The sequence below is a fragment of the Rhinolophus sinicus genome, chromosome 1, assembly GCF_057876585.1.
Source record: "Rhinolophus sinicus isolate RSI-liver-muscle chromosome 1, RSI-T2T, whole genome shotgun sequence".
In the NCBI taxonomy this organism is placed as follows: Eukaryota; Metazoa; Chordata; class Mammalia; order Chiroptera; family Rhinolophidae; genus Rhinolophus; species Rhinolophus sinicus.
In genome coordinates this window covers 7,936,075-7,995,602 of record NC_142501.1, presented here as the reverse complement: position 1 = coordinate 7,995,602, position 59,528 = coordinate 7,936,075, and the positions used below count along the sequence as shown (strand labels likewise).

At 46.7% G+C, this 59,528-nt stretch overlaps 5 protein-coding genes across 9 annotated transcripts; 3 read left to right on the top strand and 2 right to left on the bottom strand.

Moving 5' to 3' along the window:
• The first annotated feature begins 1,170 nt into the window (after positions 1-1,170).
• On the top strand, positions 1,171-23,868 carry WBP2NL (WBP2 N-terminal like). Of its 2 annotated transcripts, XM_088796204.1 has the most exons (8): positions 1,171-2,046; positions 7,315-7,423; positions 7,686-7,827; positions 8,022-8,114; positions 12,100-12,210; positions 18,814-19,379; positions 22,524-22,594; positions 23,615-23,868. In XM_088796204.1, exons 1-6 carry the CDS (start codon positions 1,985-1,987, stop codon positions 19,314-19,316), a joined length of 1,020 nt encoding a protein of 339 aa, XP_088652330.1. In that variant the 5' UTR covers positions 1,171-1,984; the 3' UTR covers positions 19,317-19,379; positions 22,524-22,594; positions 23,615-23,868. The 2 variants fall into 2 exon arrangements, with proteins under 2 accessions (XP_088652330.1, XP_088652329.1); XM_088796203.1 differs by having other exon boundaries at positions 22,524-23,868.
• A 7,218-nt stretch (positions 23,869-31,086) lies between these two features.
• NAGA (alpha-N-acetylgalactosaminidase) lies at positions 31,087-41,014 on the bottom strand. 4 transcript variants are annotated; one of them, XM_019734541.3, is made up of 10 exons: positions 40,897-41,014; positions 40,431-40,522; positions 39,512-39,647; positions 38,794-38,965; positions 38,131-38,308; positions 37,717-37,811; positions 36,833-36,994; positions 35,378-35,575; positions 34,241-34,384; positions 31,087-33,755 (listed from the first exon to the last, which is right to left on the bottom strand). In XM_019734541.3, the coding sequence occupies exons 2-10, from the start codon at positions 40,444-40,446 to the stop codon at positions 33,621-33,623; spliced, it is 1,236 nt and encodes a 411-aa protein (XP_019590100.2). In that variant the 5' UTR covers positions 40,447-40,522; positions 40,897-41,014; the 3' UTR covers positions 31,087-33,620. The 4 variants fall into 4 exon arrangements, with proteins under 4 accessions (XP_019590100.2, XP_074182577.1, XP_019590102.2 ...); XM_074326476.2 differs by having other exon boundaries at positions 40,901-40,952; XM_019734543.3 differs by having other exon boundaries at positions 40,671-40,906.
• Positions 41,015-43,945: 2,931 nt separating this feature from the next.
• On the top strand, positions 43,946-48,571 carry PHETA2 (PH domain containing endocytic trafficking adaptor 2). The gene is made up of 3 exons (XM_019734531.3): positions 43,946-44,314; positions 45,672-45,754; positions 46,256-48,571. The coding sequence occupies exon 3, from the start codon at positions 46,324-46,326 to the stop codon at positions 47,101-47,103; it is 780 nt and encodes a 259-aa protein (XP_019590090.3). The 5' UTR covers positions 43,946-44,314; positions 45,672-45,754; positions 46,256-46,323; the 3' UTR covers positions 47,104-48,571.
• Positions 48,572-48,724: 153 nt separating this feature from the next.
• SMDT1 (single-pass membrane protein with aspartate rich tail 1) lies at positions 48,725-51,992 on the top strand. The gene is made up of 3 exons (XM_019734534.3): positions 48,725-49,116; positions 50,580-50,720; positions 51,760-51,992. Exons 1-2 carry the CDS (start codon positions 48,931-48,933, stop codon positions 50,715-50,717), a joined length of 324 nt encoding a protein of 107 aa, XP_019590093.2. The 5' UTR covers positions 48,725-48,930; the 3' UTR covers positions 50,718-50,720; positions 51,760-51,992.
• A 1,895-nt stretch (positions 51,993-53,887) lies between these two features.
• NDUFA6 (NADH:ubiquinone oxidoreductase subunit A6) lies at positions 53,888-59,033 on the bottom strand. The gene is made up of 3 exons (XM_019734532.3): positions 58,862-59,033; positions 54,816-54,931; positions 53,888-54,098 (listed from the first exon to the last, which is right to left on the bottom strand). The coding sequence occupies exons 1-3, from the start codon at positions 58,998-59,000 to the stop codon at positions 53,967-53,969; spliced, it is 387 nt and encodes a 128-aa protein (XP_019590091.2). The 5' UTR covers positions 59,001-59,033; the 3' UTR covers positions 53,888-53,966.
• Positions 59,034-59,528: the final 495 nt, after the last annotated feature.

The following is a 59,528-nucleotide window of genomic DNA, read 5'->3' as shown; positions in this document are numbered from 1 at the left end:
ACTTCTGCTTCCTGTGTCTCCAACCCAGCTGCCAGTGAGACTATAGTTGTATGACTCCCCTATCTATGGCTCCGTGGGTGTTCCTTTTTGGCCTCACCATGTCCTGCATTCTTATGTGGGGAGCGGGAGCTGAGACCCCGCATGACACCCTGCATGACACCGGGTATAATATAATATAATATAATATAATATAATATAATATAGTAATACCGGGTCTTGGTCTTATATGATATGTAATATCATATAAGACCAGGTCTTATATTTTTGTTCCAAAGGGCACATAGAGTTGATGGTCCGGTTAGGTCTTATTTTTGGGAAAACACGGTATCACACTTGATCTTGAGATGTGCTGTGTTCTGCATAGCCTGACTCCATCAATGAAAACAATGTTTATTTTCATTCAACTAATTTCCTAGCTTTTTCCCTCCTTTCTCCTGAAGGCATAAAAACCAAGTCTATCAAAAGAATGAACCCATCTCGCCTAGAGACCTGCCTATTTTATGGTGACTAATTTGAGTTAATAATTTAAACTTAAAGCACTAGTTTTTCTCTTATCTTTTCTGACTTTAAACCAATCCTTCCTCTCTTTGAGGTTGCTACTCTCTTCTGTAGCCAGCAAATAACTCTCACCTGCATATTATTTCTCTGACTTTGAATGTGATGAGTACATATGCAATATGCGTTTTGGGCCTCAACGTGCCGTAGGGTGAGTGCAAGGTACAGATGAACGGTGAGGGGTCAAAACTGGAGGAAAACAAATCAGGAGGCTCTTGGAGTCATTCAAGTAAAATGATGAGGGCTGGACTAGAGTGCAACACCACACCTGGGTGGAGAGAAGTGAGATTTGAGGGACAGAGCAGTTTTGTAAACTTAAAACAGCACAGCTAAGAGAAACCTAAGAGTTCTTTCTAGTCCAATGCTTTCACACACATATGGAAACTGAAGACCAGAGAGCATAACTGACTTCCTGAAGTTGCACACTTAGGTACCAACGCAAGATGGGTACAAGGTCTCAGTGCTTGTTCTACTGTTTCAGTCCATTCCTATTGGACTTCATTTGTTCTAATAGTCTTGTACTTAAACATTTTTTTCTGAAATCAGGAGACACTTACAACTGACGACATGTCAGTTTATTTTGCAAATTTTTTTCTTAGTGGTACATTTCAAAATGGTGCACCTTATAACTGACAGCATCTTAAGTTTGATGACATACAGTAGTCCAGAAGATGTTAACATCTCTTTGCTTGAAGCCCTCTGGGGCTACTCGTGAAGTTTAAAGGAAATAGGAATATGTACAACATTTTAGTCTTCAAAGCAATTCCAGTATAATATAGCCGATCCTCACAGTCACCCTTTGGAAGTGGCAGGGCAGGTGTGATGGATGACACAGGCTCTCTCCACCGTGGACCTGGCGCGGACTCTCTCCTTTGACTTCCTGACCCAGCTCACTCACCCTGTGCTGGATGCTACCTCATAAGAATCCAGCTCTGATTCCAGACTTTCTCTCGTGGAAAAAAGTTCTCGCCTTAGGAGAAAAGAGGAATCATTCTGGACGCTTTCTGCAAAGGGCAGCAGCTTCCTGACACGAGCTAGGGAGGGCACGGGAAACTACTACTTTTAACTTGATTCCTGACAGGACAAATTCAAATCCATACCCGCGGGTAGCGGGGCAGCCAAGCAGAGCGAGGATGCAGGGGCCAAGCGGACAGGTGGAGGTTGAGGAGGCTACTCCCCGATCACCCACCCTCTCCGAGCCCTGGGCGCGGAGTCTACACCCTGGGCCCACCCGCTTCCCCATCAGGGGCTGTATCAACCCTGACTCCGCATGGTACTCTGACCACTGCCCCTCACGTGACCAGCCGCCTCTCCCACTCCCTCGTCCTTGCGCCATAATCTCCGCCCCCCGCTTCAGAGCCCCGCCCCGCGGCTTGGCGCAGGCTCCGCCCCTTCCCATCTGAGGGGCGGCAGGAGGGAGCGGAATAGGATGGCGGTGAACCAGAGCCACACGGAGAACCGCCACGGGGCCGTCATCCCTTATGGTGAAAGGTGCCTGAGGGGAACCCGGGGTGCCGGTAGAGGAGGGAGGAGACAGACAGACCGCGTAGATCTGGCGACTCGCTAACTCTCAGCGAATCAAGGGCTTTCCCACCTTTTCCGGCGCGTCACGCTTAGCTCCGCCCCCACGTTAGGGCGCGCGCCGCCTCGCGGTGTTCCCGGCTGTGGAAGTGGCGCCTCGTGTGTGTGAGGCGTAGGAGCCCCTCCCCGGGTGTGTGAGGAAGGTGGTGGGAGCGCTCGGAGAGGGGCGCGTGTCCCCTTGGAGGACCGGTGAGAGCGCCCCTGCCGCCGTGGGAGCTGCGCCGCCCCTGCCGGTGGCGTGCGACCTTTGTAGGGTGCCAGCGGTGTCACGGTCCGTTCCCCTGCTCCCAGGAACAGGGTCCCGGACATGGGGGGCGGAAGCGGCCTGAGTGTGGATCACTCTGGGACGGTCCTGAATGTGGAGGGCCTCTCGTCGCACTCAGATCTCCCCAGAGACGCCTTTCTTGGCCCTAAGCCAGGGCGATGACTGTTCTTACTTCGTGGAAAATATCGGGACCAGAAGAAGAGACGCCTGGGAGCAATGACGCTCCCTTGGCCTCCCTGGGCGCTTTGCGCGGAGCCTGGTGTGCCCGCCGCGCGCCGCGTCCTCTCGCTGCCCGCAGGCTCAGTCCGAAGGGTCGGTTTCACCTCTCCACCTCGTGCCTTGACTCCACACGGCGGTCCCCTTGAGTTAGTTCCCCGGCACCCGGTTTCCCACGGGGTCCTGCTCGGTCTCCCCGCCGAGCTCCCCAGGATTGTGCTCCTCTCTGCTCCTTGCCCTCGTTTTCCTTTGAGCTCACCTGGCAGTGCGGCCCTGAAACCCAACGCTGAGCGCACCTGGGTTGTGTTGAATGCGTTTGTCGGGAAGATCCATTAAGACAGCACCAAATGCTGATGTCAAGATCTTTCTTCTATGCTTCCTTCCCCCGACTATTTTCTTGACAGATTTATAGGGGCCGCCAAGGCTGCAGGTCCTCCCTTGCTCCCGGAGGACCTCTGCTGCCTCCTTCAGTTTTGTAGCAGCAGGTGATTGCTCGCTCTCACCGCGACGTCTCAGCTCACTCTGGCGCTTTGCCCTGTGTGCCTGTGACTCTGCCATGAAATCTGGCGTTTGGGTGTCTTCTCACTCAGCCTACCGGTGAGGCTACGGCCCTCTGCTTTTCTGTGTGTGTGTTGGAGGCAGGGGATGAAGCATGTTTTTAAAAAATTATAACTGATTTTATGGTCTTTTGAATTATCTTTATGGGATCCCTTCTGTGCTCTTGAATACTTAATCATAGCCAAGCACTGTTCTGAGAGTTTTATGAGGTCAAACAATTAAGTTTGCGAACTTGTTGCAACGATGTTGCTAATCTTTTTTTGATATCAGAGGGATTATTCATTATGAATTTGTAAAAACTGGACAGACAGTTAATCAAGTTTACTATTTGGACTTGCTGAAAAGGCTGCATGAAAAAGTTAGACGAAAATGACCTGAACTTTTTGCCAACAATTCACAGCTCTTGCGTCACGATAATGCACCAGCTCACACGGCACTGTCCGTGAGGGAGTTTTTAGCCAGTAAACAAATAACTGTATTGGAGCACCCTCCCTACTCACCTGATCTGGCCCCACTGACTTCTTTCTTTATCTGAACATAAAGGAAATATTGAAAGGAAGACACATTGATGACATTCAGGACATCAAGTGTAATAGGAGGACAGCTCTGATGGCCATTCCAGAAAAAGTTCCAAAATTGCTTTGAAGGGTGGACTAGGTGCTGGTGTCGGCACATAGCTTCCCAAGGGGAGCACTTCGAAGGTGACCGTAGTGATATTCAGCAGTGAGGTGTGTGGCACTTTTTCTAGGATGAGTTCGTGCACTTAATTGTCAGACCTCATGTACTTAAAACGGCTCTATCCACAATGAAGATCAGTAGTATGTCCTTCATTTCACAGGTGGGAAACAGAAACAAGGAAAAGTAATGTGCCCCACATACGTGACTAGTGCATGTGAGAGAACTTTGGTTTGGTTTTGATTTAGGTACTTGTGCTTTAACTCCTCTACTGCCGCTGTCCCTCAGAAAGGAAAAGGACCGCTTCTCTGCTTTCTGCTCATCAAAGAAGGCCCCGTCAGTGCTCTGGCTTCCTGGATAGAAACTACTTTAAAGAAATACCTTGAGAGGGAGAAAGTCGGTTATGTTTTGATTTCTCCCTGTTCACAATACACACTCGAGAAGTTCATCCCAGCTTGGCAGTGTTTTGTGGAGCTGTGTTTTCCATCACAGCTGAGAAGTAAGAAATATATGGGTCAGACTCTATTGGTAAAAAGGGAAGACACTGAGGTTTCCCCGCCCCCATATTTCTAAAATTTGTGCATATAATAACATATGTATTTATTGTAGAAAATTTAGGGGAAAAATTAAATTACCCTAAATTCTGACATCCAGTGTTGTTTACATTTTGTTATGTATCCTTCTTCACTTTCCCCTATGGAAAAATATGCATTTCCGTTCCCCCGCCCCCAACTACTTTGTAACTTGCTTTCCTCATTTACCAATATGTTGAGGATGCTTTCCAGTATCAATATCTACATCATTACTTTCAATGGCTGGTATTCTAGTGTGCATAAAGCCTCTATCGGGGATAGTCTAGTTTTAATTTGTCATTGCTATAAATATTGCTTCAGTGAACATTTTTGAAAACTTATCTTTGCCTACCTGTCAAAATGTTTCTTTGTGATATATTCCTGAAAGTGGAATTGTGGGCTCAGAGGACATAGACTTTTATAAAATGATTTAAAATATATTTTTTAAATATAAAAATTCTTCTCAAAAATATTAATATGGAAATAGAAACATGTTTTTTTTTCAAAATCACCCTACAGAAGGATATCAATTTACTTTCCTCTCAATGCTCTGAGTGCCCATTTCACCACACTGTTTTCAATACCTGTTAATCTTTGCTATTTCTGCCAGTTTTGATATATGAATAATGGAATCTTTAAAAAATTTTTATTGCTAGCGCACTTGTTTTTTTCATATGGTTATTGGCTATTTATAAGTCTTTGGCAGATTTTCTCGGTTCATAAATTTTCTCCATTTTTACTAAGTTCATTTTTTGGTGTAGTAAAAAAACAGGTAACAGAAAATGTATCATCTTTGCCAGTTTTGAAAAATAAAAATTGTATATATTTAAGGTGTGCAACATAATGATTTAACATACATATACATAGTGAAATGGTTACTATAATCAAGCCTATTGACATATCTCCATACATAGTTACCATTTTTTTTATGTGATAAGCACACCTGAAATCTGTTCTCTTAGCATATTTCCAGTGTTCAGCACAGTATTAGTTAGTAAGTATAGTCATGCCTGTTAATTAGCGCTCTAGACTCATTTATCCTACATAACTACAAATTTGTACCCTTTGACCAACATCTGCCCATCTCCCCCACCACCCGAGCCCCTGGTAATTATTGTTCTACTATGCGTTTGACTTTTTCTTTCCTTTTTTTTTTTTTTAGGTTCAACTTGTAAGTAAGATCATACAGTATTTGTCCTTCTCTTTCTGGATTGTTTCACTTAGCATTATGTTCTCAAGTTTCATCCATGTTGTAGCATATGACAGGATTTCCTCTTTCTCATGACTGAACAATATTCCATTTTTTTTATCCATTCATTTGTTGATAGACACTTAGGTTGTTTCTATATCTTGGCTCTTGTAAGGCTGCAAAGAACATAGGAGTGCAGATATCTCTTCAATATCCTATTTTCATTTCCTTTGGATATATACCAAGAAGTGGGATTGCTGAATCACAATGCAGTTCTATTTTTATTACATTGATTGATTTTCATATGTTAACCCATCCTTGCATTCCAGGAATAAATCCCACTTGGTTGTGGTGTGTAATCCTTGAATGTGCTATATTCCGTTTACGAGTATTTGGTTGAGGTTTTTTGCATCAGGATTTTTCAGGGACAGTGGTCTGTAGTTTTTTTTCTTGATTAAACATTTATCTACTTGCTGTACGCTTTTGATTAGATTCTAGAGTTCTGACTGACGTGAAGGTCCCTATTCCGTGATTTTTGCTGATATCCTATATTTTCAGTCTTTTAAAAAGCGTTTTGTATCCACTACCGCCACCCTAGTTCCACTTCTTATTACCTCCCATCAGGACTATTTTCAGAACGCTTAAGCTGGCCCCTCTGATGTACCACCACGTCCTTGATCATGTGACTACCCTGCTGAGACAGCTGCAGCTCCCAGTTCCTCCTCGCCTATCAAATGCTATCTCAAAGCTCTAGTCCCAGCATGGCTTTATAGCTTCCTCCCAACCTCACTTGCACGCTGTTTTGATTAATCCACACAGGTGGACTGCTCCCAACTATGTAGTTTGCTCTCTACTGCCTACCTCTACTAATGCCGCTCCTGCATCTCCAGTATGCTGTTTGGTCCCCATCAGGATCGTCCCCTACCTTCACCTCCACCTACCAAAACACTAGTAATCTCTTAAGAATCAATTCAAATGTCAATGTCCCTATAAAGTCATTCCTAATTACTTCAACCGAAACTAATCTCTTCCAATTAATTGCCACAACATTTTTGTGCCGTTTGTGTAAGGCATGGCATGGACTGCTTGCATGATTACCTGTATTCATGTTTCCCTTTGCTCATCCTTTCAGTAGCTATTAGTCACACCCACCATTGCTAGGGCTGCAGTGGCAAAGAAGGCAGGCATTGTCCTTAGTAATTATTAGGGAAGACATTGAACAAATGAATTGTAATCACTAAGGAAAAAGGAGAAATACAGTAGGATTCTATGAGTGCGAGTAGAATGAGTCCAAGTTTTTCAGGTTAAGACTGTGGGGAGAACACGGCAGCCAGAGTGACATGTCAGAGGATTCCAGAGCACTCTGCATGCCTTACCTTCTTTATCAGAGTCAAAGAGACATTTCCATTAGCACAGTGCTTGATATTATAGTTACTGCACAAAAAGTATAAGAATTAATGAGTAAACGTTAAGAATAGAAGTAGGTTTGATAAGAAAAAGAATCCAAAAATAAAGAGGGAGAAGAATAAGTGTGAATTGTCAGCAAATAAGAGCATTTAAATTCCTTTCTATTTCCATCAAAGTGGCAGTAGCAGCAGCAGCTAACATTGAGTGTTAGCTCTGGGTTAGGAACTGTGCTAAGAGCTTTATGTTTGTCACTTGATGGAACTTCTTGAATATGTGCTGTCTGCCCTTTTCTGCAGTGTCTTGAAGCAGTGTCAGGATGTGGAGCTCTCCTTCCTTCAGCAACCAGAGGGATCCAATTTCTTCAGGGGTACGAAGAGGGGAACGTTGTTTCTCACTTCACAAAGGGTAATTTCTATTTCTACTTCTACTTTGATTAAATCTACATTAGTTATTCTTAAAATGGAGAGAGGTTAACCATTGAGTTTCAAAGTGTTTTAAAACATTTGCACTTTGAGAGTTTCCCTGTCGAAGAACAATGGAAGAAAATGGGTGGTGGTTCTCAAATGAGGCCAGGATGCCAAAGCAACCTGGACCTTAGAATTGCTGTTATATGTCTCAATCCATGGACAGATTGCATTCCTTTTCCAAAGTTTCTTTCCTCTCTTAGGTAATCTTCGTGACTTCACACTCAGTCAGTGATCCCATGTTTTCTTTTATGATGCCATTTGATCTGATGAGTAACTGTACCATTGAACAACCAGTCTTTTCCCCCAACTACATTAAAGGAAACATCCAGGCAGCTCCAGATGGTAAGTGTTTACCCTCAGAAGTGTATTTTTTTTTCTCAATAGCGTCCAGAAGGTTTAAGATTCAGATTTGGCTCAGGTTGGGATCCAAACAAAAGCTGCCCTGCTTCCTTGGGCAGCGCTTCTCTCAGCGTGTGTGGTGGTCCTTCTGGTACCAGCTGTGCCAGCCTCTTAGTGTGTGTCGTTTCTATCCTCAGGTGGCTGGGAAGGACAGGCTACTTTTAAATTAGCCTTCAGAAAAGGAGGTGCCGTCAAATTTGCCCAGTTGATGATGCATGCTGCCTCTGCTGGTGAGCGCTAATGATAAAGATATTAAGCACTTGGGGATTTTGAGGCTTGTGGAATTGAAGTCGGACTGCTACCCAGTCAGGATTTTCTGGCCTCTGTGGTCAGGCAGTTGGTAGTTGCACATGTATTCGGCAGCCATTTCCTGAGCCTACCCACTATGTGCCACGTACCATACTACATGCTGGGAACACAAAGGCTATGCAGTCCCTCCCTGTCCTGTAGGCGTGCAGGCTAGTGGGAGCTGACAATCAGACACCTGAGTGACTCGTTGTGCCTGACAGTCTTTTGTCCGTGTACATGCTGGTCTCATATGTCACTGAGGAGGCTCTTTTTCAGGTCAGGGAGCCCCAGTTGCCTTGCTCTCCTTCCCCTGGCATGCTTTTTGTCATCTTTCTCTGGCTTTGCCTTTGCTTCTCTTAGGTTTAATGTTCATCTTCCGTGAGAGGAGGAAAGAGGTACTGTCAGCCTTTCAGCACTGCTCTAATGAATGTACCAAAGAGTCCTTTCAAACTTTGAATGCAAACAATTTTGTGATATATTTTTATTCAATGTAGCCTCATTTCGTGTCCTTGACTCTCCTGCTTTCTGTACTACAACCCAGTTGGACTTCTTTGTGCCTTGTTGTCTCCTCTGAGCCTTCATGCTATTTGCTCTGTCCGGAGTGCTTTTCCCTTCTCCCTTGCCTTCTACCTCAACTACAGTGTAGTTGAGACAAACACAATCTAATAAAGAGACAGACAGATGCAAATATGTTATCCTGACTTATGGCATGTGCTGTAACAGAAGCATGGACAGAGTGCTGGGACGCACAAAACGATGGAGTGTAGATTCTAAGCTTAGAAGACTGACTGGATCATGATGCTGTAAACCGTGGGTAAGATTGTAGGAGAAAGTCTAACTTGGAGAGGAAATAATGAGTTCAGTTTTAGACATGATAATACTAGCTAACATTTATTGAATGCTTACCACACACTAGAATATTCCAAGCCCTTTACACGTGTCAATTTATTTAATCTTCATAGAAACCTTATGATGTAGGTATTATCATTATCCCCAACTTATAGCTGGGGAAACTGAGTCAGCAGTGGTTACATAATTTCCCAAGGCTGTACAGTTAGCAAGCGATGGAGCTGGAATTTGAACCTAAACCTACTCTTTCTCTTTTTAAACATTTTATTGTGAAAAAAGAAATCAAATATATAGAAAAGTTGCAAGAATATTACAATGAACTCCCATGGACCATTCATCTAGATTCCCCCATTATTAACATTTCCCCACATTATATTATTATTATTATTATTATTATTATTATTATGCTTTTGTTTTTATTGACGTATTTCAGAGCAAGTCACAAAAATCATTTCCTTCATTCCTAAATATTCAAATGTTATCGCCTAAGAACAACGGCATTCTCTTGTCTAACTTCAATGTATTTATCAAATTCAGAAAGTTTAACATTGAAACAATGCTATTATTTAATATATAGTTTATATTCAAATCCAAATGATTGGTCCATTACTATTTCTAATTCCAATAGCACTTTTCCCCCCACAACCCAGGTAATCCTGGATCACACATTGACTTTAGTTGTTCCGTCTCTTTGGCTCCTTTAATCTGGACTCAGATTTTCTTTGTCTTTCATGACATTGACATTTTGAAAAGAATACAGGCTCATAGTTTTGTAGAATGTCCATTAATTTGGGTTTGTCTGTTTCCTCATGATTATATTCAGGTTACATTCCGATTATATTTTGGCAGGAATACTATATAAGGGGTACTGTGTCCTTTTGAGCTCACACTCTTAATCCCTGTGTAGGTGTGAAGAATGCTAGAGGCCAGTGGGCATACAACTCAGAGCTCCAGAGATGAACTGTATCTAGAGATTGATTTGGAAATTTTCAGCCACAAGTCATCTCTGGAGCCATGACTGATAGGCTCATTCAGTGAATTAAGGGTAGTTTCCAAAGGGCTTCAACAGGCGTGGGCAGGGAGGAGTGACCTGCACTGCAAACTGAGAAGGGGCTGACCGAGGGGGAGGGGCAGAAGCAAGGGCGTTTACTATCCTGGAAGTTAAGGGAGGAGAAAGTGTCAAGCAACTGGGTGCTTATCTGCGGCAGCTGCTGCAGAGAAATGGGTGAGACTGAAAAATGTGCATCACATGTGGAAATTTGAGTTTGTTGGTGGTCTTAGCAAGAGATTTCAGTGAAACATTGGAGAAGAAAGGTGGTCCAAGAGCTATATTATAGGAAGCTGAGGAGTAAGAAAATTTTTTACAGTTACCTTTAATAATGTAGTTCAAAGATAGAAAGGTCAAGGAGTTCACAAGCTGTACACAACCTACAGCTCTTTATAGTCCAGAGGGCAGAGAGATCTGGAAGCCTGACATTGGATAATAGGGTGTGTTGGCAGACAGAGGGCGTACAGCTATGGGGAATCCAGGTCAGCGGACGCTTGCAAGTTCAGTTCCTCTTTGCTGTGGATGTCTGGGAACTCAGGACAATCGCGTACTGGGTCTTGACTTCACTCATTTTTGGCCTCACAGTACTAAGGGAGGTTTATTTTTAGGATTATGGACTAAGGATTAGGCAACTTTAGGGGATCCTCTTTGTGCTCTTGTTAGGGTCTGCTTCTTGGCCCGCAAAGCTAGGTTCAGAGTCCCAGCAGTTTCATAGTCCCTTGAAAAAGATTTAGGCAACTTATATGAACTTGGCCCAATGTCTGGAACTGCTCTGAGTCTTGGCTTTGGTATGGGAACGTACCCCTGCCCCACCAGCAAGAGTCAGGGCTTGTGAGATGGGCTTCCCTGTGCCTTTGAATTAACTACCCATCAGGCTTCGTGATCTGATTCTTTGATCAGGACAGATTCCCTTCCCCTCTGCAGAGTTGATTCATCAGGGCTCTTTGAGTTATGTTTTTAACAAATACATGTTGAATACTTATTGTGTGCCAAACACTAGGTGAGACCATTGGAAACAGAGCAGTGAACAAGACAGACAGGGTCTCTGCCTTTGTTAAACTAAATTTAGTGAGAGTCATATAAAAAATAAGCTAATATATAAATGAATAAAATAATTACTTCTTCTGGGAAGACACACTAATAGGATATTGAAAAGGAGAGTAACGGGTAAGGAACACAACTTTAGATTTATAGTGAATTAGTTAAATAATGCTTGTTGAATCAGATAAACTCTAAATTATTAATGGTTTAAGACAATAGATATTACTGCTTACATAAAGGCCAATCAGCAGTGTAAAAGGGGACTCTGTTCCACATAGTCCTTCAGGGACCCAGGGTAATAGAGTCTCTGCCATCTTTAACACACGGCTTCTGGGGCCTCTCTGGATAGCCAGCAGAGAAGGGAAGAGTACATTTTCCAGGGCAGTTTTCATGGGCCAGGCCTGGAAGTGGTGTACGTTACTTCTGGTCAAATGACGTGTGACCAGAAATTAGTGTGGTAGGCTGATAATGACTCCCAAAGACAGAGCCATGTCCTAATCTTCAGAACCTGTACATGTTACCTTATTTGTAGAAGGAGTCTTTGCAGATGTAATTAATAAGGATCTTGAGATGAGATTACCCTGGATTATCTAGGTGGGCCCCAGATGCCATCACAGTGTCCTTAAAAGAGAGAGACAAACAGAAGTGCTTTCTTCTTTGCCACCCTGCCATTAAATTGGTCTTTAATGGCTGTATCTTGCCCACTTGATAGAATTCCTCACTTGAACATTTTTTCTAAATACCTGTTAGGATAGGTGTTATGCTAGACCCTGAATAAGCACAGGCAAATAAGCCATAATCGCTGCCCTCAGGAAGCGCAGCATTCAGGATAAGGGCAGTGTCTATTTTTATATCTTGTATCTGGGAACATTGCTGGGCACTCATGTAAGGTGATGGTTAATGACTTGTTAATTGTTTGGTTGATAGCTGCTATGCATCTGACTTAAAAGAATTAAAGAGTCTCTATTTTGCCAAACTTGTCTTCTCAGCTGCCCGAGGAGTTCCGCTTAGAAGTGTCAATTACTGGCTTGGTGCTCCGGCCCTGTATTTCATTACTGGGCAGGGGAGCATGCTGTGCAACCAAGAGAGGCCTTGTCCAGGTAAGATATGGCAAAGAGGTTCTTCCCGGGACGTGGAAAAGTATGCCGGGGGCTCAAAGATCTATTCACTGCTAGCTTGTCTCCAACTCTGCTGCAGGAGAAGCAACAGAGGTTTGGGGTTGGAAAATGTTTGAGTCCATCAGTTCGTTTCCAGACTGAGATCCAGTGGCAAGTCAGCAACTGAGTGGGCTTGGGTTTCAGGCTTACTTTTAACTATAATATACGTTTGTTGAGCCTACCTGGGCAGCTCCCATTAGTGGGAACAGTCACCTTCTGCTTAGAGCCTGGGCAGAAATGTATGCTCTTGCCCACTTCCCCCTTCCCATTTCATGCAAGCATAGCCATCAAGCTTGTACCATGCCTTTCAACCTCACTGAGGACTCCTGCGCTGGGCTTTATGCCCTGTACCCTTTAATAATTGTGCTGAGTCACGTTCCTGGGAAGTGATAGATCATTGATTGTCAAATGTCCACCACCTACTGGTAGGCCACAGAGGGTCTCCTAATAAGCTGCCAGTCGACCTCAAACTGCAGGCCCTTTCTTGGGTTCTTCTTGGAGCATGACGTACCTGTCCCTTGATTTTTAGTTTTGTATACGAATTTTTTTTTTTTTTAAAGATTTTATTGGGGAAGGGGAACAGGACTTTATTGGGGAACAGTGTGTACTTCCAGGCCTTTTTTTCCAAGTCAAGTTGTTGTCCTTTCAATCTTAGTTGTGGAGGGTGCCGTTCAGCTTCAAGTTGTTGTCCTTTCAGTCTTAGTTGTGGAGAGTGCAGCTCAGCTCCAGGTCCAGTTGCAGGGGGCACAGCCCACCATCCCTTGTGGGAGTCGAACCGGCAACCTTGTGGTTGAGAGGACACACTCCAACCAACTGAGCCATCCGGGAGCTCAGTGGCAGCTCAGCTCAAGGTGTTGTGTTCAATCTTAGTTGCAGGGGGCGCTGCCCACCATCCCTTGCGGGACTTGAGGAGTTGAACCGGCAACCTTGTGGTTGAGAGCCCACTGGCCCATGTGGGAATCGAACCGGCAGCCTTTGGAGTTAGGAGCGTGGAGCTCTAACCGCCTGAGCCACTGGGCCGGCCTTGTATACGAATTTTTAAGGGTTATTAAAATCTAATACTCAAAGTCTAAAAGTAAGTGTTGCTCAGGTTTTATAAAAAAAAATTTTCTTGTGTTGAAATTCACATAACATATAACCAACCATTAAAAAATGCACAATTCAGTGCTATTTAGTATATTCACAAGGTTGTACAACCATCAGCTCTCTCTAGTTTCAAAATTTTTCATCATCCCATAAAATATACCCCATGATTCCCCTATGTGATAATTCCCCACTAAGTAATAATTCCCCATTGTCCCCTCCCAACGTCTCTTGGTATCCTGTAATCTGCTGTTTGTCTCTGTGGATTCGCCTATTCTGAATGCTCGTATGTCACATAAAAGGAATCATACAGCATATGACCTTTGGTGTTTGGCTTATCTCACTTAGCATGTCCATGGTCCCTTGCAGTGCCACATGAATTTGAGAACCAGCTTTTCTATTTCTGTATAATGGCCTTTGGAATTTTGATAGAGATTGCATTGAATTTGTAGGTCACTTTGGGGAGAATTGCTATGTTAATATTGAGATTTCCAATCCATGAACATAGGAAGTCTTTCCATTTATTTAGGTTTTCTTGATTTCTTTTGGTAATGTTTTGTAGTTTTCAGTGTATAAGACTTTTATCTCCTTTTTGTTACATTTATTCCTAGATATCTCATTTTTTTGGATGCTATTGTAAGTGGAATTGTTTTCTTAATTTCCTTTTTGGATTGTTTATTGCTGGGACTTTGGTTTTTAAATTAAACTTTTTATTTTGAGATAGTTGTAGATTCGTATATAGTTTTAAGAACTAATATAGAGAGATCCCTTATACCTTTTACCCAGTTTCTCCCACTGGTAACATCGTACAGAATTACAGGTCAATACTGTAGCCAGGATGTTGACCTTGGTACAAAGAAATTACAGAACATTTTCATCACCACAAGGGTGCCTCATGTTGCCTTTTGATAGTTACACCTACCTACTTCTTTCCCACACCCTCCTCCTCCTTAATCCATGGCAACCACTAATCTGTTCTTCATTTCTATAATTTTCCCATTTCAAGAATGTTACATAAACGGAATCATACAGTGTATAAGTTTTGGGGATAGGCTTTTTTCACTTAGCATAATTCTCTTGAGATTCATCCAGATTGTGTGTATCAATAATTTGTTCTTTTTTATTGTTGAGTAGTATTTCATGGTATAGATGAACAACAATTTGTTTAACCATTCAACAATTTAAGGATATCTGGGTTGCTTCCAGCTTTTGTCTATTATGAATAAGGCTGCTATAAACATTTGTGTACAGGTTTTTGTGTGAACATAAGTTTTTCTTTCTCACACCCATTAGAATGGCTATTATCAAAAAACCCAGAAAACAGCAAGCATTGGCAAGGATGTGGAATAATCGGAACACTTGTGTACTGTTGGCGGGAATATAAAATGGTATAGCCTCTGTAGGAAACAGTATAGAGGTTCCTCAAAAAATTAAAAATAGAATTACCATATGACCCAGCAATTCCATTTCTGGGCATATACCCCCCCAAAATTGAAAGCAGGATATCAAAGAGATCTTTGTACACCTATATGTTCATGGCAGCATTATTCACAATAGCTAATAGAAAGGGTTAGGAAGTGTTCCCTCCTCTTCAATTTTTTGGAAAAGTTTGAGAGTAATTGGTATTAGTTTTTCTTTAAATGTTTGGTAGAATTCACCAGTGAAACCATCAGGTCCAGGACTTTTCTTTGTTGGGAGATTTTTGCTTACTGATTCAATCTCCTTACTAAGTCTATTCAGATTTTCTGTCTTCATGATTTAGTCTTAGTAGGTTTTGTATTTGTAGGAATTTGTGCATTTCATTTAGGTTATTTAAGTTGTTGATGTACAGTTGTTCATAGTACTCTATTATAATCCTTTTAATTTCTATAGAATCAGTAGTAATGTCCCCATTTTCATTTCTGATTTTAATAATGTGAGTTTTCTTTTAACTTGGTCAGGCTAGTTAAAAGTTTTTCAATTTTGATTTTTTTCGAAAGGCTATTGGTTTCACTGATTTTATCTATTGTTTTTCTATTCTCTAGTTCATGTATCTATGCTCTAATTTTTATTATTTCTTTCTGCTAGCTTTAGTTTGTTCTTTTTTTAAATAGCTGCTTAAGTTGTTAAGGTTGGTTGGTTGTTTGAGTTTTTTTTTTTTTTAATGTACACATTTATAGCTATAAATTTCCTCTTTAGCACTTTCACTTCATCCTATATGTTTTGGTATGTTGTGTTTTTATTTTCATTAGTCTCTAAGTATTTTCTAATTTCCTTTGTGATTTCTTCTTTGACCCATTGGTTGTTCAAGAGTGTTTTAATTTCCACAAATTTGTGAATTTTCAGTTTTGCTTCTGGTGTTGAAATGTAAATTTACCCCATTGTGGTCTGAGAAGATACTTTGTGTGACATCTATCTTTTTAAATCTATTGAGACTTAATTTGTAACCCAAAATATGGTCTATTTTGGATGATGTCCCAGGTGCACTTGAGAAGAATGTATATTCTGTTGTTGTTGGGTAGAGTGTCCTAGATATGTCTATTAGATCCAATTGGTTTGTTATATTTTCAAATCCTCTATTTCTTTATCATCTGTCTGGTTTTTCTATCCATTATTATGAGTGTGGGGTATTGAAGTCTCCAACTATTATTGTAGAACTATCTATTTCTTCCTTCATTTCTGTCAGTGTTTGCCCCATATATTTTGATGGTCTGTCATTAGGTGTGTAAATATTTATAATTGTTACATCTTTTTCCTATATTGAACATTTTATTAATGTGTAATTTTCTTCTTAGTCTCTTGTAATTTTTAAAAATTTAACATTTATTTTGTCTGATACTACCTAGTATAGCTACTCTTCCTCTCTTTTAGTTACTATTTGCATGGAATATCTTCTTTTTCCGTCCTTTCATTTTCAATCTATTTGTGTCTTTGTATCTAAAGTAAGTCTCTTGTACACAGCATGTAGTTGAATCATGAGCTTTTATTCATTCTGTCAGTCTCTTCTTGGAGGAGGTCATCAAGAAGATGTAACACCAATTGACCCAAAAGCTGGACCTGAGCACTTGGAGTCTCCTCATCCCCTCCCTTGTCCTTGGAATGTGCATTCTACTTGCCTGCCCTGCTCCAAGAAGCTGCTCCAAGGATAAAACCCTGAGATGGGTTTGACTGTGGTGTGACTGTCTGAATGACATACGTGACTAAATCCAGTTAGGACCCCTATAAAAAAAAACTTTTAAGATTTGGCGGCAGGTACAGAGATCTGCTTGTCTTGCAGCCACCCAAGACAAGCCTCATAAATAAGTTCCCTTGTTTATTAAAACTGCCACCTACCAATCTGGAGTGGCCTACGTCTTACTTCAGTCTCTCCCTGCCCTCTGTGTATAGGGGCCCAGTTTCAGATTATACCAGGAAGCGCCTGAGGAGGCTGTGAACTAATATCTCTGTCTTTAGATTGGCGAGTATAATCCATTTACATTTAAACTAATTACGGTAATGGGGGTCTTCTGTCATTTGCTATTTGGTTTCTGTATACCTTGTAGCTATTTTGTTCCTCATTGCCTGCTTTACTGTCTTCTTTTGTGTTTAGTTGATATTTTTATAGTGAGAAGTTTAAATTCTTTTCTCATTTCCTTTTGTCTATATAGCCGTTTCCTTTGTGGTTACCACGGGGGTTACATTTACCATACTAAAGTTATAACATTAATTTGAATTTTTACCAGCTTAACTTCAATAACATACTCTGTACCTTTACAGTTCCATCTTTATACATTTTCAGTTGATGTCACAAAATTACGCCCATATACATTGTGCGCCCCCAGACATAATCTAATAATTTTTAAATGCATTAGTCTCTTAAATTATGTAGAAAATACAAAATGGAATAGCAATAATATTAGCTTTTATAATTGCTCAATGATTTATCTTTATTGAGATCTTTCATATGGCTTCAAATTACTGTTTTGGTGTCTTTTGATTTCATCCTGCAGGACTCCCTTAAATATTTAAAGCAGGGCAAGTCTAGTGGTAATGAACTCCCTTAGCTTTTGTTTATCTGGGAATGTCTTAATTTCTCTTACTCTTGAAGAAATTTGGCCAGATATAAGATTCTTGTTTGACAGTTTCTTTCTGGCCTCCAAAGTTTCTGATGAGAAATCTGCTGATTATCTTATTGAGGATCCTTTGTATGTGATGGTTCACATCTCTCTTGGTACTTTCAAGATTCTCTCTTTGTCTTTGGCTTTTCCGTGTGATTTTAATATGTCTTGATATCTATCTCTTTGCGTTCATCTTACTTGGAGTTCATTGAGCTTCTTGGATGTTTATATTTATATCTTATCAAATTTGGGAAGTTTTCAGTCATTATTTCTTCAAATATTCTCTCTACCCCTTTCTCACCCTTTTCTCCTTCTGGGATTTTCACACAATGTGTATGTTGGTCTGTTTGATGGTGTTCACTGGTCCTTGAGGCTCTGTTCACTTTTCTTCAATGTATTTTCTTTCTGTTCTTTAGTCTCAACAATTTCCATTGTCCTATCTTTTAAGTTCACTGATTCTTTCTTCTGCCTACTCAAATCTGAATTTGAATTCCTCTAGTGAATTTTTCATTTCAGATATTGCGTTTTTCTGCTCCAGAATTTATTTTTGGTTTCTTGTTAGTGTTTTTGCCTATATTGATACTTCTATTTTGTTTACATATCATTTTCTTGACTTTCTCTACATTTTCCTTTAGTTCTTTTGAGCATCTTTAAGAGAGTTCTTTTAAAGTATTTTTTCTAGCTGGTTTAAACATAAATATGGATTACAGCAAAATAACTTGACAGTTGTCCATTTACCTTGACCCAGTTAAATCACTTTGGGAATGTAGGCAAGGAAGTAAATAAAACCCATGTTAATTGGAAAGTTGGAAAAAACATGCTTTCCTTCAACAGGGGATTTAAGTAGCACCTATCCATATGATAAAATATTGCCCAGCTTTTATGAAATACATTAATAATATAAAGAAATTTTGTATAATGCCAAGTAAAAAAAATTATACAGTTGTAATCATGATTGTGTAAAAATATTAACAGATATTCTACAAAGAAATACAGCAAAATATTAAGTTGTATTTGATGATGGCATTATAGATGACTTTAAAAGTCATCTTTTCTCTATTTTTTACATACATATTCCTCATTAAGCATGTGTTACTTTTTTTTCATAATCAAAACAAACTTTATTAAGTAAAACATGTATCTATCTGTATACAACTATAAGTAATACAGAGATATACCTACAGAGTTGTTTTCATGTTAATTTCCACAACAGGAAATGATAAAGCCTTCAAATGGTGGTGGCTAAAGGATCTGGCTTTACTATTATTCTGACTGCTTCTCTTCCTGTGTCAGTTTGCTTCAGCATTATTTTTATCTCTTCATCCTTCTCACTTATTCCTTGTCCACTCTAAAAAATAAGTAACTGATTGTTTTCTTTCCTTCTCAGCATACCCAATTATTGTCTATGGGTCCCAACCCATGAGATATGGAGCCCCATCGGTGGGATACGCAGCCCCACCAGTGGGATATGGAGCCCCACCAGTGGGATATGGAGCCCTGCCTGTGGGATATGCAGCCCAGTCTGCAGGATCTGAAGCTCCACCTGCAGGATATGGAGCCCCCCCACCGGGATACGGAGCCCCACCAGCAGCATACGGAGCCCCACCAGCAGCATACGGAGCCCCGCCTGTGGGATATGCAGCCCCACCAGAGGGACATGAATCTCCACCTGTGGGACACGGAGCCCCACCAGCAGGATATGGAGCCTCGCCTGCAGGATATGGAACCCCACCAGCTAGAACTGAAGCCCCACCTTTGGGATATGAAGCCCCACCGGCTGGAAATAGAGACGGGTCTCAGAAACCTGTGGCAGCCCAGCCTGCTGGATATGAGGCTTCTCTTCCTTCTGCCTCATCTACTCAGGCCCATTCACCACCTTCTGAAAAGTGAACCCTGAAGACTAATCAAGCAAAGTAGCACCCTGAAACTGAAGTCAGGATAAGAAAGACTCAAGTATGTGTTTAAAGGCCTATCTCAAGTGGTTGTCCCACCCTTTGGAAGGGCGATCTTAGGGGGAAGGTGAAGGTTTACTTCCATGCCTAAATTTTAGAAGCAGAGTCAGCTCTTGATTAGATGGGCTAAAGGAAAAGCAGACATGCAGGGCTAATTCCCCAATAATTTGGTTGATGTTGGGCTACATTTTTCAACATACCTTGAATGTAAGTGTAGAAAAGCTTTCTGTTTTTCTCCCCTCCCCCATCCAAGAAACATTATGCTCAGTTTGCTAGGCACTAAGGTCTGTGTTGGAAATATCAAGTTGAACACTTAGTTATTTTTCACAGCATTATATTAGTGAAAGGATGAAACAAACTAAATCTCTAATAGTGAGAGAGAATTTCATAAATTAGGGTATATCTGTACAATGGAATATTATGCAGCCACTGAAAAAGATGTCTAGAGGTGGGGAGACCAAAACCATTGAAGCAATAAAGGAAAACATAAATAAAATAAATATAAATTTGTATTTAAATTTTATAATTCTGTATGACCAAAGTTAAAAGATAGGCAACAGCCTAGGAGAAAGTAATTTCCAACATATATGTATATTAAACAAACAAATAATTTATGGTCAGAATATATGAACTCCAACCCAAAAGAAAAAATGGACAAAATATGAATTCCCCATTAACTGAGGCAATAGAGTGGGCAAGAAACATTTCAAAAGATATTTTCTCAAATCGACTAGTGTTAGGGAAATGCAACTTGAAATGAGAAACACTTTTTATCTCCTAAGATTTACAAATATTAAAAAAACTGGGCCAACCCGGTGGCTCAGGTGGTTGGAGCGCTGTGCTCCTAACTCCAAGAACGCCGGTTTGATTCCCACATGGGCCAGTGGGCTGTGCCCTCTACAGCTAAGATTGTGAACAACAGCTCTCCCTGGAGCTGGGCTGCTGTGAGCAGCCGGAGGTTGGTGTGAGCTGCCTCAGGCTGCTGTGTGCTGCAGCGGGCTGCAGTTTGCTACCATGACGGCCGGTGGTCAGCGTGAGTGGCCGGCAGCCATTGGGAGCGGCCAGCAGCCGGCGAGAGCTGCCGTGAGCGGCCAACCCATGACCGGTGACCAACTGCCTCAGCCTTGGGTGGGGGCGTGGGGGAGCGCAAGGCTCATAACACCAGCATGGGCCAGGGAGCTGTGTCCTACACAACTAGACTGAGAAGCAACGGCTTGAACTGCAGTGGTGGTGGTGGGGGGGGGGGAGCGGAAGAAGGGGAAAAAAAAGGAAAAGATTGAAAAACTCAAGTGTTGGGAAGGATGTGGGGAAATGGTTATACACTATCGGTGGGAGTGTAAGTTGTTGGTATGCCTTTTTAGAAAGAAATTTGGCAGTACCTTTTAAAAGTTAAAATGTATCTACTCTTGATTTAGTGGTTTTACTTCTCAGTATCTATTTCTGAGAAATACTTACATGTGTGCACAAAGGTGTACGTGGGAAGATTTCATCACATTCATTGTTTCTAACAGCACAACATTAGAAATAATTTATATATTTATTAGTAGTAAGTATTTAGATAAACTATGGTACATCCATGTTACATATGTAGAAATCTCTAAGTGTTACTGTTAAATGAAAAAAGCAAGTAGTAGGGAGTATATAGTACATAAATTTTCAATCCTTTCAGACTGAACGACCCCTTTTATGTCTAACATTTTGTAATGTCTCCTTTACTTCATTGGAATGTAATTTGTAGGCAATTGCACATGACTCCACACCATTTCAAACAAAATCAATATTATACTATAAATGTGATATAAAGAAGAAATAATAGAAAAGTAGTTTGTAGTGAAACTTTAAGTATTTTAATATGTAAATTCTCAGATTCCACCATTACTAGAAGACATAATGAAGTAATCAGGTGGTAGCAGGGTCGCCTCTGGGTTAGTGAGCTGCGTGGCTGGGGGGGAGGGTAGAGAGGGAGACTTAATTTTTTCACTATACATTATGTTTAGTGCATGTATACTACGTGTTTATATCTTTAGAAATGAATAATTTTAAAACTAAATAACATAGGCTCTCCCTTGCTTATAAATTGTGCAGTGGGCCCTCACAGCCTGCAGGTAAAGCCCCCACCCCTGGTTCCCATGTACACATGGATCACGTGATGCTCCTTAGTATTCAGGGCTGTGCACAGTCTGGCCCCTGCAGTTCCCCCTCCAGCTGTGGGATCCAGCCGAGCAGAACTAAATGCAGACACGGAACTGCATGGCCTCTGCCTCTTCCTCCCTCCCCACTGCATTCTACTCATTTTTCAAGACAGCCCAGAAGTTCCTCCGAGAAGCTTTTTCCAGCTGCCGTTCTAAGGTAGTTGCCCTTCTGCCAGGCTTGTATGGTACCCTCAGCATGTTTCTGGAGAAATACTGTGCCAATCCCATCGGGATTGTTTGCATGTTTATCTGCCCCATAACCTGTGAGCTTTGAGAGCAGAGGCTGTATCCATCCCATTGCAGGGCTCCAGCAGAAGGCACGGCACACAGTATGTCTGGTAAACATTTGTTGAGTGAATGACCACTTGAATAAGTTGCATTTATTGACTTGTTATATACCCATTCAACATATATATATATATACCACTGAGTTCTGGCTACCACTGAAGGTTGTAATTTGCAGAATCAGTTTTGTTTGGCAAACTGTTAGGATTAGAAGTTAAAGTTTCATATTTTAGAGAAAGCGGTCATTTCTCTGACTTGCTGACTTGAACAGTCTTGAAGGCATGATTATATTTCAGCTCTTCCGACCTCACAGCCATGGTATATGGCCAAAGCCACCTCTGGCAAGGTGGCCCCATAGAACTCCTTTGGTGTTTAAAGGCCTTTGCGTGAGCAAATGACGTCACTATAGTTGGGTGCCAGGCAATGTGCTAAGGTACCTTATAAGCATATCTCACGTCATCCAGTCCCCATAGCGACCCAGCGAAGTGGGCACTGTAATTAGCATCATTTTACAGCTAAGCTTCCTAAAGCTTAGAATCGTTAGGAAACCAAAGAATCCACAGCTATTGAGTGGTGGAGGCAGGACGTGAACCCAGGCTGGCCCCAGAGCCTGGGCCCCTAACCTCTGACTGGAACCTACTCCCTAACATCCTCTTTTAATCCCACAGGTGCCAAGCAGTAGGAGGAATTTCCTGTGCAAGTGGTGGCCTGGTCCTCTCCCCACATCTGTGAGGTCACGGTGAGTTTGAGTCCCTTTTCCTGCTGTGGGCTTGATCTCTGGTGTTCAGAGGGCCTTGAAAATCAGCTGTGTCAGAGGTGGTAGAGTAGGTCACAGGAGGGCTCAGATTTCTCACGGGACCAGAAGATTGGCTCCAGATCTGCTGCTGCTATATTGCTCGGCTGTGGGGGTGCTGGGAGCCTGAGACCAGCGGCCCGTAAGCCGGCTCAGCTGGCACAGGAGAGAGAATCCTGAGATTTTGAGTTTTTCATGGCCTCATGGCCTCATCCCTTCATCACAGCCCCAGCTCTGAAGGCTCTGCTGCATGAATTGCCTTAATGGTGCCCCCTGAGTAAGGGGTACTTATGACGGATGGAAGGTGAAGAGTTGGAGGGGGCAGTAATGATATCAAGTAGCCGGCCCATTTGTTAACTATTTGTTTGTGCCAAGCAACCTGCCAGGCACTTGACTGCATGATTTAGCAAAGTGAGTGCTTGGAACCTAGTCTCATAGATGAAGAAACGAAGTAAATTGCTGAAGGCACACAGCTGACTAGTAAGTGACAAGGCAGGATCTGAACTTAGATTTCCCTTTTCATTCACACACTCATTTATTGAACACTCATTTATTGAGTGTCTTTTAAGTGCTGTTTCTGCGCGCTTGGGATATCAGTGACCAACACAGACCAAAATTCCTGATCTTACGGAGCTTACATTCTGATAAATACTAAGATGCAGTCAGTACATATTATGTTGTATAACTAGGCATATCATATTCAAACTGTAGAAAAAGTAAAGACAAACGTTGATAAGAGCTATGAAAATACATAGAGCAAAGGAGATTGGGATTGCTGGGGGGTTGGCAGAGGCAGCAGTTTGTGGTAGAGCCTTGTTGAGAAGTTAATATCTGAGTAAAGATTTGAAGGATAAAGGAGGTGAGGAAGCTGGCCATGCAGCTACTTGGGGAAGAGGGTTCTAGGCATAGGGAACAGCTAGTAGTGTAAAGGCAGCTTAATTCCAAGGTGCCTTCCCTTACACCCAGTGCCGCAAAACAGGTGAATGTGAGAAGACTGTTCTCAAGGACGGAAACTGCTTGAAAACATTGCAAGCCAACCAGTCAGAGAGATCTGAACCAGTCCATGTAAAACAGCTTGGGGATGGAGACTGATTTCTGAGTCCTCGCTAGATAACGGGCATCCTTCCTGCCTGCATCTTGAGCACAAAAACAAAGTTAAAGTAACTGAAGAGGCAGGGCCACTCTGGTTTCACACCCTCGATTAAAGTCTGCTTGCTGTAGCACACCTCTCCTGTGGGCTTGCTCTGTTTCTGAGGGCATCTGCGATACGCATGGCCTGGTTCTGGTGCCTTGGGACCACCTGGCAGGGCAGCTGGGATGTGCCCAGGCTCTCAGTTTCCTGGCTGGGCTCCCTACTTGTGCTGCTTTAACTGTTCATTAGCTGGTTCCAAAAGAGGTGGGTCTTCTCAGTCTAAAGTCTCTGGATCCCCTTGATAGAGCATCTGCCTAAGTCTGGGAAGCCTGTTTTCCAACTTTGCGTGGAGAGGAGGGCCAGAGTACATGGATCTGAGAGCTTGTAGGCTGACCTCTTGCTTGTTGTGCTGCCCAATATTGTGCTGTTGCCTTCCTGAGGACCAGTTCAGGTCAAGTACTTACCGAGGCTGCTCTCTGCCAGCCGTGCTCTGAGGAATCTGACATACCCTGATCTTGAGTACAGACTGCTCCAGAGATAGACAATTGCATTACGTTTTGCAAGTGTCCACTCTGTCCTGGACCCCACACACCCCAGAATACAGGATGGGAGCAGGTAGGTACTTCACCCTCAGTGTGGTCCCCTTGGGTTGGTTGTCTGGACCTCTTCTTGCTGGCTTGCTTGGAGGGTCTTACTTTCCCTGGTCCTCAGACCTCTGTTCGTTTTGGTCCTTGGAGAACTATTTTAGAAGTATTTACACTCAAGCTTGGGCTTCTTTCTCCCTTGGACCCTATTCTGGCATTAGACCTCTGGCTTTTACCTGATGATCAATGAGAGAGAGAGAGAGCAAGAGAGGGAGAGAGAGAAGGAGGGAGGGAAAGGAAGGGAGGGAGGGAGGGACGGAGGGAGGGAGAGAGAGGGTGAGGGAGAGAGAGGGAGAAAAAGAGGGAGAGACGGAGAGACAGAGGGAGAGAGGCTAATTGCTGACAAAAGTGCAATGCTAAGAGAGCTGCACAGGGATTAGAGGAGGGATTCTGACCAGCTTAAGGTGGTCCTGTCGCCCTCCTGGAGAAGGGGATGTCTGCGTTGCTTTGATGCCCCAGCCAGGAAGGCCTTTGGTCTGGGCATGTGGTCCAGCCTTAGCCAAGAGACCAGGTGCCCCGTTGTACACATACTCAGTGCTTGCAGCTCTTCCTGCTCCCTTCACAGATGGATTCCTAAGAAGGAGATGAAGGTTTTCTTGTCTGGCAGGTGAGGGGCTTGTGATTCAACACTCCCATCCTCACAAGAGAAAAGCTGAACAAATTAAAAATCAATTCTTAGGTCCATCAGAAGTCACAGGGCAAACTGATGCCCTCGAAATTGGAGAGATAGGTGGACACAGAGACTCACAACTTACCAAAAACAAGCTCAGGAAAGGAACCCTGTCGATGGAGCCAGTATGAGGGTAGGAAAACTTAAACTGTAACTGATGAATTGGGGGAGGCTCTGTGTAGACAAGCTTGAGAGTTAAAATTTTCAGGGGGACCAGTCTTAGGGATGAGCCCAACATTTGTGTGAGTTTTACCTCCTGGAGCCCTACCAGGTCCCCAGAGAAAAGAGTGAAGAAAAATCCCTTTGTGCTTCCAGTAGGGGGGAATGGAATAGTAGCTATTCTGAAAATACACCCAAAGCATTCTGTTTTTCCTTCACATGGCCTGCCCTCAAGAGAAACTATTTAACCAGGATCTAACTGACCTGAGGAAGGGAGATATCCAACTCTAGCTCACTGCAGCCTTTCATGTGGTGGAAGGGAAATACCCAAGTCCAGAGCCCTTTAGCCTTTCTGCCTCAACTAAGGGGTATAGGGTGGGGGACCTAAGAACTGGGAAACACTAGTGAGAGTCAAAGCCCAGGGGCAGAGGCTCACTAAGACTGACACGTAATCATAGGACTATAGAATGTTCCCTTCCCCCAGCACCTTATCACCACCTCAGTCAGGCCCCTGCATAGTAAAGGGCTTACAACTGAAAGAACTACACATCTCAGACCTTGTCTAAGAAGTCTATAGGGAAACAGAGACAGGAGAGGAGACAAAAACAATGATACCAGAGGAAATTTTAGCCTCTTAACAACTATAGCTACAGCAAACAGTAAACACAGCCTAACTCCAAGCCGGACAAACATAAAGCCTCACACTAAAGGCCAATTTACCTCAGTTCCTTTTACATAGTATGTCATGCCTGGCTTTCAGCATAAAACTACAAGGCATACTAAAAGACAACACAGCTTGGACAGAGCAAATATCAGAACCAGACTCAGACATGGCAAAGATGTTGGAATTATCAGACTGGGAATTTAAAACAACTGGTTAATATGCTAAGAGCTCTAATGGAAAAAGTAGACAACATGCAGGATTAGATGGGTAATGTAAGTAGAGAGATGGATCCTCTGAGAAACAAAAGGACATGCTAGAAGTCAAAAACACTAACAGAAATGAGGAAAGCCTTTGATGTGGTTATCAGTAGACTGGATATAACCACGGAAAGAATCAATGAGCGTGTACATATGCCAGTAGTTAACTTCCAAAATGAATGCAAAGAGAAAAAAGAAAAATATGGAACAGAATATCCAAGAACTGTGGGACAATTACAAAATGTGTAGCTTACATACAAGTACACAGAGCATACATGTACATAATGGGACTACCAGAGAAGGGAAAAGATAGGAACAGAAGAAACATTTGAAGTATCAGTGACTGAGAATTTTCCAAAATTAATGACAGATACCAAACCACAGATCTAGGAATCTCAGAGAATACTAAGTATGGAAATACTGAAACATCTACAATTGGGCATATCGGGTTGAAACTGCAGAAACATCAGAGACGAAGAGAAAATCTTGAAAGAAGCCAGAGGGGGAAAATCTTACCTGTAGAGGAACAAGGATAAGAATTACATCAGCCTTCTCTTTAGAAGCTGTGCCATTAAGAAAAGAGTGGAATTGAATATTTAAAGTATTTTTTAAAATGTAGAATTCTGTGTGCAGTGAAATTATCCTTCAAAAGTGAAGAAATACTTTATCAAAGGTTGAGGGAATTTGTCACTAATAGAGCGTCCTTGCAAGAAATGTTAAAAGAATTTCTCCAGAGAGAGAAAAGGATATACATCAGGAACTTGGATCTACGTAAAGAAAGGAGTGTTAGAGGAGGAATTCATGCAGGTAAAATAGAACCTTTCATTCTTCTTATTCTTAATCTAACAGATAATAGTTCGAAGTAATAGTAGCAACAAGGTATTCCGTGATTATAGCTTATGGATAATTAATGACAGTAATGTTGTAAGAGAAAGGAGGAATTGAAAATGCTGTTCTGAGGGGCTTCCTGTCTGTGAAGCAGTGAAGTGCTGTTTGAAAGTGGATTTGGACTAGCAGTAAATGTATATTACAAATGCTACGGCAACCACTAAAAAAAAATGTTAGAAAAAATAGTACAATTGATAATATAAGAGAGGAGAGGAAATTGAATCATATAAAATGCTTAATTAAAACAGAGAAGGCAGAAACAGAAGGCAAAAAGGGGAAAAAAAGAACAAGGACAATGGACAGAAAACAGGAAAAACATATGGTAGATATTGACCATTTATATCAATAATCATTTTAAATATCAATGGTCTAAATACACAAATCAAGAGACAGAGACTGTCAGAGTGGAATGAAAAAAAACAAGACCCAACTATATACTGTGTTTCCCTGAAATTAAGACCTAGCCGACAGCTCTAATGCGTCTTTTGGAGCAAAAATTAATATAAGACCGGTATTATGTTATATTATACCCAGTGTTATGTTGTTATGTTGTGTTATGTTGTACCCAGTGTTATATTTTATATTTTATTTTATATTTTATATTATATTACCCTGTCTTATAGTAAAATAAGACCGAGTCTTATATTAATGTTTGCTCCAAAAGACGCATTAGAGCTGATTGTCCGGCTAGGTCTTATTTTCAGGGAAACACGGTAATGACCTGGGGAAGAGTGAGGCTGGCTCTGCCCCTGGAGTCATCTGATGTTCAGGTAAGGATGGCAGAAAAGTTTGGATAACATTGAATGGGAGAAAAGGAATGTTACAGGGTTATTTTGCATTTTACTGGGAGTCTGGAAAAAGAAGGAAGCAGAGTAAGAATCATTCGTGGGAAGTCGACATGTGACACTGATATGGACAGTCACCAAGAGCAGCAGGGTGATGTCCATTCCTAAGGACACCCAGGTTCATCCTTCTTCATTCCTCCTCTTGGGCAGCCCAGGGCTGGAAGATGTGCACGTCTGGATTGGATTCCCCTTTTCTCTGTGTATGTTGATGCCTTCCTGGGGAATGCCGCCGTCCTGTTTGCGATCCAGACTGAACATACCCTCCACGAGCCCAGGTCCTATTTTCCAGCCACTCGCAGTGATACGTATCTTTTTTTAAATTGTAGTACAAAAAACAACATGAATTTTATCTTCTTAACCATTTTTAAGGGTCCCCTGCAGTAGTGTTAGCTATACAGGTTTCCCCTGCTGTATGAAAAGCAGAGCTTTCCTAGGAAACCTTTTGTAAACCAAAATGGCATGAAGCGGAGTATCCCCTGCTTTCTGAAAGTTTGTGTTAGGCCACTTCACTTCTATGACAGACCTGTATTAGTACGGTAATGGCTTTTTCATGCAAGTAAAAATCCCCTTCGGATTTCTTTTGATTAGCAAAAACAGGTACTAAGGTAGGTTTTTCATCAAAGTGGTATAACACAAACTTTCGAAAGTGGGAGATACCCGTACGTACACTGTTGTGCAATGAATCTCTAGAACTTTTTTATTTTGCAAGACTGAAAGTTTACACCCTTTGAACAACTCCCCATTTTCCCCTCCCCCCAGCCCCTGGCACCACCATTCTACGTTCTGTTTCAATGAAATTGACTACTTTAGATACCTCATGTAAGTGAAATCATGCGTATTTGTCTTTTTGTGACTGGCTTATTTTGCTTAGCATAATAGTCTCAAGTTCATCCATGTTGTAGCATGTGACAGCACTTCCTTTTTTTTTTAAGTCTGAATAATTTTCCATTGTATATATATATATATATATACCTCATTTTCTTTATCCATTCGCCCATCAATGGACTTTTGGGTTGCTTACACATCTTGTCTATTGTGAATAATACTGCAATGGACATAGGTGTGAGGAGGGTTTTTTTAACAGCCTTATTGATACATAATTCACATACCGTACAGTCCACCCATTTTAATCACTGACATTCGTCAGTGATTTTTAGTTTATTCACAGATGTGTGCAATCATCGCTTCAGTCAATTTAGGAACATTTTCATCACTTCGGAAAGAAACCTTGTACCTTTTAGCTGCCATCCCCTATTACCCCCATCCTCCCACTCAGCCCTAAGCAACAACTAATCTGTCTCTATATAGGTTTTCCTATCCTGGACTTTCATATGAATGAACCATATAACGTGGTCTTTTGTGACTGGCTTCTTTCCCTTAGCATGTTTTCAGGAGTCATCCATGTTGTATGTTTCATGTCAGTACTTTACTCCGTTTTGTGGCTGAATAATATTCCATGGTATGGTTAACCATATTTTGTTTATTCATTTGTCAGTTGGTGGAATTTGGATTGTTTCCACCTTTTGGCTGTTACAAATAATGCTGCTATAAACATCTGTTTACAAGGTTTTGTGTGGACATGTTTATACCTGGTCGTGGAACTGCTGTATCACATGGTAATCATTTGAGGACTTGCCAGACCATCTTCTTCCACGGCAGCTGTACCAGTTTTACATTCCTACCAGCAGTGTATGAGGGTTCCAATTTCTCCACATCCTTGCCAATGCTTAATATCTTACTTTTTTATTTTAGCTACCCTTTGGGTATGAAATAATATCGCATTGCGGTTTTTATTTGCATTTCCCTAATGGTTAGTGATGTCAAGCATTGGCCATTTGCATATCTTCCTTGGAAAAATGTCTATTCAGATCCTTTGTTCACTTTTTAATTGGGTTATTTATGACTTTATTATTGAGTTGTAAGAGTTCTTTATATATTTTAAACAGAAGTCCATGATCAGAAATATGAATTGCAGATATTTTTCTCCCATTGTGGGAGTTCTTTTCACTCTTTTTAATGTAGGCAAATTATGGCTATAAATTTCCCTCTGATCACTAATTTCACTCCTAAATTTTGGTATGTTGTGTTTTAGTATTTTTGGTATGTTATATGTTCATTTTCATTCATCTCAGAGTATTTTCTCTCGTATGTAATGAGTCGCTTGTCTTGCTGTTTTCAAAAATTCCCCTTGTCTTTGTTTTGAGAGTTTGAATATGATGTGTCTAGGTGTGGATCTCTTTGAGTTTATCCTATTGGAGCTCATTGACCTTCTTAGATGTGTACATTAATATTTGTCATCAAATGTGGGAAGTTTTGAGCCATTTTTTCAAATGTTCTTTCTGTTCTTTCTCTCTTCTTACATGTTGGTACGTTGCATGGTGTCCCATAGGTCTCTGAACCTCTGTTCATTTTTCTCCATTCTTCTTTCTCTTCCTTAGACAGGTTAATTTCAATGGGACTATCATCATGTTTGCTGATTTTTTTCTGCCTGGTCATGTCTGCTGACCCATTGGGGCCCTCTAATGAAATGTTTATCTCAATTATTGTACTTTTTAACTCTAGAATTTCTATTTGGTTCTTTTCTATAACTTCTGTCTCTTTACTGATATTTTCTATTTGGTGAGACATCATTCTTCTTCTTTCCTTTAGTTCATTAGATACGGTTTCCTTTAGCTCTTTGAACATAAATAGCGGATTTAAATATGATACTAGGGTAAAACACTACAAAACTTGCTATTCTTACCAAGATTCTGTCTTTCTTGATCAAAAGCTCTCTGGGTTGCCGCAAACCTTTGGTTAATTTCTAGAGTTCTGTGAAAGTTGATTCTGATAAAAAGTGGAAGGTTTTTCATTGCTGTTATGTAGGAAACAAACTTTTGGTGGTTCTTACCGTACCATTTTTGTTGACTCCTTGCTTGGATTTTGATTCAAACAAACTGTAGAAAGACATTTTTGAGACAATTGGCAAAAACTGAACAGAGACTGGTTATTAGATTACCAAAATTTTTGTTCTGTTGGATAGGAAAATTGTATTATTGTCATATATATTTTTAAAGATCCTATCTGCTAGAAAATAGTGGTGTTTATAGAGTTTTCTTTGCCTTGCTTTCAAATACTCCAGCTCACATGCAAAAAAAGTATGTGTGGGAAGAAAGATAAGAAATAATGGCACACATTGATGGTTGTTGGAACATGAAGGTTTACTACACCATTTTATTTTTGTGTTTGAAAATTTCTACAATAGATTTTTTTTTTTTTTTTCTTTTTTGAAATATTTTGTTTTATTTTTCAATGATGATTGACATACAATTATATATTGGTTTGGGTGTACAACATGGTGATTAGACATTTATATAACTTAGGAAGTAATAACCCCAATAAATCTCATACCCATCTGACACCATACATATATAGTTATTACAGTATTTATTCACTATATTCCTTATGCTATACTTTACATCCCCAAGACTATTTTGTAACTACCAATTTGTACTTCTTTATCCCTTCACATTTTTCACCCATCCCCTCAAGCTCCCTCCTATCTGACAATCATCAGAATGTTCTCTGTATCTATGAGTCTGTTTCTGTTTTGTTTGTTCATTTATTTTGTTCTTTATATTTCACATATTAGTGAAATTATATGACATTTGTCTTTCTCTGCCTGACTCTACAATAGTTTTTTTTAAAGAGAAGTGGTACTCTTGGGTCTGAAAAAGGCTTCCTTGAACTGGGAAAAAATAATTGAGTCCCTCACTGGCCTTGGGTAGAAGAAAGTAAAATAATTGTCCTGAAGATAAGCAGGGTGTGTGAGAGAATTAAGGCTAAAGAGATAGAATCAATTAGGCATCCCCAGGATAAAAGGACAAGCTATGCAGCAAGTAAAGAAATGTACCATCTCTAGGTCTGGAAGGCAGAGGAACTGACTGGTTAAGTCCAGGCTGATCTTGGCCCCAATTCCCAAGTCCATGGTCTCCACCATTGTACTCCCCCACATCCCAGGGTGGTGGGAAAGGCTTCTTCCTCGGGCTGCAAAAGAAGTGTTCCCACCTGAGACCATCCCATTTGGCTTGAACAACAAGCACTAAGACAAAGACCCGAAGCTGAATTTGTGCGTCCAGTGACAGGTCTCCCAGGGCAGAGGCGTGGGGTAAGATAGGCTTCTGTCTCCTGGCGGCCCTCAGCTAGGGAAAGGGAGCATTCTCTGCTGACTGTAGACTCAATCAGCGAAGCTCCAGTAATTTGAGTGACACTATAAAGGGCGCACTTGTAAGTTCTTTACACCATGCTATAAGCACCTCAAACCCCAAGGGAGGGAGTGTGGGAGATCCACCCAGAAGCGTTCCCACAGGGCAGGATAGTGCAGAGCCTGGGGCCCTGGGTGCTCCCACATTCAAAGCCTAAGGAGAACCTACCTAGCCTGCTCTGCTGCCAGCTTCCCAAATGGGGACAAGAACCAGCAGGGGAGACAGGTGCCCTGTGGCCTTAGCTAAAGAAAGAGGGCTTGGGAAATAGGAACCAAAGGAAGGCAGTTAAGAACATGCCATTCTTTTTCTTCAATAGCCCTTTCCTTAGGAGGAGGAACAGGAAACATTTTAAGACAAAGTACCTGAACTTGTCTTTGGATGTAGCTGGGGGATTTCAACCGCCTCTGCAGCCAGGTTAGGAGAGAAGAAACTAGGGGAGGGGCCAGGGGGCACTGCAGGGCAGAGGCCAAGCTGTCGGGGGCCCTGGGGAGGAAAGCAGTGCTGACCTCCCCTCACCTGCACCCAGTATGGAGCCAGTGAATGGAGCCCTGGCAGTAAAGGGGGCATGAGCTGAAAGGTACCAAAGTGAACAATGCAAAGCTCCTTAGCAGATCAAGGCCTTTGTCTGTGCAGCACGGGCTGGTGAGGGGGGTGGTGGAGGCCAGCAGACCCTGTAACATCTGCACGGGGTGGGGAAGGACGTGCAGAGGGCCTGGGACCATTGCTGCTCAGCCTCATGTGCGGTCACCACCCCACCCCCGTGTGGGGCTTCCTGGAGTGAGGCAAGTCTGGACTCTCCAGAAGTACAATCTGCAGGTCACTTTGGAAAATGAGAGGCCAACGGAGGCCACACACTTCCAGGTGAGGCAAGATTTGAAACCAGCACCCTGTGGCAGTTAGGGACTGCCACCCAGAGTCCCTAACTGAAGGTGACCATGGTCCCAGGTCCATATTACAAGTACTTGACTGCAGAACAGCTTTATTGGTGGCCTGAAGGAGCCAAAGTCACTCCCGGGCAGTGTCAGCCTGCAAGGCCCCCTCCGGGCTGGAGAGCCAATCACCCCATTCCTGGAAACTCCCCATAGGGCAGATCTCCACTCCCAATTATAAGAAAAATTCCAGATCCTGATTTCAGAGCCATCAAAGGCAGGTCAGAGGCTGGAGTCCTGATGGGGATCAGCGCCCCTGCCTGCAGGGGCTCAGCAGTCTGGTTGAGTTGTTTAGCAACATCTGTGCGGCTGTGCAGACAAGGAAAGAGGCCAGGAAGGCCCCAGGACAGTGCCCAAGACAGGTGTCCAAGAGGGTTCCAGCGTGTGGAACCGGCCCTGAGGTTGCACTTTGGGTCAGATGGGGTTGGTCGCCAAGCAGGCCTGGGTAGCAGAGAACCCCTCCTACTGGCCTTCAGTAGGTCAAGGCTCTGTGGTCTGGGCTCAGCGGTGCTGCTTCAACCTGTCACATGTCCCAGCTCCTCACTGCTGGGATGTCTCCAGCTTCCCGACAGGATACAGGTACCACATCACCACCCCTGAAGGGTTGATGACCACTGTGAAGTTGGTTTCAGTCCGGAGGCCACTGATGACATTGCCCGTGTAGACATCCTGGGCCTGCAGTGGGGAGGGACAATGCCCCCATAAGAATGGCTGTGCAGCGACCCCGCAGAGGATGCAGAAGGCTGGGTTTGGCCTGTCTGTGCTGGGCCCCTAGTATGCACTACAGAAGTGGAGCCCTGAATCTCCTGTCACTTCTCCACTAGTCAAGCCAACAGATGCCCAAACATAGGCAGCAGTGAAAGCCCCAACCCGTGGAGAACCCAAGGAACGTGCCAGAAAGGACTGACCAGTGAGGGGAGGAGCGTGGCCTCGGCGGCTAACGGACTCACTTATACACAGCAGTTGTGTTTGCGTAGCTTGGAGATACCAGTGTAGAGAACAGCGCCAACCACGGCCCCCAGTGCCTGCAGCTGCCCCACAGGCACGTGCCACAGGACCCAGGGCCCATGGCTTAGGGAAGGCCAAGTGTGCGTGAGGACCACCCCCAGCAATGCCCTCCCAGAAACACAGAGGGCACTCACTACCTGCAGGGCGCTCACCTCATACATGCTGGAGCCGGTAAAGTTGAGCTGGGCGAGGGAGGAGCGGAAGCGATAAGGCATATCCGTCCTGCGGCTGAAGAAGACCAGGGCGCAGGTCTCACTGGCCAGGGGCCGCAGGAACACTTCGATGTGGGACTTCTCCTGGGCACGAAGATGGTGACTGGCTGGGGTCCCTGCTCACGCAGGCCCTTAAGACCCCTTCCCAAAGTCCCTGGAGCCCTGGTCCCCCCAGCCCACAGTTCTGTGGCATGCAAAAGCTTGGGGGGGATACCACAGCCCTCTAGCACCCCAACTTATCTGACTCTACCCTCCTTCCTACCCTGACTCAGCAGACACTTCCCAGCACCCATGCTAGGACAGAGACAAAGGTTGCATGAGGTCCTGCCTCAGCTCAGGACGGTGGGAGGGACAGACGTGGACAGCTGCTGCAGTGGACTGGGGTCACTCTGCCCTGAGCAGCCAGGGGGAAGAGCCCCCATCCTCCTGGGGGCCTCCCCAGCTCTCCAGGTGCCTTCTCTAGGTGTGTGGATTTCTTCTGACTAGAGAGGGAAGGGTCTGTGCAAAGAGTACAGCTTTGAGGCGACACTGTTGGAGTCAAGTCCTGTTGTACTGTTTACCAACTGTGGGGCCTTGGGCTGCGGTTCCTTAGACTCTTCGAGTCTGTTTCCTGATTGGTAAAACAGGGAAGGAGTATCTCCCTTCTGAGAAAATGTATCTAGAGCTCGTGGCACACAGGAGGTGGGCAATAGAGTGGTCGCCAGTACTAGTATTACAGTAGTTGTATCCCTTGGCTCAACTAAATGCAGGAGGGAAGCCCAGTTCTCTGCCGGACATCACAGACGTGTGCAGAGGTCTTATACCTCCAAACTGAGGGGTCTCACTGTCCCCTATGCACCTGTGTGGTGACGTCTCCCTTCCCTGAATCCCATGAATGGTCCTGCTCTGGCCCTGCTCTCACGTGGGCCAGTAGGAGGCGGTGGGAGCAGCTCCCAGTAGCCTTTCCCTGAATGCTACCGGGAGGTGGGGCTGAGCAGATCCGAGGCCCCCTCCCCACCGTGACCTCCAGGTGTGCAGCCTTGTTCTCAGGGGAGCCCAGTCCCTCAGCCTCCCTTTCCTTCTCTCCACCCCCAGTACCTTGAGAATCCTGCGTCCCTGGATGCCTAAGGGGTCCTGGTTGATTTTGATCATGAGTGGATTCTGCAGAATGTCCATGTTCTGGGCGGAGATGGTACGCAGGTCTGTGGACATGAAGAGAGGGGCCGCCAGCACCGTCCACAGGGCCATCTGGGCCCGGGCTTGCTCGAAGCTGAGGCCAAAGTTCCCAATGAGCAGCTAGGGGCAGAGGAGAGGAGCAGTCAGCGCTGCCCTGTTCAGGGAGGGGGGCACAGGGACCAATCCTAAGCTTGCAGCTGAGGCAAGAGGACAGAGATGGGAAGGGCGGCCACAGGTGGGAGCCTGGGTTGGCAAACACCATTCCCCAGCAGTGGCCTTGGATGAGTCGAGTTACATTCCCTCTGAGCCTCAGCTTTTCACCAAGAAAATGGGGGCGCTAATATGCTCTAGTCGTGTCACAAGTGGAGTTGATCCGATGGGATCCTGTTGCCAAAAGCATGTATAAACTGGAACACACAAATCAAGAAATATACTCAGGGTGGCAGCGGTAGGAAACCAGAACTAGGGCCAGACCGAGTCCCTGCATCTGCCAGTAACCACCCACCTGCCCTAACCACAGCTGACTCCTGACCCAGGGCAACCAATCCACAGACAGCATCCAAAGGATCATTACTAATGGTCATGTACTTAGTGACACCGATCTAACTAAACCCAGTGTTGTGCCAAATGGTGCCAAGGGTTTTAGAGGGTCATCCACTTCACTCTCACCACCCTGTACAAGGCAGCCACTATTCCTCTCATTTTCCAATTGACAAAACTGAGGCACAAAAAAATTTAAGTCACTCGCCCAAGGTACATAGCACAGCTGGAGCTAGAACTCTAGGGCAGGCCAATTTCTGTTTCTCTGGGTGCCCCACCAGCTGGCCGGGTATTTGAGATTATTCTAATCACTGGTAGTAAATGCTTGTTGGCTAAATGAAGAGATAGCTATAAAACTGTAAGATAAATTGCAAAAGTATTGAAGTCAGCAGGGTTATGAGTGAGGTGGGTACCAGGGGCCGGTTCTGCCTATGGCGGGTCTGCAGGGAGGTAATGGTCCAGGGCATTGAAAGGGTCAGAGGCAGCCTGGGCCAGGATGTTCTAGAGAGGGAGTGGCAAGAGGGTGTGTTCTTCATCCTGCAGAGGAATAATGTCTCACACCAGAGTCACCGCAGACCAACTTCTCAAGTTTCAAGCATCAGAACTGCCTGGGGAGATTGTCAACAATGGGCATTCCCAGGCCCTCCCCCAACATTCTGATCTGAAAGGTGGGGGTGGGGCCCTGGGAACAGAATGGTAGCTTAGCAAGTCCCAAGGTGAGTCTAATGCACCTGGTTCAAGGACACATTTCAGAGCTGATCTAGAACCCCGCAATGTGCGGCCAGTTAGAGGGCACAGGGCAGTGGGGAGCAGGTCCATCCCCCTCCATGCTGGTACCATGTCTGGGTCGTTCCAATGCCCAGGGCCTGCCACTGGCTGCAGTATGTCCTGGTGGTCCACAAACCAGTCCAGGACAGACAGCACGCTGCTCCAAGAGTCCTGGATGTCGCCATAGTTACGCCAGAGGTTGCAAATGTCTGTCAGCAAACTGTAGTTCACCTGGTTGGGAGGGCAGGAGGGGGCAGAGTCCATCACCAGAGTCACATCCGGCTGCCCCTGCCCAGCAGGAGACACAGAGGGTGGGGAAGGGGCCAGAGAACAGGCCCTAGTTGTTGAGGATGAGGAAAGCCTCAGAAACTGGCGCTGCTCTGGGGCTGCCCAGGCCCCTCCCTGCGTGCTGGTGCCAGAAGCCTATCCTGCCTTCTCGTGCCAACCGGGGTCAGGCTCAGGGTACAGGCCCAAGCTGGTGTACCAACAACATCCCTGCCACACATCCACCCGTGATCTCTCAGTGAGAGTCCAGCCATCTGCCAGCATCTTCCCTCAGGTCTGCAAGTCTGATCTCACCCTTTCTAGTGCCCTAGGTGCTCAGGGACCCCTGGTGAGGTAACCCCAAGGTTCTTCAGAGGCTCAGCCCGCCTGCCTGTCCTCACCAGCCCACTCAGTACAAAACCCAGGGCTGACCACTTGTGGGGTGCTGTGTGTTGGCACATCACATGTGGTTCCCATGTCTTGGATGCCAACGCCTTCAGCCACCTGACAAGTGCCTCCTCTTCTCTACGACCCTAGGCTGGCAGAGGCCCCTCTGGGGTACTTAGGACCCTCTCTCCAGACCTATAAATTAGCACATGGCAACTATAGTAAGAGTGGCCCTGACTACAGAGGAGGTGGGGAAGCCTGGTGTGAGGGACAGTGCCGGGCGGGCACACAGAACGGCTTACCTCAGGGGGGAGGCCCCCCTCGTAGGCTGGCCAGCTGCAGGAGAAGGCGATGGGGCGGCCTGTGGCATTCAGGGCAGCAGCCATCATGGGGTACCCTGGAAATCCAACCCCCACGTTTTAGGACTGAGGAGATGCAGAAGGCAATCTCGGGCCTCAGCCCAAACTTCCCACCAAACGTGAGGAAACAGGCTCAACAGAGCTGCCTCTCCCTGTACTCAGCGCCACAAACACTTCCTAGGTGGGGCTTGGTGCCAAGCCACCTTTAGGGAGCCTGGGAGCCAAGATCCCCCAGCCCCTGGGAAACAAAATTCCCTAGGGGCCATACAGACAGACGAGCTCAGCCAGGCGGACACTGGTGGGCCTTCTATGCCATCCCTCCCTGTCTCCCTGTCCCCAGCCAGCTGTGGGACCCACCTTTAGCCTTTTCCTCAGAGGTCGAGAAGCAGCCATCCAGCTTCAGCATGTCCACCTTCCACTCGGCGAAGGTTTGAGCGTCCTGGACCACCTTGTCTAGCGTGGTGCCTGGGTAACCCATGCAGGTAAAGTTGCCCAAGTCCTCGTAGATGCCCAGCTTCAGGCCCAGGGAGTGAGCCTGCGGGCGAGTCAAGGAAATAGTGGGCTCAGGCAGGATCCCCAGGGAGCCGCCTCACAGGCTCATCTGACCAGGCCCCGTTAAAACCTTCAAGGGCAACCCACTGCCCAGAGGAAAGGGTCTCCGCTTGCTGGCCTGGCCTCTGCCACCTGTGGTCTTTCCCCTCCCTCCAACACACACACCTCCCATGGACTGTTCTTGCCTCTCGGTCTTTGCTTCTGTCATCCCCTCTGCCTCGAATGCCATCTATCTGGTATCAGCTCAAGAATGGCCTCCTCTGGAGAACCTTCCTGGAAACCCAGGCTGAATGAGATGCCCTTCTTGGCTCTCACCCGCCACAGTGGGCCAAAACGAGCTGTTCACTTATGTTTCCCCACCAGACTGAGTTCTCAAGCAGGGACTGTGGAAATGGAGCCCTAAGCAGGATGGGGTGGAAAGAGAGGTCTGGCCCCAGGGCCAGTGGGCAGGGCTGGGGTGGGGCTCACATAGTCAGCCAGGAAGGCAATGCCCTTGGGGAAGCGCTTGGGATCTGGCACCAGGTGGCCTTTGTCATCACGCCCTCCAATCCAGCAATCATCGATGTTCAGGTATGTGTAGCCCAGGTCCCGCCAACCATCCTGTGCCAGCCGGTCAGCCATCTCCATGAAGAGCCGCTCACTGGTGAGGGGCAGGGCACAGAGCAGCTTAGTGGCCCAGCATGTTCCTCAGCCCCCTTCCTCAGAGCTGCTCAGATGCTCTGAGTGTGAATCCAGGCTATAAGGATCCCAGCCTTGCTGTCAGCTGAAGACTAAGTCAAGTAATAATTGTAAATGACAACAGTGATTGTGTCATGAGCCAGCCCTAAGTAGGGTGAAGTTGAAAGGAATGGTCTGGCCCCCAGGTCAAGGGGCAGGATTGAGCCAGAGGAAGCACGTGGAGTCTGGCCCGGCCTTAACAGTTACCTCCTTTCAATTATCTCAGGGACAGGGTCCACTACAAGGTACCTGCCCCACAGGCCTGATAGGCCCCACAGGCCTGATAGGCCCCACAGAGGCCCCAAGCAGGTCATGAGGCTGGATGTCAAAGGTCCCAAAAGTCCCCTCTGGCTGCAGACTCTCTGGGATTGCAGAGACCCTGTCCTCTTTTCTGGCTGACTCTCCACTCCCGGCCCCCACTCTGCAGGGCCCTGGGCAAGGCTTGTCAGGTGCTGTGGGCCCTACACACCTGATGCAGTTCTTCGGGTCCTCGTCACAGTCAGTGTTGCAGCGGAAGCGTTCCCAGGCCAGCCAGCCCATGGGTGGCGTCCGCAGGAGCCCATTCTCCAACACCAGCACCAGGTCCACCAGGGCAAGCAAGAGCACTGGAGGGGGTTGGGGGATGACTGTGAGTGGCTCCCATAGCCCCAGCCCTCACCCCACCCCCTCCACATGCTGCTCAGCCCTGCAGAGGCTGCCGGCCTGTACAGCCTGTACAGCCGCCCACCATGGCCGCGATCTGACTCGCCTATCGCATAGAAGAACGATACTCCTGGGATTAAGGCGGAATTGGCTCTTCCTGCAACTGCTGGCCCTTGCAGTATAGTGAGTGGGCAGATGGTGCCTGGAGTAGGGCAGTGTGTTTGAGACCTGGATACCTACTTGCTGTGAGGTTGTAGCCAGTCTCCAGGTTTCCTGAATCTCCTCCAGGATCTTTGCTCTCCACCACAGACCCTCAAGAGCCCTCAGAAGGGCTAACAGAGTCAGCCAGGTGGGACCTGCACCCAGCCAGCTCACCTGGGGGAACCCTTTCCCTTTCAGGCCTCAGTTTCCTTCTGTGTAAGACGGAGTTAATGTACTGACTTTACCGGGCAGTTCTCAGTATGTGTTGATATCACATAAGATAGGGCCTCCGCACTTTGGGAGAGGAGATGAAAAAGGAATAGGCCTCTTTAGAAGGGAACTAAAGCGAGGAGTTCCCTTTCTAAGGGAGGAGCATTTCCTTCTTTCCCAGCCCAGCTCCAATAAGAGGAACGTCTCCCCACATACCCACATACCCACATCAGGGAAGGAGGCCCAGACACCAGAAGGCTGGGCTCCCTCCAAGTAGCCCCCACATCCTACTGGTCACCTACCCTCCCAAAGGCACCCCTTCCCATGTAGGTTACCTGTCTTCCGCAACATTGCTCTGGACTCAGCGTCTCAGGACCCGACCAGATCTGCTCTGCTTTTATCAGCTTTATACTTAGGGCTTTGGAAGCTAAGAAACGTTAGAAAGGCACTGGAGTCACTACTACCCGGCTAACCAAACTCAGTCCGCAAGCCGCGCTCACTGCCCCTCCCCCAGCCATCACTCCCCTTCTTCCTTCAGGAATACTAAACAAGGTGTCTTGGACATCAGACCTCACCCCGCCTGCAGTGCTGGGCGCCCCTGGAGTCCAAGGGCGGCCGTCTGCCGGGCCGGGGCCAGAGAGGCAGCGACCAGCTTGCGGACGCCCAGGAAGAGGGGAGGCGCCGGGCCGAGATCAGGCTCCGGACTCCCACCGGATCTGGGTTGCCGCCCGCGGCCGCCAAATTCGGAAGACCCAGCGCCGGGAGGCCCCCACCCCAGAGCGCCCGGCCCGCGGCTCTTACCCACCGACGCACTCTGGAGGTAGGAGCCGCCGACCGTGGCAGTGATCTGACTCGCCAATCGAGTTCCAGAGGAGCCTGACGGCGGTCAACCCTTCCCGGCGGAGCCTATCAGAATCCCCCTAGTAACGTCCTGCCCCGCCCTCTATGGACCCAATACGCCCTCCGAACCTCTCGAAGCCCCGCCTTCTTTGAGGTCCCGCTCTGCGCGCTCCCGAGGCGGGCACGAGCGGAACGGGCTTACGGACCCGAGGCTAGCTAGACGTTTCACCGCTGTGGGATCCCTGAGGGCGAGGTTAGTGCCCAGCACACTGTAGCGCGCAATAAATAACTGTCGTGAATACCTCGGCTAAGGGTCTTGTTAAGAGGAAATAAGAAAATGCTCTGAAGCATGGCTCGTAGTAAGCTTCTCAAAACAGGTAGCGGAAGATGAATAGGTTTGCAAGGAGGATTGGTGGGGGGAAGCAAACCAGGTGGAGGGTACAGCTCTTGTAAAGCCAGGAGGCTCTCCTTCCCTGCCTGAAACTGCGGCCACCGGTTATGCTAGCCGAGGCACTCGGCATATTTCTTAACCAATTTCATTCATCAAAAATTTATTGAGCAACTATTAGGTGCCAAACACTTCATTTTTGGCACCTTCGCTTGGATGGCGACTGGACATCTCAAACTTAACGAGCCCCAAACCAAACACCAGCCCCTTCCATATAATGGCAACTGTCTTTCCAGATGTTCAAGCCAAAACCTTGGAGTCCTTGCATCCCTTTCTCTCACTCCCCACATTCAGTCTCTCCGCAAACCCAGTGATCTCCCTGCAGAACCTATTTGGAACCTGGCCACCTCGCTACTCTCCCGGCCCCCGTCACATCTTAACTGGATTTGTTCAGCAGCCTACATTTCACCCACATTTATTCTCTCCACAGCAGCCAGGGTCACCCTTTAAAACATAGCTCAGGTCACTCCTCACTCAAGACCCTGTGATGTCTGTTCATCTCAATCTGGAGTAACAGGCCACACAGATCTACCAAGCCCCACCCCACATATTCTGACCCCATCTCCTACTGCTCTCCCCCTACCTCACCACTGCTGGGCCACACTGGCTCCCTTGCAGTTCCTCAAACACAATAGACCTCTGAGTCATGGAGTTGTCCCTCTGCCTGGACTGCTTATCCTCCAGATCTTGGCATGACTGGCTCCATCATTTCAAGTATTTCTCAGATGTCACCTTCTCAGTGAAGTGTACCCTGATGGTTCTATTTAAAATTGCAACCCCCCTACTCCTACAATTCCCAATCTCCCTTACCCTGCTCTCTATTTTCCACACCATGTACTACCTTCTAACACACTTATTATGGTTTATATTATTAATTGAATAAAATTTAGTGAGGAAGAGGTAATACACAGAAAATAAAAGCATGAGCATTGGGAAGTTGTCTATAGTGGTTAGTGCTATAATGAAAATACAACCCGGGGATGTGATAGACTTGAGGGAAGATGACTTGAGGGTAGGCCTCCCCAAAATGTGCTACTTTGGCATGTGGATTATTTTGAGCTGAAGGCAATTGTGACCCTGCAGGCTCAGGAGAAACTCCAGTGCCCCCCACAACTACCTAGAAGAATTTAAATTAGGGGCCTTGCCCATAATAAGTGTTATTACCAGAAATAATGTGTTATGGCCTATCTAAGGCAGGGCAAACATCTAATTAGTGAACAATCCGTTCTTCTTATTGATCTGCAAATTCCTACTGATCTCCTCCCCTTGAAGCCCCAGGCCTCTAACCATATTCCTTACCTCAGGATGTTATATATACCTGTTTTCCCTTTCTGTCTCTGAACCTCTCACTTACATGGGATCTCTGACTCTCTCTTGTATGTGGGGCTCCTGTACCTACGAATGTAATTAAATTTGGTTATTTTCTCTTGCTGATCTGCCTCACGTTGATTTAATTATTAGACCAGCCAAAAGAACCTAGAAGGGTAGAGGAAAGTTTCTTCCTCCCCCACACAGCCTATTTTACATACATGCTCTGGCAGGGGACATCTGAGCTGAGACCTAATTGATGTGAAAGAGCCCTGAAGGTTAGAGCTGAGCGGTAGGGATGAGAAGGAAAAGCGTTCTAGGCTGCAGGAACTGCAAGGGGAGAAGCTCTGAGTGGGAACCAACCCTTCACACACCGATGTTCTGAGCTCCAGGGCCACAGGGAAACCCCAGCTTCCTGCGTTGGATTGTGCTTCCCTGCAGCCTTCACCACAGGCTTAGTTTTGCTTTTATTCTGGGAGGCAGCAAAAGTTATACTCAGAGACTGATCCTGTTTTTGCCAACAATTTATTTAGCACAGGTTCCTTGTGGGAATTATAACAATTTCACAATCCAATAGCATACAGGATAGTATATCTTAATAAACCAAATAAAGAACACACTCCAAACAAATGACAGATTAATCACACGATTGTTCCAGGAAAGAGGAGGTGAAGGAATAATGTCCATATAATATGAGGTGTGCCTTTTTATATGAAGAAGTACTCTGGAGACTCAGTGACAAACCAAAGAGCTGATTTCCAAGTGTGGACACAAAAGTAAAAGTGCCTGTTGCTGGAGCACTTGCTGCTAGGGAACCAAGACGCCAGCTGCTGGGAAGATTGTCACTTCTGAGAGTGCTCCAAGGTTTAATACCACAATTCACGAGAATCGGCCCTGGCGACAGGTAGGAGCAAATGCCTCAAGGGGCAGTTTTTAGGTTATGAAAGAGTTGCCTTACCCAAACCGAAACTCTCAAATAGTCCCTCACTCTCCGTATTTGTAGTCGAAATGTCCCCTTGCCATAGTTGCTTCTCCACAGGTTCTTATCAATAAGCCCCACAGCAGGTTCCATCAGCAGCTGGGCTGCTGACTGCTTATCAACAACAGATGTAGAATAAGGACATCCTGGCCCGACTTCATACTTATATCAAAGCAACAAGTAGATTTGAAATCATATTAGACCAATGCACAACACAGGCCTACCCGTGGACAGAACCTGGGCGGAGGCTGCGAGTAGCGCAAGCAGAAACGGGTAACACCAGAAGCAGAGATCTGGACACTGGGGGCCCAGCTGAGTGGTCAGGAAGCTCGGTCGGGCCTTGCGGGCTGAGTAGGAGCCCGCCCAGAGGAGGCGCCCGGGCGGGCGAGGCCTAAAGAGGCTTGGCTGCGGCAGAAGTGGGCGTGGCAGGGCGAGGGGGACTGAAGGGGGAAAGAGGACTCCGAGTTCTCCCCGCAGGGAGGTGGGGGTGGCTCAGTCCCAGGCCTGCCAACCACTGGAGGTGGGACCCTGGGTTCGAGGCCGCCCGCCCCTGACCAGTTCTGTGGTTCAGGCAGGTCCCGACCTCTCCGGCCTCAGTTTCCCTCCCGCGTGAATCAAGGGGCATCTTCACGGATCCAGACCTGGTGAGTCCCGGACAGGGAGACGTGGGGGAGGCAACTCGAGCTGCCCGGGTGGGGTCTCCCCTCTTCCTCAGCAGGGTTGGGAGACGAGATCACCCCGGGGAGCGGCCGCAGCCCAGCCCGCCGGCCACCCTCCTGGGCTTCGGCGCGCTGGGCGGCGCGGAGGTGAGAGAGGGCCCGGCGGGCTCCGGGAGGAGGCGGCCTCCAGGAAGGCGTGGCTCGCGGGGACGTGGCAGGACATCCCCTTTGCGCTGACGGGGAAACCGAGAGAGCAGCCGCCGGCGAGTTCTCGATGTGGAGACTCCTGTTTCAGGGTCCACCGCGGTGGCCACTGGCTAGTGGGTCCTGCGGCCCCAGCCCACTGCTCCTCCAACAAAAGAATCCGGAAAAATGCGGTGCGCATCGGCCTCCCACCGAGTGTGCTATCTGGACCTCGCAAGCTTGCGAGGGGTTGGGGGCAACACCCTTCCCCAGGCACACGGCAGAGGAGAGGGCACAGATCCGCGGGCTCCTGACCCTCTCTCTGCCTGCGCCCCAGTGCTGGGCCCAGGACAGAGATGAGGCCAGTCCTCCAGCAAACACCTGTGATCTCCTCCCCACCCGCGGACCCCCATCCGAGGTCCCTGCTTATTTCTCTCACAGATAGCCCTTATCGACCGTTTTTTCCGTTATTTATTATTTAATTAACTTTAAATCCATTTATTATTTTTTATTTTTGTCTGTTTGCATTGTGTTTTCCCCGCAAGAATGTAGGCTCCAGAAAGGAGGAACTTTGTTTTGTTAACTGTTGTAATCCCAGTTACTTCAACAAATACTTCCTGAGGGCGTCCCCGAGCCCTGCAGGGGGCTGGATATTGGGGATACACAGGGAGCAAAGCCAGGTCGGCCCCTAGACATTCTGGGGCTGGAGACAGCGCTGCAAACACAAAGGAAATCATTGTGGGATGAAGGAAATGAAAACAAATGAGGAGACAGCTGGTTGGGGCATCTTGGACCAGGCCACCTTGGCGATCAGGTGCCCCTTCATACAGTGAGCAGGGCAGGCCTCTCAGATTAGGTGATTTAAATTAAAGCCTACAGATAAACTGTGTGACAATGCTAGAAGGGAAAAAATTAGAAGCTATGAGGGCACTTGACTCTGACCTAGCCTCAGGGGGCAAGGAGCTAAGGTCTGAATAGTGAAGGTCAAGACAGTAGGACCCAGCCCCTTAAATTGCTCCTAGGAGCCTGGTGTGGGTGGGTAGAGAATTACTGGGCCAGGGAAGTCTTCCTGGAGGAGATGGTGGTTTTACTGGGCCCCAAAGGCTAAGAGTTCTCATTCTTTAGGATGAGTTGACTGGATTTGAGAATTATTTTGCAGGTGCACTGGGGTCACGTGGTCGAAGTGTTGAGCTCTGTGGCCAGACAAGAGAGGCTCCTGCCCCCACCTAGCAAGCTCTGCTGGTAAGTGGGTCATTGCCAAGACTTGCCCCCAGCAGGTGAGGGAATCAGGAGAACAAGTTCTGCTTCTCACTGGCCATGTGACCTTGTGCAGTTCACCTTCACTGCTCTAAGCCTTGATTTTCCATGAGTCAGGAGGGTCATGGAAACCTTGGAGGTTTGACCTCAGGGTTGGCACTAAGAGGCCCCAGATTAAGGGATAGTTTAAGCACAAAGGATTCTATGGGCTCGGGGTCCTGAAATGCTCAGCTGGGGCCTGTTTCTGGATTTTAAAAAGCCGTATCAAAGCCCTGCCATACCTCCTGGCCTGATACAATCACATTATTCTTCTCTCTGAGTCCTCTGATGTCCAGTGCTTTGCATGATACACTGAAAGAAAAGGCAAGGGAGATAGGCTCATTCCACTAATGAAGACACTGAGAGCCTCAAGGCACACAGCAAATCAGTAGAGGCCACAGGGTTGGAGCTAGGCCTCCTCCAGAGCCAATATTTTTTTCCCCACAGGGACACGGGGGCTTCCTCCCTCTCTGATTCGCGGTCACCTCTCTTGCCTCATAATTCATGTGGGAGCCATGAAGCTGAATGAGAGAAGTGTGGCCCACTATGCATTGAGCAACTCCCCAGCAGACCACATGGGCTTCCTGCGCACTTGGGGAGGCCCAGGGACTCCACCCACCCCCAGTGGCACTGGCCGAAGATGCTGGTTTGTCCTCAAGGGCAATCTGCTGTTCTCCTTCGAGAGTCGAGAGAGCCGGGCCCCACTGGGCCTGGTGGTGCTGGAGGGCTGCACGGTCGAGTTGGCTGAGGCTCCTGTGCCTGAGGAATTTGCCTTTGCCATCTGTTTCGATGCCCCTGGTGTGCGCCCACACCTGCTTGCAGCTGATGGGCCGGCAGCCCAGGAAGCCTGGGTGAAGGCACTGTCCCGGGCAAGTTTTGGCTACATGCGCCTGGTGGTGCGTGAGCTGGAGAGCCAATTGCGTGATGCCCGCCAGAGCCTGGCGTTGCATCGCCACTCATCCTGGAAGGCCATTCCCAGCCGCTGTAAGCCCCAGGCTCCTGACCACTTGTCTCGGGGCCTGGAGAACGGTTACTCCCTCTCCAGGGATTGCAGCTCTGTAGGTTTGGCGGAAGAAGGGGGCAGCAGGCCAGCAGGGTCGGGCCTGGCTGAATGTGAGCTACAGGGCCCTACCAACCTCCTCCTAGGCAGGGGGCAGAGCCCTGTGTCCCCTGAGACCTCTTGCTTCTCTACCCTGCACGACTGGTACGGCCAGGAGATCCTGAAGCTAAGGCAGGGGTGGCTACAGAGGGCTCGGGGGAGCCACCCAGAATGTGAGGAACAGGATAGGCCCTGAGCCTGGGCCCTTACCGTTCTGCCCTTGTCCTGCTGGTCAGGACGCCAGGGCAATTCTTTTTCAGGAGTTTGATGTTCCAAAGTTGCTTTTCAAATTTTTTTTTGAGGGGGGTGTTTCTCTCCTTCCTGCTTTTTAGGCCTTCTCCAGGTTCTGGATATACCTTTGTGCCTGGAGGGGACTGAGGAATCATAACTTCCAACCCCTTTACTTCCTGAGGCCCAGAGAGGAAAGGTGGCTTGCTCAGCAGTCACAGAGTGAGGCCCAAGTTTCCTGACACAGTGCTGGACCGTTCCTCACTCAGGGGATATTAGTGAAATGGAGGAAGTGGGGAATAATATGACACGGCCACAGGCCACCCTGCCTTTGATCTACACACCAGACTCAGCCAGTTTCCAACCTGGGGAGTCTTGCGTGCATTTAGGTAACAGAAGCTGGCTTTGGGGACTGACATAACAGAGAAAGTGGATTTATTATATCATGTGGGTTTCTGGGGCTCAGCTCTTCCTGAGTGCTGGGAAGATTGGGCATGGAATCCCCACTCTACAGTCTGGGAAGGGCCCTTTGGAGGGAGAGGACTTTGGCCAATACAGAGGGGTTTATTCTGCTCAGAGAGTGTTAGGGCCCCATCCTTTCCCTCTCCCTGGCTGTCCTGTCAACAGATGGTGCTGGACATAGACCCAGGATAGGCTGGTAGCTTTTATGTCAGCAGAAATCCTTCCTGAACTCAGTCCACAGCAGTCAGCTCCTGGATCTGCCAAGTGGGAAGCTGAATAAAAGGTGGGCAGGCAGTGTGGCTCCCCAGGAAAGCCTATTTGTTGTTTCTCAGTCCTGGACATTCTGGGAGCTTGGGCATAGGATTCCTGGTACCCCATGATAAATTCTCTCCCCTGGGCTTTCTGCTCTTGAAACCACTTGGGAACTCATTTAAGGTCCTGCTTGTCACCTAATGTGTACCTGCCAAGACCTTCTCATTGCTACTCTCACCAGCAGGCCAGGTGTTTTCTTTTTCCGTTGTTCTGGGAGGTAAAGTGGCTGGCTCCATAGAGCCAGAGGCCAGACTGGCTTGATGCCCTAGGAGCATGGTGGCAGTGTGGGTGGGTGGCAGATGCAGAGAACGCCTCCCCGCCCCCCCCCCCCGCCCCCTCCCCGGATACATACAATCTGCCCCGTCTTAGCCTCTCTCTCCCTTACTGGGGTCTCTGGCAGCCTGACCAACGCACAACTAGGCCAGGAGGCTGCCGCTCAGAGCCTTAAAGCCCTGTGGCTGAGATGCTGGCCCAGGGTCCAGGACCCACTCCTGTCCGGCTTGTTTTGAGGAAGAAGGGCTGCCTTCCCAGCTCTGTAGAGGAGCTCCACAGCCCACTGCACCTTGTTTTATACAGATACTCCAGATATTCCATGCTTTTGCCTTTCTTATTGTTACAGTATTTTTTTGTACGATTAAAACACTAAGTTTTTTTATTACTCATTTCGGTTACTCAAGTTTATTTCAACGATCACTTGAGAGCTGCTCTGCCAAGCCCTGGCTGTCCTGGGTGGGGAAAAATGAAAGAAATATGAAGGCTTCACACGGACGACCGTAGCCGATGGTCCTGCCCACTGGGCCCGGAATGAGAGAGAAGGCGTCGTCCTCGTGACGTCACGGAGGCCCGTGACAAATGCCTCCTTCCCACGGCAACAAGAACTAGGCGAACTGCGCGAGTGTGAGGCTGGACCTCGCGTTTGATCCCGAAAGCCTCGCGAGGCTTGGGGCGGCGTTCTTCCCGAGGGCGTCACCAGGGCTAGACGCTGGGTGCCGGGTGCCGGGGGTAGGGGCGGAGCTGGGAGATGGCGCTCAGAGCGGCTCGCTGGCTGGCCTTGGCACCCGTCCGATCCGGGGCTCTTCGGAGCGGACCGAGCTTGAAGAAAGATGGCGATCTCTCTGCTGGACGGGGCGACTCAGGTCGGAGCCTGGTACCGTCGAGGTCAGTCATCGTTACTCGCAGCGGCGCCATTTTGCCCAAACCAGTGAAAGTGAGTGTCTTCCTGGAGGCGGGGTGAAGGGGCCGAGGCCAATCATGGTGGGGACTGTGTGCGGGTCGACGTTGATTGATAGGAATAGTGGCGAATCATAACGACCGTCTTAGGAAGCCGGCTCTAGGACAGTTTTGCGTTAATACGCTGCTAATTTTGACAGGTGGGAGGAAATGCTCGGGTTAGATCCGGATGTTGAGTTGGGTGTATGGAGACTGAAGATAGGGGGCAAGAACTGAGAAAGACAGCGTTTTGCACTAGTTTATCGTGAGCGCGGTGCCTAGATCTCTGGAGCACGAAGACTCAGAATTATGCATCCAGTATAGACAAGTCATGTAACCTCTGCCCTGTCTACCTCAGAGATCTTGGGATGAAATAACGACTTATGGGAGGACTTTGTCAATGAAGTGTACTTGAGATGGGCTTTATTTTTTATGAGTTTTGACCTAGTACTTAAATCATGTGATTTGCAGTCCTGAGGTATTCAGGGGATTATTACAATCACTCTTTTACAAATAGAGAATCAGAGGCCAGAGTGGTGAAGCCAGTGTCCAAAGCTAGCAGCTGAGTTAGGTCCTGGAATCCAGGTTTCCTGCTGGTACAACCTCCACCAGATCCTGTTTTTTCCACCACTGAATGCTTTCACATGTCCTTAGTACCCTTGGGGTTTTCTAAGTAAAACGGAAATCGTCCTTTATACCAAACAAGTTTGCTTTTTGACTCCAGGAGTGGGAATTACAAAATAAAAATTCTTAAAAGCTAGTCTAGCTTATGCGAGCTCGCAGACAAGTGAGTTCTGGGTTTTTTCAGAGCAAGAAGCAGGAAGGTGCAGGGTCCATGTTGGGGAAGAACATGCCTTATAAAAAGGCATAGCTGAAAAAAAGTTGTGGGTTTTTTTTGAAACTCCATAGGAAAATACAAGAGAAAATGTTGAGATTTCACTGAAACTCCCCAGTCCATCTAAATAGCTAGTCTTGCAGTGTGAAGACTATGCTCACTTTTCAGAATATACCTGTTTCTAAAATTTAATGTGGCAAAGTCAAATTTCTGTCACCAGGGAACCTATTAAAGAACTGTGTAGAATATCCTTTTGCTGTACATCTTTTTGTAATCCATTTCCATGTATTTAGTGTCTGTAAGTAGAGCTGAACTTTATTTCCACAGTCCAGTCCTCTTAGTACTTTCTCACCTATTTGTAGGTATCTGCAAGTAATTACCAGGTTGTACCTGAATTTTTTGATGTCTAGAGTGCCTTATACTTTTCTTTCTGGAATCCACTTTGATGGTTCTAAAGTCACTTTATCTATTTTTCTTGCTCTGAATTTTCCCAAGGACTTTAAAACCAAGTTGTTTATGATGGGTCTGGGGTCTATAGGAGGGAATGACCCTGAGAGGGCCAGGCCGTCTGCAGTCCTGCCACAGTGGGCTCTGGAGCTCACAGCCACTGCTCTGACCCTCTGCAGATGTCCTTTGGCCTTCTCCGTGTGTTCTCCATCGTGATCCCCTTTCTCTACGTCGGGACTCTTATTAGCAAGAACTTTGCTGCTCTACTTGAAGAGCATGACATTTTTGTTCCAGAGGACGATGACGACGACGACTAACCGGTAAGACTTGCTATTCCCTTGTGTGGACCAGGAGCAGGAAGGGGGTTGGAACGTCAGAACTGTGATGCAGTTTGGCCTGGTAGCAAGCACCATCTGGACACTCGAAGTGGAAGTACAGACCTTCAATGAATTGACTCCCTTGGTGGCTAATATTATTGTGCCTTTTCTGTTGGACGAGGGCAACTGTCTTTACTGACTTAAAATTCACTGGGATCTCTTCCAGCTACACTGCATTCCAGCCAGCCTTTTCATTTGCTCTGTGTACTCTTTCTCCATCCCCGAATTTTCTCGACAATTTAATATGCCTTGCACACCCACCAGACAGCTTCATTTCGGTGCTCCACATTGAAATGCACAAACTGCAGATCCTCACCAGACAGCCTGTACATGGGCACCAAGGCCTGGTCAGCAGTGCCCATGAGCCCTGCCCCCCGTGCCTGACACATTCAGCTTTCTTGTGTTGACTTGTGCTGTGTGACTGCATTACTGTCATCGATAAGGTCACTCCTGATTCCTTAGTCTGGCATTCAAGGCTTGCCATGATCTGGTCACACCTGTTATTCCAGCCTTTTCCATGTTCCCAACCACACACCTATGCCCAGTACTCACCATTTCTTGAGTTGCCCAGGCTCTCACTCCCAGGCATTGGCTCCCTGTTCCTCCCCCTGGGAAGGCTGTGTCCCACTGCTGTCTTATTTCCATCGATTCTTTAATGTAGTCTTCCCACGTTCCTCCATTTGAAAGTGACCGCTCATTCCTCTGACTGACCAGTACCTCTTTTGTGACACTCAGTATTATGTCCTTAAACATATACATACACCCCAGACTCTATTAGGTTGACCTGCTTGCTGGCAGGGAACATGCTTTTTCTACCTTTGGGCCCCCAGTGCCTGGTCTGGGGTGCATGCTCAGTAAACATATGATCAAACGTACTCAAAACTGCCTGTCTCCTGTTTGGTAGAACCACGCTGTGGAATTCTCAGTATGTGGATAAAGGCCTGCTCTGTTGTCCAATTCACAGCTGTTTTCCTTTCTTCAGGTCATGGAGAAGTAAATGGGGAAGCCCTGAGTTAGGAAATGGTGATGCTCGCAGCCTCTCCTCCTTGCCTGTCAGCAGAAGGGCCCCGGGAAGGCCCTCAGCCTCCTAACTCCAGTGAAGCCTCCCGCATGGTTCGTGACCACAGCCCAGATTCCCAGGCTCTGGGAGGTTCCGAGATGTGCTGTCCAATGAGCACCAAGCAAATGATGAATAAACATAATACACTTCAGCTATGTATGACTGATGGCCGCAGTTCCTCAGTGTGAGTAGGCTCTGGTTCAGGGGTGTCCAAACGTTTTTTGTTTTTTTTTTATTGGGGAAGGGGAACAGGACTTTATTGGGGAACAGTGTGCACTTTCAGGACTTTTCTCCAAGTCAAGTTGTTGTTCTTTTCAGTCTTAGTTGTGGAGGGCGCAGCTCAGCTCCAGGTCCAGTTGCCGTTGCTAGTTTCAGGGGGCATAGCCCACCATCCCTTGCGGAAGTCGAACCGGCAACCTTGTGGTTGAGAGGACATACTCCAACCAACTAAGCCATCTGGGAGCTCAGCGGCAGCTCAGCTCAAGGTGCCATGTTCAATTTTAGTTGCAGGGGGCGCTGCCCACCATCCCTTGCGGGAGTCGAGGAATTGAACTGGCAACCTTGTGGTTGAGAGCCCACGCTCCAACCAACAACTGAGCCATCCGGGAGGCAGCTCAGCTCAAGGTGCCGTGTTCAATCTTAGTTGCAGGGGGCAGAGCCCACCACCCCTTGCGGGACTCGAGGAATTGAACTGGCAACCTTGTGGTTGAGAGCCCACTAGCCCATGTGGGAATCGAACCGGCAGCCTTCGGAGTTAGGAGCACGGAGGTCTAACCGCCTGAGCCACCGGGCCGGCCCCCAAACGTTTTTTAGCGTTTTTCACCAAGGGCCATATGCGGTAAAATACACGAACAGCCGGGCCACTCACTCGAGGTGAAGTACGTATTGCCTCACCTGGTTTATTTAAGTAAACTAAATATATTTTTGGAATTTGCTGCTGGCCAATTAACAATGGCTCATGGGCCACAGTTGGTCCGTGGGCGGCAGTTTGGACACCCCTGCTCTAGCTGTTACCCTTTCTTTCTTGTCTGTGTTGTCCTTTCTCCAGTAGGCCTTTGATTTACTACCTGGGATCTCCAGGCCTCCTATGGACCCATAATTATTGGGCCTGCGACCTATTTTCATTATTAACAAAAGCTTCACAGGAACTGCCTGTGGCGCTTTTTCCTCAGTAAAGCTGCACAGGCTAACCAAACCCTCAAGCTTTTTTTGTGCTGAGTAACACGGGCTAATTGTCACATGCCAATCATAAGAGCTTTGATTGTTCATTTAAAACTACTTGAAAATATGATTATTAGAATGGGTCTGTCACTTGGGTTCCTTAGGTGAAAAGATAAAGGGGTTGTTGGTACTGAAAAATTGGGGAATGCTCAGGGTGACTGAACCCCTTTCTCCAGCAGTTACACTGTCCAGGGAAGGAACAGAGAAGACTAACATCCAAAGCAGAGGTCAGTTCTTTAACCTGGGTCAACATTTATTCTGTCACTTTAGAGCTACAGCCATTTGCAAAAACAGCTGGAATATTTCTGTTCTGTGTGCTGTGAACAGCTGTGTCCCTAGCAGGGAGCCTAAGTGAGTAGGAAATGAATTTCATTGTAAGGACCCTGTGTTTGTTGCAGATAGAGGGGCTAGGCCTCTGAGCAGCCATTTTCTTCAAAATCCAGGGAAAAATAGCCCAGCTTGTCAGCTTTACTTCTGTGCCTTAGCGCTGCTCTGACCCCCTCCAACAGCAAGAGCCGGCTAATTCTGCTAATCTGGGCTATGACACTCTGCCATCCAATCCCGGAGGCTGTAGAAACACAGCTAAATTAACGAAGTCATCTAGCCTCAGACTTAGTATGACAGTTTCAGAACAGATGGCCTCATCGTTCCTGTTTACTAACATGCGAGGCTCTGAGAAAAGAGAATCCAATCTAATTTACAGGAAACACCACACTTCAGGAAAAGGGAAAGAACAGGTGGTGTGTATACCCCTGCCCCACTTGTTCACGCAAAAAGTGAGAGAGACTGCAGAAACAGAGCTTCCCATTGCTTCAATGGGATCCTGTCATGAAGTGATCATCATACATTGAGTTTATTTGTGCTCTAAAGGATTTAAATATCAACATGCACCTTTCCACTGAGTGACTTCATGGGTCATGGCCAACATAGAACTTGGACAGGAAATCCTTTGGCCTAGGCGCTTCTGTTTCATGGAAGAACCGCATAATATGTGTCCGCTGCTTCCACACGTTAATCGTCTCCTCCAGTTCCATCTTTCCCTGCACAAGTGAAGGGAGAGGTTGTCAGTCAAAGTGGTTGAGTGCAAGGGCACGACACTGAAGGCCAGGATGCTATTCTCCACGCTGGCACTGACTCGAGTGCCCGTGGGGAAGGAAGGTACTCAGTCTAGACCACAGTTTCTCATCTGGAAAAGGAGGTGGTTGGACTAAATGATCTCTGAGGCCTTTCAAATAGTCTTTAACGCTGGCTAACTGGCCTAAGAGGAGAGACCTACAGGTCCATAGGCCGCTCCCCATGCTGCCTCACCTGAGTGGCTTAACTTGTATTTCTGCTTCACATTTCTTCCAGGTCATTTACTGGTCCATGCTACAGCTCCCACTGATGTCAGTGTCACTCACTAGGGAGACAGAATCAGGGCCAGGATTTGACTCCATTTACACAGGACTTGGCCAACTGGCCGCCAGGGGAAGCACTGACTTCTAGGGATGAGGTTCAAGACGAGTTCAAACTTTCCTCTCTGTATCTTTTTTTAGTTATAAAATGCAAGCCCCAGTGAATTTTCTCTTGAACAATCTTACAGTCGATTTAACCAGGAGATAACCTCCAAGTTCAACTGTTCCTTTGAGACACTAAGCACCAGTTGCTGGCCCAGTAGTTGCTTTTCAAACTTGGAGACAAAAACATTCATATGGGAAGACTGAAAAGCTCTGGACAAGCGGACTGCTCTTCTGAGTCGCTCCGGGAGGGGGAGTTACCTTGATGACCAGAAGATCAACCACCCTGGGGTCTGTGACGTGGGCGTTCTTCAAAAACATCTCTCGGACTTTATCCCGTCCCTGTTTCACAGAGATGTCTAGCTGGAATAAGTTCACTAAAGAGAAAACATGATTCAGGGTAGAAATGATATGGTTAAGACACGTTTTTAAGAAATTGAGTCAATGGATATTCATTGAACCCTTAGAGGTTGCCCGTTCACTCCACTCACCCAACGTGAGACTGATCCCTAAGCGAGGTGCTTGAGGATGTGAAGAAGTATGAGACATGGCAGCTGCCCTCGAGGAGCTTCCATTTTGTTGGGGAGACTAGACCACTGCACTTGAAGGGCAGGATAGCATCGTTCAAGGGTAAGAACCCGAGTTCAAACCCCAGCTCTCATTTCTCAGCCGTATGATGCTGTGTACATTGCTTCCCTCTGCCTGAGTGCATGTATCAAGTACGAGGGAAACGAGGGTCCTAATAGCGGATGTAACTCCAGAGCTGTCATGAGGATTCTGAGACAACGCGAGATCCTCAGAACAGTGCCTGGCGTGCTCTCAATAAATGTTAGGTTATTATATGGAACATTTGGCAAAAGATGATGGGTCAAAAGTAAGGTAAAATGATGGGGTATAGGTTTGTGCACCACACAAACTTGGAGTTGAGGGAGACTGCTGAGGGTTTGTGCAGGGAGGGAAGGCTTCAATCCAGCAAGCAACTCCCACCACATTAGGTTACTGGGGGAAGGGGAGAGGAGTTGATGCCGCACCTGTTCTCCCGGTCTTCAATTCTAATCGGAGGGACTGCCATCCATGAATTCAAACAAAATCACAGTATTTAGCAACCCCTGATTAAGTAAGTGCCTAAAATAGTGGCGCAGACTCTGACTGGGGACTTCAGATGAGGCATATGATGTCCTTTGAAAATGCGGGTTTAGTCATCTGTAACCCCATCCGCTGGCGGTTAGCCTCCAGTGGGTTTGCTGGTGACAGCAAGGGCAGGAACGGGGCCTGGTGTGGTAGGTGGGATACGGATAGAGAAGGGGCACAGCAGGCTGAGGGGACAGCAGAAACAAGGCTCTCAGGCTAGCGTGAGCATTGTGATGGGGGAAGGAGACCATGTTCTCCTTTGCTGAGGACGCCTTGTGTTGTCGCTCCTGCGACATGTCCATTCTGGTCTACAGAATGATCTGAAAACCACTATGGGCTGAGTCAGTGACTGCATATATCAACAATAAGTCTGTAACTATTCTCAGAACTTACTGACAGATAGCAGATAGCAACATAAAGCTTCTGCTGAGGGAAATACCACAGCATGCTGCAGAGAGCAATGTTTCGGATCCAACCATGGAAGACACAGTAGCAGAAACCGAACAGGAGAAAGTGCATCCCAACTTTATAGGTAATCACTCAGTAGAAGGGACTCAATAACCAGCAGCAACAGCCTCTCACAGGGAGCCGATTATACACATCTCTCCCCAAATCTGCCTTCACTTTGGTAGCTTAAAATGAACATGGGAAACGGTAAACATAAATCTAGGTTTCCCTCCAGAGAGTTGGTCAAACACTAGTATCATATTAGGAGTTTTAGAAAACAGCACGCAAAGGGATAAGACGAAGAGATACAAAAACAAATGCAAACTAATATGGATCCTGGAATGAAGCGTCTACTGCTTCAGGGGAGTCAGGCCTAGAGCACTGTGGGGGATTGCCTCAAGTCCACCACTGGCCCCTGGCCAACTCTGGCCTGGGATCCAGGTTGTTTACTGTTTCAAAATTTACAATTGGTGTTCTTTTAAGGAAAGAAATAGGAGGGATCTTCCCCTGCCCTTTCCTGCTTGTTTGTGTCAGATTCCTGCCCAACCTTGGGAGAAGAAAACAAGGAGCCTCCAGGCACTAGGGGAGCTGGTGCCCATCCTTCCCAGTCCTCAGGACCTCCTGAACCACACTCCAGGGCACTGGGTGCATGCAGCTTAGGAAACTGTCACACGTACAAATGCAAAGTTCTGCTTACAATGTCAGATCCCTGAATGGCCATCCTCCCAGGTTAAGAAGACCCCTTGTTTCTAGAGACAAATGCCATAGCTTTATCCTAGGGTCCTTCCATCATAACCCCCTGAACACATCCCTCTACCAGTGAGAAAGGCAGTGGGAAGGCAAACAGGAACAGTCTAAGCTATAGCCTGCTGAATGCTCCTTGGTCTAAATTAGTGGTTCTCAGCCCAGTGGTGATTTTGTCACCTATCCCCACATAGACCATCTGGCAATGTCCAGAGGCATTTTGGGTTGTCACAGTTAGAGGGAAGAGTGCTACTGGCATCTAGTGGGTAGAGCCCAGGGATATTGCTAACATCCTACAATGCACAATATAGCCCCACACACAACAAAGAATTATCCAGCACAAATGTTGCTATTAAGAAACGAGTAAATCAATTCCAACTGTTCCCTACCTGAGTCCTCCCAGCAACAAGAAAGGGTTCTGGTCACTCACAGAAGTCTTTTGCTAGGCAAACATTGTTTTGAAACATCTGAATTTTGAACACACTACACACACTAGCTACTGTCACTCCCCACGCCTATTCACCAATCCCCTGGAGGCGTTTGAATTTGCAGGCCCTGAACCAGTAAGTAGTTCGTTCACGCTCCCTGCATAGCAGCCCATGGATGTACGTTCTGGTCATCAACAGTCTCTCAAAAAGTCAGCTTGAGGACAGGAATGCTGGCGCAGTCACAGTTCCTATACATCAAAGCACTGGGTTCTGCAAGGAGGCTCCTGTTAAGGTAAGCCCTGTAAGTAACAACGATGATAATAACAATAGTAGCGGCCAACATTTAATGAGTGCCTAAGTGCCAGGCCTTATCCTAAGCACTTTATATAAACCTATTTAATATGGTAACTCTCTGAAGAAGGCACTATTGTTATCCTCATTTTACAGATGAGGAAACTGAGGCACAGCAAGATGAAATAACCTGCTGAAGGTCACAGCCAGTAAGGCCCTGGAGCAGGGCCTGGAAGCAAGTTCAGTAACCAGACTCTACTGCTTTTCACACACAGGCAGGGAAAGGGCAGCCCTGACAGATGCTAGGCTGCCTCAGCATGCCTAAAAACACCTTCCCTCTCAGAGTAGTGGTGATGGTCTACATTAAAACACCTAAAACAAAAGAAAATATCCAGTGCCTGACGTTTGTACTGCCCTTGACAGTTTAGAAAGGATTTTTCCCAACCTTTCATCAGGTACACTGGGCAGCACTGGGGGATGCCAAGATAAGAAAACAAAGTCTCTGCACCCGAGAACTTATATTTTAATCCATCAGGTGTACAAATTGGTTCTCTGACATCTAAGTGATTGCAGGGGTTCTGAAGTAGTAGAGGGCAGGCCAGCTGGGGGTGGGGGGAGGGGTTCCTAAGGTAGAATATAGGGAGCAAGGCTTGGGAGACTGAAGTGGGCAGGGGAGGTCATCTCACTGCGGCGGGTTCTGGAAGAGGAACCACTGACTTACGGATGACCTTGGGAAAGTCACTTCCCTTCTCTGGTTCAGTTTCTTTTTGTGTGAGGGATGTGGGAACCAGATGATCGCTCAAGCCCTACAACCACTTTGCTTATACATACAACCTATGGAGTCTCTAAGTATATTCTGGAACGCTGGAGTTGACCCTGGCTTTCAGATCCACTCCGGGCTAGCTCTGGGCCTCGGATGTGTCACTTAGAGACTCACGGTGCCTCAGTTCCCTCCCTTATAAGTATGTCATTGACAATCCTTCCCCTCCCTCCCAGGGTTTAAGTAAGAATTAAGGGGGAATATGGGAGCCAAAGCTCCGAGGGCGCCTAGAAGCGCAGTACGGATGCTGGGCACTGCTGGTCTGACCCCGGCGTCACCGCCAGGTCGGGTCCACCAAGGCTCGGGTGACCCTCCTCCCCTGAAGCACGCGGAGTCTCCTCTGCCCAAGTTGGCGACCTCAGCTCGGCTGGGGAGAATCGGAGGCCCGCACGGATACGACCTTGGGTGGCTGCCTCCGGGGCCCCGCGTACGCCGATGCCTCTCACCAGCGTTCGGCACCTCTCGATACCAGGCGCGGTAGAGCTCGCGCACCCTCCGCTTGGCCTCGTTCATGTCCCGGCTGAAAATGGGTTTCACCGAGGTACTGGCCGCAGCACCAACTCGGCGGAGGCCGCTCGCCGCCATCTTGCTATAGAAACTACCCCCCAACCCGTGCGGCCGAAGACTGACAATCTTTTCTCATTGGCTAAGGTTGAACGCCACGCCCCCAAGCTTCATGGGTGGGCGGGAGGATGGCTCTGGGGCTCTCTGATTGGCCAGGAGGCCTCTATCTGTGGGAGATGATCGGCTGGTGGGGGCTGCGGAAGCTCACTTGCGGAAACGAAAGCTCGCGCGGTGGACGGCCTAGCCGTTGCCGACGGCGCCGCCAGGGGGCGCTCGGGCCTCAGGCTGGCCGCTGGGTCGCTGGAGTTGACCCTCGGCCGTGGGCTGCTGCCTGGTCTCCCAGCGTCCAGCCGGCGAGTTGCCCGCGGCGCTCGTGTGGTTGCGCCCCTTGGCCCGCTGGCCTCGCGGAGCTGCCTTGGTCAACTCCCCGGGCTCGGGCCGCGGGCCCCAAGGTGACGGCTGAGGCAGATAATGGCTCCTGGGGTACCGTTGCGCCGGCCTGGCCTCTCTGCGGATTTCCTGCAACTTTTTTTTGTTTGTTTCTATAAG

Coding starts and splice junctions, on each gene's coding strand:
- PHETA2 (XM_019734531.3), top strand. CDS start 46,324: ATGAAGCTGAATGAGAGAAGTGTGGCCCACTATGCATTGAGCAACTCC.
- NDUFA6 (XM_019734532.3), bottom strand. CDS start 59,000: ATGGCGGCGAGCGGCCTCCGCCGAGTTGGTGCTGCGGCCAGTACCTCG. Junction 54,932..58,861: donor TCGAGAGGTGCCGAACGCTG/GTGAGAGGCATC, acceptor TTTTCTCTTTAG/TGAACTTATTCCAGCTAGAC. Junction 54,099..54,815: donor TTGATCTTCTGGTCATCAAG/GTAACTCCCCCT, acceptor TCACTTGTGCAG/GGAAAGATGGAACTGGAGGA.
- WBP2NL (XM_088796204.1), top strand. CDS start 1,985: ATGGCGGTGAACCAGAGCCACACGGAGAACCGCCACGGGGCCGTCATC. Junction 7,828..8,021: donor CATCCAGGCAGCTCCAGATG/GTAAGTGTTTAC, acceptor TTCTATCCTCAG/GTGGCTGGGAAGGACAGGCT. Junction 12,211..18,813: donor CCAAGAGAGGCCTTGTCCAG/GTAAGATATGGC, acceptor TTTCCTTCTCAG/CATACCCAATTATTGTCTAT.
- NAGA (XM_019734541.3), bottom strand. Junction 38,309..38,793: donor TTGCCTTCCTGGCTGACTAT/GTGAGCCCCACC, acceptor ACTCGCCCGCAG/GCTCACTCCCTGGGCCTGAA. Junction 36,995..37,716: donor AGGGGGGCCTCCCCCCTGAG/GTAAGCCGTTCT, acceptor CCTCCCAACCAG/GTGAACTACAGTTTGCTGAC.
- SMDT1 (XM_019734534.3), top strand. CDS start 48,931: ATGGCGCTCAGAGCGGCTCGCTGGCTGGCCTTGGCACCCGTCCGATCC. Junction 49,117..50,579: donor TTTTGCCCAAACCAGTGAAA/GTGAGTGTCTTC, acceptor GACCCTCTGCAG/ATGTCCTTTGGCCTTCTCCG.